The sequence below is a fragment of the Nerophis ophidion genome, linkage group LG01 (assembly GCF_033978795.1).
Source record: "Nerophis ophidion isolate RoL-2023_Sa linkage group LG01, RoL_Noph_v1.0, whole genome shotgun sequence".
NCBI classification, from domain to species: domain Eukaryota; kingdom Metazoa; phylum Chordata; class Actinopteri; order Syngnathiformes; family Syngnathidae; genus Nerophis; species Nerophis ophidion.
In genome coordinates this window covers 77,586,010-77,658,098 of record NC_084611.1, presented here as the reverse complement: position 1 = coordinate 77,658,098, position 72,089 = coordinate 77,586,010, and the positions used below count along the sequence as shown (strand labels likewise).

General features: G+C 40.1%; 1 protein-coding gene across 2 annotated transcripts; it reads left to right on the top strand.

Moving 5' to 3' along the window:
• The first annotated feature begins 26,506 nt into the window (after positions 1-26,506).
• Positions 26,507-62,377, top strand: LOC133560098 (early growth response protein 4). Of its 2 annotated transcripts, XM_061912202.1 has the most exons (3): positions 26,507-27,615; positions 59,610-59,715; positions 59,924-62,377. In XM_061912202.1, the coding sequence occupies exons 1-3, from the start codon at positions 27,457-27,459 to the stop codon at positions 61,195-61,197; spliced, it is 1,539 nt and encodes a 512-aa protein (XP_061768186.1). In that variant the 5' UTR covers positions 26,507-27,456; the 3' UTR covers positions 61,198-62,377. The 2 variants fall into 2 exon arrangements, with proteins under 2 accessions (XP_061768186.1, XP_061768196.1); XM_061912212.1 differs by lacking the exon at positions 26,507-27,615 and having other exon boundaries at positions 59,320-59,715.
• The last annotated feature ends 9,712 nt before the right edge of the window (positions 62,378-72,089 follow it).

Here is a 72,089-nt window from a genome sequence, read left to right as displayed (position 1 = left end):
TTAGTAACGCTTTTAATGTGTGACTCAAAGGAGAGAGTTGGGTCGAAGATAATACCCAGATTTTTTACAGAGTCACCTTGTTTTATTATTTGGTTGTCAAATGTTAAAGTTGTATTATTAAATAGAGGTCGGTGTCTAGCAGGACCGATAATCAGCATTTCCGTTTTTTTGGCATTAAGTTGCAAAAAGTTAGCGGACATCCATTGTTTAATTTCATTAAGACACGCTTCCAACTGACTACAGTCCGGCGTGTTGGTCAGCTTTAGGGGCATGTAAAGTTGGGTGTCATCAGCATAACAGTGAAAGCTAATACCGTATTTGCGTATGACGTCACCTAGCGGCAGCATGTAGATGCTGAAGAGTACAGGGCCAAGGACCGAACCCTGGGGAACTCCACACGTTACCTTAACATAGTCCGAGGTCACACTGTTATAGGAGACGCACTGCATCCTATCAGTAAGATAAGAGTTAAACCATGACAGGGCTGAGTCTGACATACCAATTCGTATTTTGATACGCTCTAATAAAATATTATGATCGACGGTATCGAAAGCAGCGCTAAGATCGAGGAGCAGCAACATAGATGACGCATCAGAGTCCATCGTTAGCAATAGATCATTAGTCAATTTTGCGAGGGCTGTCTCAGTCGAGTGATTTGCCCTGAAACCGGATTGAAAGGTTTCACATAGATTGTTAAACGCTAAGTGCTCATTTAGCTGCTCCGCAACAATTTTTTCGAGGATTTTCGAAATAAAGGGAAGGTGAGACACCGGTCGGTAGTTTACCATGAGGTCAGGATCGAGGTTAGGTCTTTTAAGGAGAGGATGAATAACCGCTTTTTTGAATGCAACGGGAACAGTGCCCGAGGAAAGTGATAAGTTTATAATATTTAGCACTGATGGACCTAATAATACAAAAAGCTCCTTGATAAGTTTCCCAGGAAGTGGGTCAAGTAAACATGTTGTTTGTTTTATTCCATTTACACGTTGTAACAATCCTTCTAATGTTATTTCATCAAAACGAGAGAAACTATTTTGGATATTTGCAGTATCCGCCGTATATACAATCGTATCTGTGTTACTATAACCCCGTTGTAGCTGGGGTTATAGAGCTATTCAGTAGGATTTAAGGTCCAAGCTTACATCACACTCAAATTTTTACTGCATACCTTTGGTAAGTGCTGGAGTGAGAAGAGGTTTTAAAATAATTAGCGCATGCTTACTTTTACAGCATGCCTTTGGTAAGCGCAGGAGTGAGACGAGGTTTTAAATTAATTAGCGCCCCGGCGGCAATTCAAGGAAATACGGTATATATATATTTATTTATATATATATATATATATATATATATATATATATAATGTTGTGGGAAATGGATCCAACACTGAACATTTAACTGTACAATAATTCCCCAAAAATTAAAAAACGATGTACACAAAATGGCAGTTTTTTTTAAAGGAGGCCTAGGTTAACAGTTTATTTTTCATCCTCACGTGTTTAAATCACAGATGGATGCCGGCGCTTTTCTCGGAAAAAGCCATCATGAGCTTCAGCACACCTTGACCTCAAGTACGGCACCCTCTGCCTCCCTTTTGTCACTCGGTGCATTCGAAGGCCTCCGGCTGACGTCAACGTGCCGCAGCTCACTTCTCCCCGTCGCGCGGCCGCGGCGCTTAATGAGTCGACATCAAAAGACACAAAGACGGCGCGGACGGCGAATTCGTTTCACCTTTTGAGACATCCTGGCACGCATTCACACACGGGAGCAATCTTCCTATTAATACTTTGACATCAGTCATAATAGGCGGGTAGCCAGAGCGGTGATACAGGCCAGCTGTGTGTGTGTGCAAGTGCACAACTCCAACCTCCAAACTTCCATCCGTCTTCCATCCGATGTGAAGTTGACCAATGACAATTATATGTATGAGTGTAGCATAAAAGTTGTATGTACCGGGGATTCTCAAACTGTGGTACGCCAAGTGAGACCGGGCAGTATAGCTCAGTTGGTAGAGTGGGCGTGCCAGCAACTTGAGGGTTCCAGGTTCCATCCCCGCTTCCGCCATCCTAGTCACTGCCGTTGTGTCCTTGGGCAAGACACTTTACCCACCTGCTCCCGGTAAATGTAACTTAGATATTGGGTTTCACTATGTTAAGCGTTTTTAGTCACTAGAAAAAAAGCGCTATGTGAATATAATTCACTTCATAAGGAATCACTTAAAGCAGTGGTCCCCAACCACCGGGCCGTGGCCCGATTGGTACTGGGCCGCAGAAGAATTTTTTATACATTTTTATTAAAAAATGTATAAAAAATCAACATAAAAAACACAATATACACTTACAATTAGTGCACTGACCACAAAAACCTCCCTTTTTCATGACAAAAACGTCCCTTTTATGTATAGCTCGGTTGGTAGAGTGGCCGTGCCAGCAACTTGAGGGTTGCAGGTTCGATTCCCGCTTTCGCCATCCTAGTCACTGCCGTTGTGTCCTTGGGCAAGACACTTTACCCACATGCTCCCAGTGCCACCCACACTGGTTTAAATGTAACTTAGATATTGGGTTTCACTATGTAAAGCGTTTTTAGTCACTAGAAAAAAAGGGCTATGTGAATATAATTCACTTCATAAGGAATCACTTAAAGCAGTGGTCCCCAACCACCGGGCCGTGGCCCGATTGGTACTGGGCCGCAGAATAATTTTTTATACATTTTTATTTAAAAAAAAAATATATATATATATTTTTTTTTTTCATTAAATCAACATAAAAAACACAATATACACTTACAATTAGTGCACTGACCACAAAAACCTCCCTTTTTCATGACAAAAACGTCCCTTTTATGTATAGCTCGGTTGGTAGAGTGGCCGTGCCAGCAACTTGAGGGTTGCAGGTTCGATTCCCGCTTCCGCCATCCTAGTCACTGCCGTTGTGTCCTTGGGCAAGACACTTTACCCACCTGCTCCCAGTGCCACCCACACTGGTTTAAATGTAACTTAGATATTGGGTTTCACTATGTAAAGCGTTTTTAGTCACTAGAAAAAAAGCGCTATATAAATATAATTCACTTCATAAGGAATCACTTAAAGCAGTGGTCCCCAACCACCGGGCCGTGGCGCGATTGGTACCGGGCCGCAGAAGAATTTTTTATACATTTTTATTTAAAAAAAAAAAAATATATATATATATACATTTTTTTTTTATTAAATCAACATAAAAAACACAATATACACTTACAATTAGTGCACTGACAACAAAAACCTACCTTTTTCATGACAAAAACGTCCCTTTTTCGTGACAAAGAGAAAAAAAAAAAGGACCCCCCCCTTCCCCCACCTGGGCCGCAAGACAAATTATTGAGCGTTGACCGGTCCGCGGATACAAAAAGGTTGGGGACCACTGACTTAAAGTACACTGTTTTATTTTCCTTTATACAAACACAGTGTTACTGTTCAAACCGTGTGTAATAATAAAGGCCTACTGAAATAAGATGTTCTTATTTAAACGGGGCTAGCAGGTCCATTCTATGTGTCATACTTGATCATTTCGCGATATTGTCATATTTTTGCTGAAGGGATTTAGTAGAGAACATAGACGATAAAGTTCCCAACTTAAGGTCGCTAATAAAAAAAAGTTTTGCCTTTACCGGAAGTAGCAGATGATGTGCGCGTGACGTCACGGGTTGTAGGGCTCCTCACATCCTCACATTGTTTACAATCATAGCCAGCAGCAGCTAGAGTGATTCGGACCGAGAAAGCGACGATTTCCCCATTGATTTGAGCGAGGATGAAAGATTCGTGGATGAGGAAATTTAGAGTGAAAGCCTAGAAAAAATAAGGTGAGGGCAGTGAGAGCGATTCAGATGTTTTTAGACACATTTATTAGGATAATTCTGGGAAATCCCTTATCTGCCTATTGTGTTGCTAGTGTTTTAGTGAGTCAAATAGTACCTTAAAGTCAGAGGGGTGTGGCCACGGGTGTTTTGACGCCAGAGTCTCTTGAGAGAAGTCACGCATTATGGTGGCCCTTGAAGTTTTTTTCTGAGGTGGTACTTGGTGGAAAAAATTTGAGAACCACTATCCTGCAATGATCCGTAATGCTACAAAGGACGTGATTGGATTTGGGACAGGCTCCACAAACGCATTTTCTCAGGCTTTTTTGAATAATGCAGAAAAAAGCGAATTTTATTTGTGCTGTTAAACCCTTTGACTGTGTCCTAAATGTTTTTGTAACATTTGTGCTATTACGGTTTTAATGTGTTGCTATTTACTTGGTCTAAATCCCCCTCCAGATGTTTGCATTTGAGCTTTCAGAAAACGTGCGCGCTAGTATGGTTTTAACAACTGATTTTTCATTATTCATTTATTTTTAATTTATTTTTTAAACAAACGTAACTTATTTTTTTCCAGAATTTTTTGGGGGGATTGTATTGAAACCCGTTTCCGCCGCTAAATGTAAAAACAAACAAAACTAAGTTAAGTCAAAATAATGAGGCACGAAAGTCAAAACTATGGGATAAAAAGACAAGAGATTAAAAAGTAATAATTTAAGATAAAAAGTCGAAATGATGAGGAAATGGATTATATGAGATACAATTTTCATAATTAAACAAAATTAAACCTCAATTTTGAATGGTTTACCTCTTTATTTTGGTTGATTATCTTACGACTTTATCTCATAATTTTTTATGAGATACAAATTCTCATGTTTTTTATGAGATAAAAAGGTCATTATGAGATCATTTTGAGCTAAAATAAAAAGTCAACAATGGGATTAAAAAAAATTCGGAATTAATAGATTTAAAAAAAAGTCCATCTAATTATTATGGACTTTTTATTTCTTGATTATGGATTTGTTTATTTTATATGTTCCAAAACCTAGGGAAGCACGTTTTTGCCACACGCCCAAAAATACGCCAATGGTAATTTTGAGATAAAAAGTCAATATTATGAGATTAAATATATTTTGTTAAATTATTATTTTTTTTTAAAAAAGGTCGAAATTATGAGATAAGTCATGAGATAAAAGTCGATAACGAGTTATGAATTGCTTATCTCATTATTTTGACTTCTTATCTCATAAAAAAGTCAAAATTATCAGATAAATACTTTATAACTGAGATCAACCTTTTATTTCAAAATTTCGATTTATGTCATTTTTTTTTTCTTTCAAATAGTCAAAATGATGAAAGAAGTCGAATTTATTAAACTTCTTATCTCATAACTTTGACTTTATCTTATCATTTAGATTTTTTTATCTCATAAAAACTACACATTCTGAAATAAAAAGTCCAAAATTTTGAGATCAACTTTTTATTTATCAATTAGGACTTTTTTCTTTATCTCATAAGTCAAAAGTATTAGATAAAAAGTACATAATTATGAAATTGACTTATTTTTTTTATCTTACTTTTGAAATTTGTATCACATAATTTAAATTTATCTCATCATTTTGACTTTTCACGTCATAATTAGGACTATCGTAGGAAAACAAGTAAAAATTATCAGATACATTGTTCATAATTGAGATCAACTTTTTATCTCAACATTTTGACTTGATATTATTTAGATTTTTTTTTTAATCTCTTAGTCTTAAAGTCAAAATGATGGGATAAAAAGTCAAAATGATGAAACTTCTTATCATCATTTTGACTTTATTTCATAATTTCGATTTTTTTTATATCATAAAAAGTCAAAATGATGAGATAAAAAGTCCATAATTATAAGATCAACTTTTTAGCTATTTTGTCTAAAAAAAATTAAATCTAAATTATTAGATAAAAAGTTCATAATTATAAATTATGAACTTTTTACCTTATCGTTTTGACTTTTCTCTCATAATTATGACCTTTTCTCTTAAGAAAAAAAGTAAAAATGATCAGGTGAATAGTTAGAAATTGAGATATTTTTTTATTTTTTTTTACTTATCTCATTTAGATTTTTTTTTGTCTCTTAAAAAAAGGCAAAATTATGAGATAAGTCAAATTATGAAACTTCTTATCTCATAACTTCAACTTTATCTCATCATTTAGATGTTTTATTACATAAAAAGCACAAATTCTGAAATAAAAAGTCCATAATTATGAGATCAACTTTTTATCTATTAATTAGGATTTTTTTTATCTCATTAAAGTCAAAATTATGAGATAGAAAGTTCATAATCATGAGATCAACGTTTCATATATTAACTATGAACTTTTTATAATTTTAACTTTCTTATCACAACTTTTTATAAGATAAAAAGTTCAAATAATGACTAAAAAGTGCATAATTATGAGATCGTTTCATTGAATAATTATGAACTTCTCATCTCATCAAGTTTTCATCTCTTAAAAAGGTCGAAAAAATAACAAAATCCATAATCAAGAAATAAAAAGTCCATAATAATTAGATGGACTTTTTTAAAATCTATTAATTCCAAACTTTTTTTAATCTCGTTGTTGACTTTTTATTTTAGGTCAAAATGATCTCATAATTATGACCTTTTTATCGTATAAAAAATATGAGAATTTGTATCTCTTAAAAAATTATGAGATAAAGTCATAAGATAATAACCAAAATAAGGAGATAAGCAATTCAAAATTGAGGTTTAATTTTGTTTAATTATGAAAATGTTATCTCATATAATCAACTTCCTCATCATTTCAACTTTTTACCTTAAATTATAACTTTTTAATCTCTTGTCTTTTTATCCCATAGTTTTGACTTTCGTGCCTCATAGTTTTTGACTTATCTCATTAGCGGTATATCTCGGATGGTAGAGTGGCCGTGCCAGCAACTTGAGGGTTGCAGGTTCGACTCCCGCTTCCGCCATCCTAGTCACTGCCGTTGTGTCCTTGGGCAAGACACTTTACCCACCTGCTCCCGGTGCCACCCACACTGGTTTGAATGTAACTTAGATATTGGGTATCACTATGAGCGCTTTGAGTCACTAGAGAAAAGCGCTATATAAATATAATTCACTTCACTTCACTTCACATTTTAACTTGACTTAGTTTTTTGTTTTGTTTTTAAATTTAGTGGCGGAAATGGGTTTCAATACTTCCCCCCCAAAAATTCAGGAAAAAAATACGTTACGATTGTTCCAAAAAATTAATTAATTAAAAAAAAAAAAATGAATAAAGAAAAATCAGTTTATAAAAAATGTATTTGATGTGACCAAAAAAAATCAGTTTACGTAATTTCAGTGTCAAAAAAGCTTTGGTAATAATAAAAACATGTTAAACTCCAGTAAAACCGTAATAACACAAAAGTGTTTTTTAATAGTACATACATTTGGGGACAAATTTGGACGTGACATCACTGATCAGAAAAAGTATTTTAGAACAATTTAAAATCCATAACAGCTTAAACTACATTTTTTTATGCACAACCCAGCAAAATCAATCATGATTTTGAGATTTGCAATGACGGGGGTGTGGAACTTCACACATACAATAACTTTCTGAGAACCAGTGTCCTCTGCAGTGGACATTTATTTCTTTTGTGTCAGGGGTACACATTTTATTTTATTTTATTGTTTTTATTTTAAAAAAACATTTTCACCGAGCACACAAATGTCCACTGCAGAGGACGCTGAATCTCAAGCGACAAAAAATCAGCAATTATAGTGGGGGGGAGAAAAAGTGACACCCATCAAAAAGTGAGCCTTGTTGCCTTTATGTAAAGAGACTCACCTCCCAAGCACACAAAGCTATTTCCCTCTGGATGGCCATCATTGCATCAACAAAGTTAAAGGGTTAGTATCCAATTTAATTTGTGTTTGTTTTGTTAATAACGGACGTCATTGGATCTTTTGACCTACAAGGGCAAGATTTTAGAATATGGGACAGGATTTTGTCCATATCCTGTCTTTTTTTTTTTTTTTTTTTTTCGGTTTTTCACAGAGGAAATTTTCTCTTAATGCGTGTATTTCTTTGAGTGTGGAAAATGTGTGTGACTAAAGCACTCAATGTGCCATCCATCCCTCCTCCTCACCCAAGACCCTTTTTACTCTGCCATGATGGGATAATAGCCAAACCAATGTGACTGCATAATAAATAGATGACTCAGGAACTAGTCATTTGCATATAATTTATCAGTAATAATAATATATATATATATATATATATATATATATATATACGTATGTATATAGCTATATGTATACATGTATTTATATATATGTATGTCTATATGTATGTATGTATATATACTAGGGGTGTGGGTAAAATCGATTCGAATACGAATCGAATCGTTTACGTTGTGCGATTCCGAATCGATTCTCATTTTTTTTAAAATCGATGTTTTTTTTTTGTAATTAAAAAATATATATATATATATTTTAATTTTATTAATCAATCCAACAATACCATAACAATGCAATCCAATTCCAAAACCAAACCTGACCCAGCAACACTCAGAACTGCAATAAACAGAGCAATTGAGAGGAGACACAAACATGACACAGAACAAACCAAAAGTAATGAAACAAAAATGAATATTATCAACAACAGTATCAATATTAGTTATAATTTCAGCATAGCAGTGATTAAAAATCCCTCATTGACATTATCATTAGACATTTATAAAAATAATAAAAAAGAACAATAGTGTCACAGTGGCTTACACTTGCATCGCATCTCATAAGCTTGACAACACACTGTGTCCAATGTTTTCACAAAGATAAAATAAGTCATATTTTTGGTTCGTTTAATAGTTAAAACAAATTTACATTATTGCAATCAGTTGATAAAACATTGTCCTTTACAATTATAAAAGCTTTTTTAAAAACAATCTACTACTCTGCTAGCATGTCAGCAGACTGGGGTAGATCCTGCTGAAATCCTATGTATTGAATGAATACAGAATCCTTTTGAATGGGAAAAATATCGTTTTTGAATTGAGAATCGAATCGAATCGAAAAAATCAATATATTATCGAATCGTGACCCCAAGAATCGATATTGAATCGAATCGTGGGACACCCAAAGATTCACAGCCCTAATATATACATATATATATATATATATATATATATATATATATATATATATATATATATATATATATATATTTATATGTGTGTATATATGTATGTATGTATGTATATATACACGTATGTATGTAGATACATATGTATGTATATATCGTATATATGTGTTTATGTATATATATGTATGTATATATGTGTGTGTATTTTATATATATATATATATATATATGTATATATATATATGTGTGTACATACATATATGTACATACATATATGTTTGTATATAGTGTATTTCCTTGAATAGCCGCCAGGGCATGTAATATGTGCCTGTCTTGAATTACTGGAGGGTAAAACTCAATAACCAAATTCATAAGCGCATGCTCACTTTTACCGCCGTGCCAAATTTGTGACGGCACAAGGGACGCTTCTCTTACTTTCATTTTCAAAATGCCAGGGAGACTTATTTTTGCACTTACTATGTGTAAACCATGGGTTTTGTTCCACAGCCATACAGATCACACTGATGGTTGTGATATAAAACAACTTTAAAACTCTTACTAATATGCACCACAATCTCTGAACCCACACCAAACACATTTCTGGAGAACATTAGCTCTGTAACACATTATAAACGCAACAAAAGAATTACCCAGGATTCCAATGCATCCATGACTCTTGGCTATATTATCCACCCCCGCCCCCTCTCTGTGCGTCGGTCGAGGTAGGCGGGGTTGGGGGCGCGTGTATAATATAGCCAAGAGTCATGGATGCATTGGAATTCTGGGTAATTCTTATGTTGCGTTTATAAATTGTTACAGAGCCAATGTTCTCCAGAAATTTGTTTTTTATTCTTGTTTGGTTAGGGTTGACAGAGTGTGGCGCATATTAGTAAGAGTGTTAAAATTGTTTATATCACAACCATCAGTGGCTGTTGACTAAGTATGCATTGCAAATCTCACACTAAAAGCATCTAAATGCATGTGTCTACCCAGAACGTAGATAGCATGGTGTAAAAGGTGCTGTGATATCTCAAATCACTCGTCCGTGGCCGCAGAAATTTGAGTTCTTTTATTTTTTTTCACACTTAATTTACTGCATGCTATTGGTAAGCGCAGGGGTGAGAAGGGGTTTTAAATTTTTTAGCGCCCTCTTACTTTTAGTGATGGGATCAGCAGTTCTTTTGACTGAACTGAATCGCTAGAATCAGTTCCTTAAATTGATTCGTTCCAAAAATGTGTTCACCGAATCACTTCTGCCGCAGGAGTTTTGTGTGCAGGTCGGCAAATTATGAGTCAGTAAATAACAGCTTCCCCAGCGGCAGATCTCGGTGTGTGTCAGTTGGCGAACGACACAAGCCCTCAGCACCCAATGACCGACACGCCTCAACGTGACGTCCTCCTCCGCGACACAGTCAGTTCTCTGTGTCAGCAGGTTAGCGAGTCCCGATTCTGAATGAGTGAGTGAGTGCAGCGCGGACCTGATTCACTCAGCGACGACCAGTCAGTTCTTGTAGGTTCGTGAAGCCAGCCTGAATCACTCAGCTACACTTAAGATGTGACTTTAAGGTTTTACTACTTACGTATAAAATACTACACGGTCCAGCTCCATCATATCTTGCCGATTATATTGTACCATATGTCCCGGCAGGAAATCTGCGTTCAAAGGACTCCGGCTTATTATCAATCAATCAATCAATGTTTACTTATATAGCCCTAAATCACTAGTGTCTCAAAGGGCTGCACAAACCACCACAACATCCTCGGTAGGCCCACATAAGGGCAAGGAAAAACTCACACCCAGTGGGACGTCGGTGACAATGATGACTATGAGAACCTTGGAGAGGAGGAAAGCAATGGATGTCGAGCGGGTCTAACATGTGAAAGTTCAATCCATAATGGATCCAACACAGTCGCAAGAGTCCAGTCCAAAGCGGATCCAACACAGCAGCGAGAGTCCCGTTCACAGCGGAGCCAGCAGGAAAACATCCCAAGCGGAGGCGAATCAGCAGCGCAGATATGTCCCCAGCCGATACACAGGCAAGCAGTACATGGCCACCTGATCGGACCGGACCCCCTCCACAAGGGAGAGTGGGACATAGGAGAAAAAGAAAAGAAACGGCAGATCAACTGGTCGAAAAAGGGAGTCTATTTAAAGGCTAGAGTATACAAATGAGTTTTAAGGTGAGACTTAAATGCTTCTACTGTGGTGGCATCTCGAACTGTTACCGGGAGGGCATTCCAGAGTCCGATGACCATGGAGGAAGTACTGGCTGTCCAGAGTCGGGACCCAGGATGGAGCGCTCGCCTGTGTATCGGTCGGGGACATCTCCACGCTGCTGATCCGACTCCGCTTGGGATGGTTTCCTGTGGACGGGACTCTCGCTGCTGTCTTGGATCCGCTTTGAACTGAACTCTCGCAGCTATGTTGGAGCCACTATGGATTGAACTTTCACAGTATCATGTTAGACCCGCTCGACATCCATTACTTTCGGTCCCCTAGAGGGGGGGGAGTTGCCCACATTTGAGGTCCTCTCCAAGGTTTCTCATAGTCATCATTGTCACTGGCGTCCCACTAGGTGTGAGTTTTCCTTGCCCTTATGTGGGCCTACTGAGGATGTCGTAGTCGTAGTGGTTTGTACAGTCCTTTGAGACATTTGTGATTTAGGGCTATATAAATAAGCCATTGATTAATTGATTGATTGAGGTCTGTGGGCCAGAGGGCGATAGACGTGAATCGCTCTCTGCAAAAATAAATATTAAATTAAAAAACCCTTAACAAATGCCAACATAAAAACTAAATGTTCTGTAGCAAACAAAATATAAACTTAAATATGCAAACAAAAAGAAAATAAATAACTTCAAAATAAAACAAATAAATTAGGAGCCAGAAATGCCAACATTAACACTAAATGTTCTGTAGCCTACGTTTGAAAATATAACAAAGAAAATATCAACTTAAATGTGCAAACAAAAAACAAACAAAAATAGGCGGCGACTTGTCCAGGGTGTACGCCGCCTTCCGCCCAATTGTAGCTGAGGGAATAAGCGGTAGAAAATGGATGGATGGATGATTAAAACAAAACAAATATTAAACCAAGTGCCGGAAATGCCAACACAAAAACAAAATTTTCTGTAGCTTACATTTAAAAATATAAAAATGGAAATATCAAATATGCAATAAAAATGTTATGTGTGTAGATAATGGGGGCGCGTGTTTGTTTTCATGTGGCTTGAGTCAACATTAGCCGTTAGCTTGGAGAATGAATGGAGAACGGATGCCAGTGGCATGAAACATGTCCCCGCGACGGGATAAATAAAAGTGGGAAATTAAAAAAAAATAGTAATAGCCTACTAAAATGCTTGCAATCAACAGTTAAATAAATAGGCCTCGTTTGTTTAGTGCAAAAGCAAATATGAAATTAAGAAACCCTTAACAAATGCCAACATAAAAACTAAATGTTCTGTAGCAAAGAAAATGTAAACTTAAAATAAGTACCTTCAAAATAAAACAAATTAAATAAGAGCCAGAAATGCCAACATAAAAACTAAATGTTCTGTAGCCTACGTTTAAAAATACAACAAAGAAAGAGCGTTGTCGTTCACTGAGTGATTCATGTCGTTAATCCGCGGTGAACGACTCCTTTGCTCAGTCCCTCCCCCCCCGGCGCCCATGATGACGCCGACGTCGACGGTTCAGTGAGTCACAGAATGCGCCAGCTCCACTCATACCGGAGGGGTCGCGGCGGAGCTCAACTGGACTGAGAAAGGAACGAATCAGTTCGTGAAGTGATTCGGTTCAGTACGTTCACTCAAAAGCGAATCGTTCGCGAACGACACAACACTACTTACTTTTACCGCATGCCTTGAATAAGCGCAGGAGTGAGAAGAGGTTTTAAATCTATTAGCGCCCCGGCAGCTATTCAAGGAAATACGGTATATGTATATGTACACGTGTATATATGTATGTGTATATACGTATATATATATGTTTGTATGTACAAACCCCGTTTCCATATGAGTTGGGAAATTGTGTTAGATGTAAATATAAACGGAATACAATGATTTGCAAATCATTTTAAACCCATATTCAGTTGAATATGCTACTAAGACAACATATTTGATGTTCAAACTGAAAAACATTTTTTTTTTTGCAAATAATCATTAACGTTATAATTTGATGCCAGCAACACGTGACAAAGAAGTTGGGAAAGGTGGCAATAAATACTGATAAAGTTAAGAAATGCTCATCAACACTTATTATGAACATCCCACAGGTGTGCAGGCTAATTGGGAACAGGTGGGTGCCATTATTGGGTATAAAAGCGGCTTCCATGAAATGCTAAGTAATTCACAAACAAGGATGGGTCGAGGGTCACCACTTTGTAAGCAAATTGTCGAACAGTTTTAGAACAACATTTCTCAACAAGCTATTGCAAGGAATTTAGGGATTTTTTTCATCTACGGTCCGTAAAATCATCAAAAGGTTCAGAGAATTTGGAGAAATCACTGCACGTAAGCGATGATATTACGGACCTTTGATCCCTCAGGCGATACTGCATCAAAAAGCGACATCAGTGTGTAAAGGATATCACCACATGGGCTCAGGAACACTTCATAAAACCACTGTCAGTAACTACAGTCGGTCGCTACATCTGTAAGTGCAAGTTAAAACTCTGCTATGCAAAGCAAAACCCATTTATCAACAACACCGAGGAACGCCGCTGGCTTCGCTGGGCCCGAGCTCACCTAAGATGGACTGATGCAAAGTGGAAAAGTGTTCTGTGGTCTGACGAATCCACATTTCAAATTATATTTGGAAATTGTGGACGTGGTGTCCTCCGGAAAAAAGAGGAAAATAACCATGTGAAGGCACCATTAATGCTGAATGGTCCATACAGGTTTTGGAGGAACATATGTTGTCATCCAAGCAACGTTATCATGGACGCCCCTGCTTATTTCAGCAAGACAAGTGTTACAACAGCGTGGCTTTGTAAAAAAAAGAGTGCGGGTACTTTCCTGGCCCGCCTGCAGTCCAGACATGTCTCCCATCGAAAATGTGTGGCGCATTATGAAACGTAAAATACGACAGCAGAGACCCCGGACTGTTGAACGACTGAAGCTCTACATAAAACAAGAATGGGAAAGAATTCCACTTTCAAAGCTTCAACAATTAGTTTCCTCAGTTCCCGAACGTTTATTGAGTGTTGTTAAAAGAAAAGGTGATGTAACACAGTGGTGAACATGCCCTTTCCCAACTACTTTGGCACGTGTTGCAGCCATGAAATTCTAAGTTAATTATTATTTGCAAAAAAAAATTTAAAGTTTACGAGTTTGAACATCAAATATCTTGTCTTTGTAGTGCATTCAATTGAATATGGGTTGAAAGGGATTTGCAAATCATTGTATTCCATTTATATTTACATCTAACACATTTTCCCAAGTCATAATATATATATATAAATATATATATATATGCATACATATGTTGGGTCAGTAAAAAACAGAGGCTTTATCATCCCTATAAGCCTGTTTTAATTATTCATAGTTTTTTTCATAAATGTTTTATCTGTCAATCATTTCTTTTAAATGGAGTAACTCTATTTCAGATCAAATTTTCCAGCGATATGTTAACATTTTTACTTTATTCAGTTGTTTTATTTAAAAACATTGGCATGTAAAAAACAAAACAACTTTTTCAGGGTGTACCCCGCCTTCCGCCCGATTGTAGCTGAGATAGGTGTCAGCGACCCCAAAAAAGGGAATAAGCGGTAGTAAATGGATGGATGGATGGAAAAAAAAAACTTTTAGAATGTAATTACCGGGCATGGAGCTAGAGGGAGCTAATTAATAAGGCATTTATTGGAGGAGGAGAGGCTTTTTGAACACTACACTATCACTTTACTTACAATGGATGGCTACTCACTGTACTTGGAATTAAAAGAGTCTAAGTGGATGATTATGCTAATGATCAATTTACATTGAAGATTTGGTGGCAGGCTGTTATTTTAAAGGGGAGGTTTTTTTTTTGAATTTTTTTTTTTCTTTTAAAAGCTTTTTCATGCCTACTGTACAGGAAAGAAAAAGACTTACAGGCAGCATTTAAAATGTTTTTTGTACTATTAATGTTTATTATTCTTGAGGAACTCTGGCGTTTGGACATTTTGCTGCACCACGTTCTCCTTGACATGAAAATGACCAATTTCATTTGCTATCATCCTCATCGTCATCCTCGCCATCATGCACACTTGTCTTGCTTTGCTTTCCATGAAATCTCTGCGACTTCCCCACAGAGGCTTGCTGTCGAGCACCAGCCTCGCCTGAGCCAACATAGGTCTATGTATGTTATGTAAGGCCCACTAAAAATAGGTTCACCCGGGATCTTTTGTCTTTACCTGATTCGCTCTTGGCCCAACAGTTTTTATTTCTGCAGAGAGCCACGGAAGCTGGTGCGATGTAGAGCTGCCCGTTTCCATAGTTACTTTTGTCAGCTGCGAGCTTTCTCCATCCCTTTCCTCACAAGTCTGCTGCTATTTGTTTGCGTCTTTTCCTAATGACTCTGTCGACTGTGCAGTAGGTGAAAATAACAGCGGCCTCTAATTAATACTAATTTTTTATTTTTTTTTCCCTCCCAAGGTAGTGTCGCTGCATGGAGAGAATATAACAAATAAAAACCGGTGTGGGTGCAGTTGAGTCAGAGACCGCAACATGTTGCCCAGGGGTCACCGGCAGGTAACTCGCCACCTGATGTACAGTAACGCACTCAAGCACGGGTGTCAAACTCAGGGCCCCAGGGGGCCAGATGTGGCCTGCGAACGCCTGGAAATGATACGCGCCATTTATGTATTAATGTATTAATTATTTCCATTTTTCCTGCAAACAAGTACATGTACATATACAACTTTTTTTCCACATTTTAAGTTATAGCCTTATTTCAGAATGGAATAAATTCATTTTTTGTCCTCAAAATTCTACACACAATACCCCATAATGACAATTGGAAAAGTTTTTATATATATATATATATATATATATATATATATATATATATATATATATATATATATATATATATATATATATATATATATAGGGCTTCACGGTGGCAGAGGGGTTAGTGCGTCTGCCTCACAATACGAAGTTCCTGCAGTCCTGGGTTCAAATCCAAGCTTGGGATCTTTCTGTGTGGAGTTTGCATGTTCTCCCCGTGAATGCGTGGGTTCCCTCCGGGTACTCCGGCTTCCTCCCACTTCCAAAGACATGCACCTGGGGATAGGTTGATTGGCAACACTAAATTGGCCCTAGTGTGTGAATGTGAGTGTGAATGTTGTCTGTCTATCTGTGTTGGCCCTGCGATGAGGTGGCGACTTGTCCAGGGTGTACCCTGCCTTCCGCCCGATTGTAGCTGAGATAGGCGCCAGCGCCCCCCGCGACCCCGAAAGGGAATAAGCGGTAGAAAATGGATGGATGGATGGATATATATATATATATATATATATATATATATATATATATATATATATATATATATGTATATATATATATATAGAAAAAACTAAATTTGCACATCTTCTAAAAAAAAATAAATCACATGTACAAAACCCGGGCTTCACGGTGGTAGAAGGGTTAGTGCGTCTGCCTCACAATACGAAGTTCCTGCAGTCCTGGGTTCAAATCCAGGCTCGGGATCTTTCTGTGTGGAGTTTGCATGTTCTCCCCGTGAATGCGTGGGTTCCCTCCGGGTACTCCGGCTTCCTCCCACTTCCAAAGACATGCACCTAGGGATAGGTTGATTGGCAACACTAAATTGGCCCTAGTGTGTGAATGTTGTCTGTCTTTCTGTGTTGGCCCTGCGATGAGGTGGCGACTTGTCCAGGGTGTACCCCGCCTTCCGCCCGATTGTAGCTGAGATAGGCGCCAGCGCCCCCCGCCACCCCAAAAGGGCATAAGCGGTAGAAAATGGATGGATGGATTGATGGATGTACAAAACCCAAAACCAGTGAAGTTGGCACGTTGTGTAAATCCTAAATAAAAACAGAATACAAAGATTTGCCAATCCTTTTCAACGTATATTCAATTGAATAGACTGCAAAGACAAGATATTTAATGTTCCAACTGAGAAACATTTTTTTGTGCAAATAATCATTAACTTAGAATTAAAAAATAAATAAATCTATATGTATCTTACAGTGTACATAAGAAATATATGATAACCAAATGTATATGTAAATGCATACTCTTATATGCACACATATATACAGATATATATATATATATATATATATATATATATTACAGATGCGCGGATAGGCAATTATATCACCCGCAACCGCATCACCAAAGTCGTCATCCACCCGCCGTGCACCCGAACCAACATATTATCAGAACCATAACGCCCGCCACCCGCCCGCTGAAATACATCAGAGGTGGGCCACCTTCACCGCTCACAGAGCTATTTAAACTCCTTTCACAGATTAATGAAGGCAATTGGAGCCGCCAATGGTCTCGCGAATATCCAAGTAGTGTTAATCCTGATGACAAGAATAAGGGCGTGCTGTGAAGCCATTGCCTTTGACACCTTCAACAACATGTACAAACCGATTGTTAGTCCGGCAACGTGTTGTGTGCATCTTCCGCAATCTCACGTACAGGATTGAAAGGCATACTGGGTGATACAGAGTACACTGATGGTTGTTATACAAACAACTTTAACACTTACTAATATGCGCCACGCTGTGAAGCCACACCAAACAAGATAGACAAACACATTTCGGGAGAACATCCTCACATTAACACAACATAAACGCAACACAACAAATACCCAGAATCCTTTGTCATTGCGAGGTTTGGTCTCCCGGGATGCAAAAAAAAAAAAAACATGGTTTAATTTTAAGAAACAATCACTGAGGTACAAAACTGAAAACAACCCGAAGGCAAGGGTGCCTATCACACTCGGAAGCTAAGGCAAAAACTTAGGACATGGAACTATAGACATGAACCTCATGAAACTGTGGCATGAAACAACTAGCATTAACTATGGCATAGAACAGGGGTCGGGAACCTTTTTGGCCGAGAGAGCGATTTAAGCCAAATATTTTAAAATGTATTTCCGTGGGAGCCATATAATATTTTTAACACTGAATGCAACTAAATGTCTGCATTTTTAAATAAGACCAACATTTATAGAGTATAACATGTCACAAACTCGCAGAGCAGCAGTAGTGACGACCCCAAGAAGCAGGAACCAGGAGAGCGAAGAGCAGGTGAGATGATTTTAATATCAATCAATCAATCAATCAATGTTTATTTATACAGCCCAAAATCACAAATGTCTCAAAGGACTGCACAAATCATTACGACTACAACATCCTCGGAAGAACCCACAAAAGGGCAAGGAAAACTCACACCCAGTGGGCAGGGAGAATTCACATCCAGTGGGACGCCAGTGACAATGCTGACTATGAGAAACCTTGGAGAGGACCGCACCAACAGAGGAGAATGAAGCAGTCTTGCATGTACGGTTCTAAACAATAAACAATCTTCGAGCCCTGAGGAACGAGCAAGACAAGCATGAATAGAAACATGCTGATTGGCAGCCGGTGTGGACAATAATGAAGTGACAGATCTTCACATAATAAGTCTGTTATTCTTTTCAATAACATTTTTATTTGGAAGCTCACCGATGATAAATAAATTAATGAGACTTCTTGAACAGGTGCGGTAGAAAACAGATGAATGGATTAAAATACATGAGAATGGTGTATATTTTGAACGTTATTTTTAACACTGTGATTACTAACAGAATTATTCATTACTTACCGTGCTAAGCAATGTCAGCTAAGATTTATCTGAGAGCCAGATGCAGTCATCAAGAGAGCCACATCTGGCTCTGGAGCCATAGGTTCCCTACCCCTGCCATAGAACAACCACGGAACTGTGGCATGAAACCTATAATGATGCCAGGCCGACTGATTGGCACAGGCAGGCTTAAATAATGTCTCTTGATTGGAAACAGGGGAAAATCATGAGTAGTAGTAAGGTCACTAAAACAAACAAGGGTGCACAAAAACAGGAACTAATGGAGTCTAAAACTAACAGAACTTAACAAACATGATCCGGACCACGGATCATGACAAGGAGTGGTCACAAATTCAACCAGAAACTTGTGGATGGCTACCAAAAGCGCCTTATTGCAGTGAAACTTGCCAAGGGACATGTAACCAAATACTTTTGACGCCGCAGATTTGCTCACATTTTCAGTAGACTCATAATAAATTAATAAAAGAACCAAACTTCATGAATGTTTTTTTTTGTGACCAACAAGTATGTGCTTCAATCACTCTATCACAAAAAAATAAGACTTTTAGAAACGATTGGAAACTCAAGACAGCCATGAGATTATGTACTTTACACGTGTATGTAAACTTTTGATTGCGACTGTCGTAGTGTCCGCCCTGAGATCGGTAGGTCGTGAGTTCAAACCCCGGCCGAGTCTTATCAAAGACTATAAAAATGGGACCCATTACCTCCCTGCTTGGCACTCAGCATCAAGGGTTGGAATTGGGGGTTAAATCACCAAAAATGATTCAGGGCGCGGCCACCGCTGCTGCTCACTGCTCCCCTCACCTCCCAGGGGGAGAACAAGGGATGGGTCAAATGCAGAGGACAAATTTCACCACACCTAGTGTGTGTGTGACAATCAGTGGTACTTTAACTTGTTGTAGCATCACCTACAACGATACAAATAATTGCTGTTGCGACATCTAGTGGATTGATTGATTGATTGGTTGATTGATTGATTGGTTGATTGGTTGATTGATTGATTGATTGATTGATTGATTGATTGAGACATGTATTAGTAGATTGCACAGTACAGTACATATTCCGTACAATTGACCACTAAATAGTAACACCCAAATTGTTGCGATCTGCTGCTTGGATCGTTCCATTTTGTAGTTTTTGTTCCATTTTTGTACCACTCTCCGTCGTTTGACTCCTTGTCACCATGGTTACATATTAGTTCCCCCTGCTACTCTCGGTTCCCGCTCACCTGTTTTTCTTAATCACCATCCTTATATAAGCCAGCCCTTTCTCTTCATTCATTCTGGGACTCTAATTTGCTCTCATGCAACAGTTGAAGACTTGATTTCATTGTTCATACTCGCGCTGCGGTTTTGTTTATTGCTTGCTCTCATGCTAATCCTTTTTTTCCCCTTTTTGTGCCTTCGTGCCAAGTGTTTGTGTTTCCGTTCGTTTTCCTAGCTTTCCATACTAGCGCTTTTATTTGCCTTTCTGTTTAGCACTAATGTTTTTGTTCTTAGCCTGTTTTATTACTTTAATAAATACTTATATCTTACCTTACGCTGTGTTTTTGCCCGACGCATCCTCGGAGGAACCAATCCGGCATTGCTATGCCACACATGCTTCACACAAATTAGTTTTTCTACTTGTTTAAGTCGGGGTCCACATTAATTAATTCATGGTACAAATATATACTATCAGCATAATACAGTCATTACACAAGTTAATCCTCATAGTATATACATTGAATTATTTACATTATTTACAAACCGGGGGTTAGCTTTGGTTGATATCAGCACTTCAGTCATCAACAATTGCATCGTCAGAGAAATGGACAATGAAACAGTGTAGGTCTGACTTGGTAGGATAGTTACAGCGATCAGTGAATATAGTGAGTTCAGAAAAGCATAAGAACAAGTATATACGTTTGATTATTTACATTTGATTATTTACAATCCGGTGAGGGTGTTCGTCTAGGGTTGTAGTTGCCTGGAGGTGTTCTTTTAGTGCGGTTTTGAATAAGGATAGAGATGCATTTTATTTTACACCTGTTTGGAGTGCATTCCACATTGATGTGGCATAGAAGGAGAATAAGTTAAGACCTTTGTTAGATCGGAATGATCCACTAACGTGGCTGGTGGAGCTCCCCCTGGTGTTGTGGTTATGGCGGTCATTTACGTTAAGGAAGTAGTTTGACATGTACTTCGGTTTTAGGGAGGTGTAGCGGATTTTATAAACTAGGCTCAGTGCAAGTTGTTTTAATCTGTCCTCCACCCTGAGCCAGCCCACTTTGGAGAAGTGGGTAGGAGTGAGGTGTGATCTGGGGTAGAGGTCTAAAAGTAACCTGACTAGCTTGTTTTGGGACACATTTACAACAGCGGTTTCTTTTGATTTCAAAATGCAGGCTCATTTTCAAACTCATCGCGCAGGCCGGATAAAACCTGTTCGTGGGCCTGATCCGGCCCGCGGGCCGTAGGTTTGATCCGATCGCTTCCCCCAAGAATGGAATGGAATCGTGCGGTGTCTGATTTTTTGATTGATTGATTGAAACTTTTATTAGTAGATTGCACAGTACAGTACATATTCCGTACAATTGACCACTAAATGGTAACACCCGAATACGTTTTTCAACTTGTTTAAAGGCCTACTGAAATGAGATTTTCTTATTTAAACGGGGGTAGCAGGTCCATTATATGTGTCATACTTGATCATTTCGCGATATTGCCATATTTTTGCTGAAAGGATTTAGTAGAGAACATCCACGATAAAGTTTGCAGCTTTTGGTCACTAATAAAAAAGCCTTGCCTGTACCGGAAGTAGCAGACGATGTGCGCGTGACGTCACGGGTTGTAGGGCTCCTCACATCCTCACATTGTTTATAATCATAGCCACCAGCAGCAAGAACGATTCGGACCGAGAAAGCGACGATTTCCCCGTTAAATTGAGCGAGGATGAAAGATTTGTGGATGAGGAAAGTGAGAGTGAAGATTAGAAAAAAAAATAAAAAAGACTATACAGTGGGAGCGATTCAGATGTTATTAGACAAATTTACTAGGATAATTCTGGAAAATCCCTTATCTGCTTATTGTGTTACTAGTGTTTTAGTGAGATTATATGGTCGTAACTGTACAACCTGAAGATTGGCCCCGCACCTTTCTTCAGCGCCAGTCGACGGGTGGTGGCGATGCCCATTTCTGCCCTTCGCAAGGAACCCTCTTCGAAACATGATCTTTCGAAAGGATTGCTGCATAATACACTGTACTTTGTGTGTGTGGTCCACTCCAACCGTGTTTGTTTGACCCCTCTGTTCCATAGTAAAGCTTCACCAGCCGCAATACACCGCTTCCAATCTACAGCTTTCTTCTTTGATGTCTCCATTATTCATTGAACAAATTGCAAAAGATTCAGCAACACAGTTGTCCAGAATACTGTGGAATTATGCGATGAAAACAGACGACTTATAGCTGGGAACGATGCTGGAACAAAATGTCCTCTGCAATGCGTGATGTCATGCGCACGCGTCATCATACCGCGACGTTTCAGCAGGATACTTCGGCGCGAAATTTAAAATTGCCGTATTGGCATGTGTTGCAATGTTAAGATTTCATCATTGATATATAAACTATCAGACTGCGTGGTCGGTAGTTGTGGGTTTCAGTAGGCCTTAAAGTCGGGGTCCACGTACAGTGGGGCAAAAAAGTATTTAGTCAGCCAATGATGACAGAGGTCTGTAATTTTCATCATAGGTACACTTCAACTGTGAGAGACAGAATGTGGGAAAATAATCCAGGAATTCACATTGTAGGAATTTTAAAGAATTTATTTGTAAATTATAGTGGAAAATAAGTATTTGGTCACTTCAAACAAGGAAGATCTCTGGCTCTCACAGACCTGTAACTTCTTCTTTAAGAAGCTCTTCTGTCCTCCACTCGTTACTTGTATTAATGGCACTTGTTTGAACTCCTTATCTGTATAAAAGACACCTGTCCACAGCCTCAAACAGTCAGACTCCAAACTCCACTATGGCCAAGACCAAAGAGCTGTCGAAGGACACCAGGAAAAGAACAGGGAAGAGTGAATCTACAATATGCAAGCAGCTTGGTGTGAAAAAATCAACTGTGGGAGCAATTATCAGACAATGGAAGACATACAAGACCATTGATAATCTTCCTCGATCTGGGGTTTGCACGCAAGATCTCATCCTGTGGGGCCAAAAGGATCATGAAAACGGTGAGCAAAAATCCCAGAACCACACGGGGGGACCTGGTGAATGACCTGCAGAGAGCTGGGACCAAAGTAACAAAGGTTACCATCAGTAACACACTACGCCGACAGGGAATCAAATCCTGCAGTGCCAGACGTGTCCTCCTGCTTAAGCCAGTGCATGTCCAGGCCCGTCTGATGTTTGCCAGAGAGCACATGGGAGAATGTCATGTGGTCAGATGAAACCAAAATAGAACTTTTTGGTATAAACTCAACTCGTCGTGTTTGGAGGAAGAAGAATACTTAGTTGCATCACAAGAACACCATACCTACTGTGAAGCATGGGAGTGGAAACATCATGCTTTGGGGCTGTTTTTCTGCTAAGGGGACAGGACGATTGATCCGTGTTAAGGAAAGAATGAATGGGGCCATGTATCGTGAGATTTTGAGCCAAAACCTCCTTCAATCAGTGAGAGCTTTGAATGGTTGACCAAATACTTATTTTCCACCATAATTTACAAATAAAATCTTTAAAATTCCCACAATGTGAATTCCTGGATTTTTTTTTCACATTCTGTCTCTCACAGTTGAAGTGTACCTCTGATGAAAATTTCAGACCGCCGTCATCATTTTAAGTGGGAGAACTTGCACAATCGGTGGCTGACTAAATAATTAATGGTGTCCAACCATTCGCAGCCCGAGTAGTTATTGTTGAAACATTTGCATTTTGTGAGCACATCTGCAGTTGGCGTGATTAAGACAAGCGGAGTGTTGGTTAGGTAACAGCAGGTACAAGAACTGGACCAGATCCAGAAGCGACTCGGCATCCACGCTCACAGCGTTCGTTCCAACGAACAAGAGTGTGTGCGCAGGGGTGGGAGTGAAGAAACACGGGGGGTATTCCGCCGTCACGACCGCGCGGACCCTCGCCCGTCCCGGTGTGGAAACGGGAGAGTCGAGGCAGCTGGGGACCGGAGTGGGCGGGCGGGGAAAGTATTTTTGGAACCAGCGGGAAACCTGCAGCAGCAGTGGGGCCTGGTACCGGGCTTCCCTCACACACTCCCACTCCCAAGTAGAGGTGCGTTCAAAGGAAGCACCACGCTTCCGCCGCGCTACCCTTGCTTCTTTAACGGCCTGGCGTTTGAAAGATGGAGTATGATATATAACCGCTCATCACACGGCAGTGAATGAGTGTGAGAGAGCAGATTTGGCAGCTGAGGCGAGTAGAATATATTTATAGAAAAAAAAAACCTGTTTCCGGTAAAGGTTTCTGGGTTGTTTTTTTTTTTTTTTTTTAACTCTCCCAATCCATTTTTTGCGGTGTCTTACAGGCCTCATTGTGCATCCAGGTTTAGATTAAAGATGTTCCCTGCGCTAAGGCCCAAGGGCTGAGATTTCAATGTGAGACATGTCAGAATGTGTTTCGGGGGAGGCAGATGGATTTCACCGGCTCTTGTTCAACCTTACAAAATTTTTAATTTATTTATATTTTCTTTCCTCCATTGGACCGCTCCAAAAAAAATCCGCTTTCCTTCCACGGACCTAAAAACGGCGTCCCTGAAAAACACTTAGGGCTGAATGTTGATGTGTTTGCCGGCTGATATGTAAGCATTTAATTGCTCTGTTCTTTAACATCCTCAATTCCCTGCAGCATCACCAAATTAGGCTTTTAAAAATAAATTATGTATTTTATTTAATTTTTTTTAAACATAACACTATTTCTTTCCTCTCCGTGGTATGGATCTCTTTAAAGGTCTACTGAAATGAGATTTTCTTATTTAAACGGGGATAGCAGGTCCATTCTATGTGTCATACTTGATCATTTCGCGATATTGCCATATTTTTGCTGAAATAATTTAGTAGAGAACATTAACGATAAAGTTCGCAACTTTTGGTCGCTAATAAAAAAGCCTTGCCTTTACCGGAAGTAGCAGACGATGACGTCACCGGTGTGAGGGCTCTGTCACGCCGAATTTCTTCCCCCTACAAAAACCTTCCCCCCGGAAGACATTTGGCGTTAATGCCTGAAGGACCCCAATGAGGGTGGAAGGACCTTAAAGCAGCCCACACAGCTGCCTGTTTTAAAAAAATTATAATTGGCTTGATTGTCATCGGTGAGGAAAAAATATTAGCATTCCAGCATGCTAACCTTTCAATGTATTTTTGCTTCGCTAATTTTGCAGCTGTAACCCTTAAGAGTCATATAACTTGGTATTGTTCCGCTCTCATTGGGGTCCTTCGGGCATTGGAGGGGCTTCAGGGGGGAAGGTTTTTGTAGGGGGAAGAAATTTGGCGTGACAGCTCCTCACGTCCTCACATTGTTTATAATGGGAGCCTCCAGCAGCAAGAGCTATTCGGACCGAGAAAACGACAATTTCCCCATTAATTTGAGCAAAGATGAAAGATTTGTGGATGAGGATATTGATAGCGAAGGACTAGAAAAAAAACAAAAACTAAAAAATAAAGTTAAAAAAAAAAGGCGATTGCATTGGGACGGATTCAGATGTTTTTAGACACATTTACTAGGATAATTCTGACAAATCCCTTATCTTTCTATTGTGTTGCTAGTGTTTTAGTGAGATTAAATAGTACCTGATAGTCGGAGGGGTGTGTCCACGGGTGTCTTGACGCCAGTCTCTCAGGGAAGTCGACGGCAGCTGCATGGACGGCGCAAGCTCCGCTGATAAGTAAGAGGCGACCTTTTACCACAATTTTCTCACCGAAACCCGCGGGTTGACAAGTGGTCGGGAACCATGTTTGCTTGACCACTCTGATCCATAGAAAAGCTTCACCTGCGGGAATTTTAAACAAGGAAACACCGTGTGTTTGTGTGGCTAAAGGCTAAAGCTTCCCACCTCCATCTTTCTACTTTGACTTCTCCATTATTAATTGAACAAATTGCAAAAGATTCAGCAACACGGATGTCCAGAATACTGTGTAATTGCGCGATGAAAAGAAATGACTTTTAGCCGCAAATGGTGCTGCGCTAATATGTCCCCTCCAACCCAAGACGTGACGCGCACGCGTCATCATTCCACGACGTTTTCAACAAGAAAGTCCGCGGGAAATTTAAAATTGTAAATTAGTAAACTAAAAAGGCCGTATTGGCATGTGTTGCAATGTTAATATTTCATCATTGATATATAAACTATCAGACTGCGTAGTCTGTAGTAGTGGGATTCAGTAGGCATTTAAAGCAGGGGTCTCAAACTCTGTTTAACTAGGAGCCATTGGAGGTAAAGCTGTACTACTTTTTTTTTTTTTTTGCTGTACTACATTTTAAAAACTACTGGCTAACTATTGGACCCAAACAAAATTGTTTTAAATTAACCCAGCAAGATGGGTTGGTAACACTTTGGTATGGGGAACCATTAATTAGTTGCTTATTAAATGCAAATTAGTAACATATTGGTTCTTAAAGGCCTACTGAAACCCACTACTACCGATTTTCCATGACAAAAATAAATAAATAAATACATAAATAAATAAATAATTCCCCCCAACAAGCACATTCTGAAAATGTACAAATCTTATTTATTTATTTACACTTAAATGTTGCGGTTATTAGTATTCTATCTTTATTTTTCGTCATTTATACTTTCTGAATAAATTATGTGAGAATGCTCATCAAAACTCATTGGTGTTAATTTTCAATCCATCACGATAAAATAATAATATCAAAATCAAATTACAGGAGGCTATTCATGTGGTTTGCTTATTTTCCACGAATGGTGCACTAACATCATGTGGTTTATTATTATATTTTGTTTTACATATGTAGCACTATCTACAACAATACAAATAATTGCTATTGTGACATCTAGTGGACACATTTAGAACAGCAGTTTATTTTCATTCGAAAATGTCTGATCATTTCACTTTTTATGTATTCAACCCAAAGGCTGGGTTATTTTTAACTGCAATGCTGGGTCAATTGTACCAACTTAATGGGTTATTTTAATGTGTTTAGTTGTCTCTGCATGCAGAGGCTAATATTGCAACTTGTAGTATCCAACATTTGTTTTGTAGTCTGAAGATCATAATGATTTATGTTTCCTACAGGAATGAGTAGTTTTTAAACTGTTCGCCATCTTTCCTTTGCAGACCAAATTCACCACCATAGACTTTGTGTATGAAGATTTTTTTTTTTTATATATATAATCAATCATAAGAAATTGTTATGAGTGATTTCGATTTTGAACTGCTTTTCACGAACAGTGAACCATACAACTAGGTTACTGGTTGGACCACAACAACTAACCAACTCCTTAGGAATAACTCATAAAAATGACCCAGAAGGTTCAACCCAGCGTTTGGGTAGAAAAATTCAACCAGCAATTTTTGTGTGTAGAATATGTCAAAGCTTTACCGTGACCACAGTTTGAGACAAAGAAACACTGGTGTGTTGTTTTTAGAACTGTGACTCTTTGGGCACCGCACAATTCGATTTGATTATTCGGTGTAATTGTACAAAAGACTGTGTCTGTAATGCTCTTTTTTTCTTTTTGTGTCATTGGGTTGCTTGAGTGTAGTTTCCCTTTTACGACACTGGAGGGGGCATTGAATGCATCATTACAACAGCTAGTTGTCATAGTGACGGTGAACTTCGACGTCAATTGTTTAATCGGCAATGTGCGTCAATACAAAGTGAGTTTTTTTTTATAGACACTTTAATTTCACTTGTTGTGTGCTTAAAACTGTATTGCAACTCATTTTGTCAGTTTTATTGTAGTGTAATGGTTGTTTGGCATCAGGTTCACAAGCTAACTGCTAGCTCAATATCATAACATGATTGAGGCCTGTTTGTAGCATTGGACATGTTTGTTAGCCCCAATTTACAATTTAGAAATTATTGTTGTGATGCTATTTACATTCTATTAATCATTATATTACCTAGGGGTGGAATTTTCACGATAGGGGGGTCGCAGCTTGCTGCGGGGTTGTTCTCCCAGGAAGGCAGAGGGACTACTCGGGATATGGGATGTAGGTAAAAACATGATTTAATCTTGACCAAAAAAAGGTACAAACAAAAGGCGCGCACATGGCGGAGGCAAAAACAACTTGGGACATGAAACATGAACTAAACAACGCAATAAACTGTGGTTTGAATAACAAAAGAACTTACCTGACATTGCATAAAACAAGCAAGACTTACTGTGGCAAGAACAGAGCATGAAACGAACACAATAACGCCAGGACGAACAACAAAAAATGACAGGCTTAAAGGCCTACTGAAACCCACTTCTACCGACCACGCAGTCTGATAGTTTATATATCAATGATGAAATATTAACATTGCAACACACGCCAATACGGCCTTTTTAGTTTACTAAATTGCAATTTCAAATTTCGCGCGCAGTATCCTGTTGAAAACGTCGGTATTGTAGCGGACATCTTTTTCCAGCCCGATCCAAGCTATAAGTTGTCTGCTTTAATCGCATAATTACACAGTATTCTGGACATCTGTGTTGCTGAATCTTTTACAATTTGTTCAATTAATAATGGAGAAGTCAAGGAAGGAATACGTAGGTGGGAAACGGTGTTTTGCAGCTGCCTTTAGCAACACAAACACAGCAGGTGTTTCCTTGTTAACATTCCCAAAGGTTGAAGCTTTACTATGGAACAGAGCAGTCAAGCGAACATAGTTCCCGGTTAGGTTTCGGTGAGAAAATTGTGGTAATAAGTCGGCTCTTACCGTAGACATGAGCGGAGCTTGCGTCCTCCTGCAGCTGCGGACTTTCTTGCCTCTTCCCACCGGAGACACTGGCGGTCACCACGCCCGTGGCCACACCCCTCCGACTTTCAGGTACAATATAATCTCACTAAAACACTAGTAACACAATAAGCAGATAAGAGATTTTCCAGAATTATCCTAATAAATGTGTCTAATAACATTTGAATCGCTCCCACTGCCCTCGCCTTTTTTTTTTCTATTCCTTCACTCTCATTATCCTCATCCACAAATCTTTCATCCTCGCTCAAATTAATGGGGAAATCGTCGCTTTCTCGGTCCGAATCGCTCTTGCTGCTGGTGGCTATGATTGTAAACAATGTGAGGAGCACTACAACCCGTGACGTCACGCGCACATTGTCTGCTACTTCCGGTACAGACAAGGCTTTTTTATTAGCGACCAAAAGTTGCGAACTTTATCGTCGATGTTCTCTACTAAATCCTTTCAGCAAAAATATGGCAATATCGCAAAATGATCAAGTATGACACATAGAATGGACCTGCTATCCCCGTTTAAATAAGAAAATCTCATTTCAGTAGGCCTTTAAATAGTGATGTGGTGATTGAAAACAGGTGCGTGAGTTCAAATGAATCAGGTGCGTGAGTTGTGAGGACAGGTGAAGTCATTGGTCGTCATGGTGACAAAACAGGGAGTGAAAAAACAGGAACTTAAAGAGTCCAAAGGTCAACAGAACATAGCCAAACAAGACATGATCAACAAGACATGACATGGATGTTCAAATTTTGTACATTTATGTAAACCGTGTATACTAGGCTGACCATATTGTCAGATCCCAAAAGGAGAAAACATATATGCGTGCCAAGGCGGGCAGCACGCCAAGGCCGGGACTAGGTGAAAAATTGCCAATGATACTTGAACTTGCTTTATAAATACAAACCCTGTTTCCATTTGAGTTGGTAAATTGTTAGGTGTAAATATAAACGGAATACAATGATTCGTAAATCATTTTCAACCCATATTCAGTTTAATGCACTATAAAGACAGGATATTTGATGTTCAAACTCATAAACTTGATTTTTTTTTGCAAATAATTAACATAGAATTTCATGGCTGCAACATGTGCCAAAGTAGTTGGGAAAGGGCATGTTCACCACTGTGTTACATCACCTTTTCTTTTAACAACACTCAATAAACGTTTGGGAACTGAGGAAACTAATTGTTGAAGCTTTGAAAGTGGAATTCTTTCCCATTCTTGTTTTATGTAGAGCTTCAGTCATTCAACAGTCCGGGGTCTCCGCTGTCGTATTTTACGTTTCATAATGCGCCACACATTTTCGATGGGAGACAGGTCTGGACTGCAGGCGGGCCAGAAAAAGTACCTGCACTCTTTTACTACGAAACCACGCTTTTGTAACACGTGGCTTGGCATTATCTTGCTGAAATAAGCAGGGGCATCCATGATAACGTTGCTTGGATGACAACATATGTTGCTCCAAAACCTGTATGGACCATTCAGCATTAATGGTGCCTTCACAGATGTGTAAGTTATCCATGCCTTGGGCACTAATGCACCCCCATACCATCACAGATGCTGGCTTTTGAACTTTGCGCCTATAACAATCCGGATGTTTTTTTCCCTCTTTGTTCCGGAGGACACCACGTCCAAAGTTTCCAAGTATAATTTGAAATGCGGACTCGTCAGACCACAGAACACTTTTCCACTTTGCATCAGTCCATCTTAGATGAGCTCGGGCCCAGCGAAGCCAGCGGCGTTCCTCGGTGTTGTCCATAAATGGGTTTTGCTTTGCATAGCAGAGTTTTAACTTGCACTTACAGATGTAGCGACCAACTGTAGTTACTGAAAGTGGTTTTATGAAGTGTTCCTGAGCCCATGTTGTGATATCCTTTACACACTGATGTCGGTTTTTGATGCAGTACCGCCTGAGGGTCCAAAGGTCCGTAATATCATCGCTTACATGCAGTGATTTCTCCAGATTCTCTGAACCTTTTGATGATTTTACGGACCGTAGATGGTAAAATCCCTAAATTCATTGCAATAGCTTGTTGAGAAATGTCGTTCTAAAACTGTTCGACAATTTGCTTACAAAGTGGTGACCCTCTCCCCATCCTTGTTTGTGAATTACTTAGCATTTCATGGAAGCTGCTTTTATACCCAATCATGGCACCCACCTGTTCCCAATTAGCCTCCTCACCTGTGGGATGTTTCAGATAAGTGTTTGATGAGCATGTTTCAACTTTATCATTATTTATTGCCACCTTTCCCAACTTCTTTGTCACGTGTTGCTGGCATCAAATTCTAAAGTTAATGATTATTAGCAAACAAAAAACATTTATCAGTTTGAACATCAAATATGTTGTCTTTGTAGCATATTCAACTGAATATGGGTTGAAAATGATTTGCAAATCACAGTATTCCGTTTATATTTACATCTAACTCAATTTCCCAACTCATATGGAAATGGGGTTTGTAATATATTTATTTAAATAAAGCATTTTTTGTCCTCTGTTGACAGCAGTGTTGGCGCTAGGAATTTTCAAAATGGGGTCCCATGGACCCCATCAAGTCATAAAAATGGGGTCCCACAGTACATTTTTGGGGTCCCACTTTTTTGTAAGCGTTTTGAAAACAAATGATAAACGTGTGCATTGTCCTGTTATATCTCACATTATATACTGTTTTGGAAAAATGGTTGTCCTAAACGTTACTTCATTCATTAAAAGAAATCATATAAAAAGAAGACAAATTTGTATACATATGTAAATGTATTCAGTTATAAACATTCATTCACTTTCTTCTTTCCTTCATGGATCCAAACTTTACCGCTGCTGGTTTAATAAGTTGTAGGTGTATTTATTTCAGTATGAAAGTGTAAAAAGTGTTTTGCTTCGGTCATGAACAAATGATAATGGTGTGCCAGGGCATACATGCATTTTATATTTAACGCTTAAATCTCTGGAGTCTACATCAACTTCGGATCTATTCCTCATTTCACAGGGTTTTAGTTTTTTATATGTCGTTTTTTTATTTGTTTGTTTCCCGCCCTTTTTTGTCAAAGAAAAGTATGTTTTTTTTATGGCAAACACACAAAATATGCAAAATCTTTCACCAAAAATATTTTTCAAAGTGCAATATTTGATGTCACGTAATCGGCGTTGGGGGGCGGGGGGTGTGTGTATATTGTAGCATCCCGGAAGAGTGAGTGTTGCATGGGTTTCTGGGTATTTGTTCTGTATGGTTTATGTTGTGTTACGGTGCAAATGTTCTTCCGAAATGTGTTTGGCATTTTTGTTTGGTGTGGGTTCCCAGTGTGGCGCATATTTGTAACAGTGTTCAAGTTGTTTATACGGCCACCCTCAGTGTGACCTGTATGGCTGTTTTTCAAGTATGGCTTATTTGACAATTTATCTACTACCCTGCTCTCTCTGTCTCTGTCCCTCCCTCACGAATGCACACCTTCGCAACTTCTTTTTTATTTAACCCCTCTGAATTCTGTAAATACATTGAAAATACACGCAACCTTGTCACAAAACGCCGGACATTTGAGGCATTTAAGAAACCCCGCCCAGACACCCTGGACAGTCCTGCAAAAGAGGACATGTGTGGGGAAAAGAGGACGTATGGTCAGTCTATGTATACACAGCTAAGTGATGAATATTTAACATCCCTGTTGCAGGTTTGTGCTTGTATTTCATTGCATTGTGGTCACTTAAATTTATTCATAATGATTATATTATTTTGTATCGGAAACCACACACACGCAAACGAACAACTCATGCATGCAACCTGCAAATCTGGACTTGGACAATCTATTATTTCTCCTCCACTCACCTGAACAAATAATTGCCGAGCTGACCCGACACCCTGAAGCATACTTGCCAACCTTGAGACCTCCAATTTCGGGAGGTGGGGGGCGTGGTTGGGGGCAAGGCGTGTTAGGTGGCGTGGTTAAGAGTGGAGGCGTGTATTTACCGCTAGATTCATGGATTCACCAAGTCAAGCATTTCATATATATATATATATATATATATATATATATATATATATATATATATATATATATAGAGAGAGAGAGATATATCTAGATATATATATATATATATATATATATATATATATATATATATATCTATATATATATATATATATAGATAGATATATATATATATCTAGATATATATATATATATATCTATATATATATATATATATCTATCTATATATATATATATGTATCTAGATATATATATATATATTTATATATATCTATATCTATATATATATATATATCTATATATATATATATCTATATATATATATAGATATACATATATATATATATATATAATATATATATTTATTTTATTTTTTATATATATATATATATATATATATACACATTCATATATACATATATAAATAAAATAAATACTTGAATTTCAGTGTTCATTTATTTACACATTTACTCACACATAACACTCATCTACTCATTGTTGAGTTGAGGGTTGAATATTTCATCCTTGTTTTTCTAACCAAATGCATGTACAGTAGATGGCAGTATTGTCCTGTTTAAGAGTGTCACAACACAGTGCTGTTTGGCAGACAAACTGCTTTACGGTAGACAAATTCGGACTGCTGTTGCTGTTGTTGTGTGTTGTTTTACCGCGCTGGGAGGACGTTAATGAAACTGCCTAACAATAAACCCACATAAGAAATCAAGGACTTGTCCTCGATCATTCTACAGTTATAATGTTATTGGGCAGACACTCTCTTTATACACGTCACTTAGGTCCGCATGGAGCTGGAGGGGGCGTGGCCTCCAGATCTGCCTGAATTTCGGGAGGTTTTCGGGAGAAAATTTGTCCCGGGAGGTTTTCGGGAGAGGCGCTGAATTTCGGGAGTCTCCTGGAAAATCCGGGAGGGTTTGCAAGTATGCCCTGAAGTGATTGCTAATCCATGTTAAACCAGTCGTAGTCGTCACTACAGTAATGATTCGATTCAGAATTGATTCCCGATTCAAAACGATTCTCCATTCAAAATACATATTTTTTCAACAGCGTTGAGTGCCAGTCCTTTGGTTCATTACATTCCTCCATAAAGTAGATGAACAGCTCTGATACATTTCTACATCACTTAAAATAAAATTGGTTTTAGTGCAATACAATTCTACCCAAGCATTTAATAAAGTCAAATACAAATAAGGCAACAAGAGAAGTATCCAACACTTCTAACAATAACGACACAACAATATTAAGCCACAATTCAACAGCATGGAGCCACAACACAACAACATACAGTATAGCCAAAACACAGCCTGATAAAGACACAACACAGTGTTATGATCCGTCGCCCGGATCATAGCATATACTGGTTTTGGCATAGCTCGGTTGGTAGAGTGGCCGTGCCAGCAACTTGAGGGTTGCAGGTTCGATTCCCGCTTGTGCCATCCTAGTTACTGCCGTTGTGTCCTTGGGCAAGACACTTTACCCACCTGCTCCCAGTGCCACCCACACTGGTTTAAATGTAACTTAGATATTGGGTTTCACTATGTAAAGCGCTTTGAGTCACTTGAGAAAAGCGCTATATAAATATAATTCACTTCACACTTCACTTGTTCTGTTTTGGTATTATGTTCTGCTGATTTTTACCTTAGTTCATGTTGGCACTTCCTTATTTATCTTGTTACCATAGTTTCTGATTTGTTTTACTTGCCCTTTCCTCCAGACACACACCTGTTTTTGTTAATGACTTCTCTATTTAAGCCTGCCTTCTCCGGTCTTTCATTCTTGATCCTTTGTTTGCGGTAAGCAACACTCATGAGACATTATTTACTGTGCTAAGTTACCTCTCAGCTTCCCGTGCGCTCGGCATGTCATTTTTGGACTCTTGTTTCCGTGCTAAGTTTTAGCTTAGCTTCCCGTGCATTCAGCACGCGTTTTCTTATGTTCATTTGTGTCCATTTTTGTACCAGTCTTATCATTTTTGTATATTAAACCAAGCTCTTACCTGCTATTCACGTTTGACTGGTCCTCGTGCATCTTGGGGGGACAAAACGCGCATCACGATGTGCATCCCTCGTGACACACAACATCATATAGCCACAATACAACAACATTAAGCCACAACACAACATTAACCCACAACACAACATTAAGCCACAACACTACAGCATGAAGCCACAGCACAACAAGATACACCCACAACACAACAACATAAAGTCACAACAAAAAAAAAACGTTATGCCACAACACAACAATATAAAGCTACAACACAACTTCACACCACAACACAAAGCCAAAAAACCCAAAACACAACCACATAAAGCCACAACACAACAATTTTTAATTACAACACTTTTTTAGCCACATTTTGGTAGTACAACCCATTAAAATGTCAACTATCTTTACCTGAATCAGGGGTGTCCACATTTTTTCCACTGAGGGCCGCACATGGAAAAATTAAAATAAGCGGGGGCATTTTGAAATTTTTCATTTTCAAACCATAACAAAACATATGGATTTTGTTGTTGTTTTTTTACTTTTAGGGCTCCCAGGGACCATAAAGGGTCTCAGTCATTACTGCTTATAAAACTTTAGGTTGATAGGAAGTAAAAAAAAAAAAAAAAAAAAGGTTTTATGCTTTTTTTGTCAAAGAAAACTTGTTTTTTTGTTTTTTTTTATAGTAAAACTGAAATATGCAGTTTTTAGTAATTAAAGCTATAAAAGATCAATAATGCAGGGCACCATTGATTTTAATTCATTATTAATTTTGAGAAATCACAGTGCAAAGATAAGTAAAATCCCATTAAATATAATTGGGATCCAAAAGGTGCTGCACTCATAAAGTGATACATTTTTATTAGTTTGTTTTTTTTACTTTCAACACTTCTCCCGTCCAAAGGCAAAACCTAGTAACTCAATTTTGGTCAAAACTGAGCTGATAATAATTTTGGAGTTCCTAGGTGATATGCTTTACATTAGTGTATGCGATATTGTCATTTGTTCCGTAAGTAAGCTGTTACGCGCATGGCAGGACCTAGCAACTACCACATAACCGCGTAGGTACAACAGAAAAACCTAGTATCTCAAGGGACCGATCGGAGCTTCTTTGTCAGTCGGCTTATTGTCTATAATGAGATATTTGCACGAATGGGGGCCGACGGTCAACCTGATTATATGATATTATGGCACGAGGGGATATTTGGAAGATTGGCCCAGGACGTTGCAAGCACCTTCATTAAATGTATTATTCTTGATTCTTCCCCTTGCATACTCTTTTGGGCAGATAACTGTGGAGGTGAAAATAAAAACTGGACGCTGTACACGGCTATTGCCCAATGTGCAAACGCAGAATGGGGTCCACCCGAGATTGTGATAAAATATTTGGAGAAAGGGCACACACGTTCATGAGAGCAGATTCAATCTATGGCTCAATCGGCAAGAAAATGAAAGCTCAAGAAGACATCTATACGTTTGGTGACTTTGTAAATCTTTGTAAGACAGCATCAAGATAGATTGGTTTTCCATTGTTTTCTCAAAATCAGCTAGAAGTGAGTTACTAGGTTTTGCCTTTGGACGGGAGACTTGTTACGAAATCAACTTCAGATATGTCTGTCGATTTTACGTTTGAACTATTTTGTTTGTTTTAAAGAAAACGTTGATGTTTTTATATGGGCAACCACACGATATATGCAATATCTTTTCCACATAAAACATTTTAAAGTGACATTTTTGAAGTAATTGGAGCCTTGAAAATAATTCATTGTAGCATTGATTTTTTTTGTCTTTTTTTTTTTTTTTTTCGCAATGGCAAAAACAGAAAAATGAAGACAAAAGAAAAAAAGCAGCCTGCAAGGCAGCTTTGGGTCAACATTACAACTTTTTCTTGTTATATTTCACATCATTCCAATTTTTTAAAATATTTTTAAAAACATTTTGCAATATCATTTCCAGAATGTGTGGCAATTAGCTGCGGGCCGCAAAAAGCCCCCGGGCCACACTTTGGACACCCCTGACCTAAATGCTCCTTGTGTGCAGCTTGTAGTTGTAACACGCTTACATGCAGCCATGTTATATGTGAAGTTATTGCACATCCATGGATGGACACCGAGGTGACGGCTTTTCAGTCACCGGGCTGCGAACCTTCACCTTCTCTTCTAAACAGATCTCCACAATGCTTTGCAGGAAAGGATGCAACAATACGACGAAGCCAAAACTGCAACCCAAAATAGATGCACCATGATTCACTACATGCCTCATGTCAGTAGTTTGGTGGCTGCACATTCTGCAACATCCTCAACATGAGATTCATTCTTGAACGTCTTTCGTGTGAGCCAGAAGGATTGCTACGCTATTTATTGTCCTGTGCTACTCGCACTTATTGTCGCAGCTCTGGAACCAAACAGATATTAGAAGGTAGTTGGAGTGTATTTGATCTCACAGGCGAGAGATCCCTGAGGGAAATCACTCCTCACTGCCTCTTCAAGTGCAAGCAGGCACCCACCTGCAAGCGCTACTCCCACACCTTGTCCAGGAGTGAGCCTTAAAATAACACAGGGCTACAGAAAAATACATATTTACCTTCCTCTGGGGCACGAAGCACACCCCTCCAGTTTTGAAAAGATTATGGAACTTTGCACAACTCATCAGCAAAACGGAGCTTATGCCATAAGCGAGGCTCTAAATTGTGAATTTGACTTATGTTAGGGAACTAAAGCTTTCAGAGTATTGACATAAACAATGCATGGAAGATTGCTATATTAGGTCTGGGCTCTTCAACATTTTCCAGACCAGGAACCCTTAAACCAGGGTGTCCGGCTCGTTTTCACTGGGGGCCACGTCGCAATTATGACTACCCCGACCCTCAGGGGAGTCGGGGGGGCAGTGTTTGTGTGTGTGTGTGTCCAGAGTCGGGACCCGGGGTGGCCCGCTCGCCTGTGCATCGGTTGGGGACATCTCTCTGCTGCTGACCCGTCTCCGCTCGGGATGGTCTCCCGCTGGCCCGACTATAGACTGGACTCTCACTATTATGTTAGATCCACTATGGACTGGACATTCACAATATTATGCTAGACCCACTCGACGTCCATTGCATCCAATCTCCCCTGGGGGGGTCACTCACATCTGCGGTCTTCTCCAAGGTTTCTCTTAGTCATTCACACTAACATTTCACTGGGTTGTGAGTTTTTCCTTGCCCTTAAATGGGCTTTGAACCGAGGATTTCGTTGTGGCTTGTGCAGCCCTTTGAGACACCTGTGATTTAGGGCTATATAAATAAAAATTGATTGATTGATTGATTGATATGAATAATACGTTCATGAATGAGTATATCCGTTCGGCCACCGTGTTCAAGGAAGAAGTCCGATCTACAAAATTTGTAGGCAGCATACCCCCTACCCCATTGAGCCGTCCTGGATGAACTGAAATTATTTTTTTTCAATCATTTTTGAACTTGCAAGCGTTCTTCTTCTTACTGGGGGCGGCCGTGCCAGAGACCTGAGGGTTGCAGGTTCGCTTCCCACCTATTGACATCCAAATCGCTGCCGTTGTGTCCTTGGGCAGGACACTTCACCCTTGCCCCCGGTGCCGCTCACACCGGGGAATGAATGATGAATGAATGATTGGTGGTGGTCGGAGGGGCCGTAGGCGCAAACTGGCAGCCACGCTTCCATCAGTCTACCCCAGGGCAGCTGTGGCTACAGATGTAGCTTACCACCACCAGGTGTGAATGAATGATGGGTTCCCACTTCACTGTGAGCTCTTTGAGTATCTAACAATAGAAAAGCGCGATATAAATCTAATTCATTATTATTATTATTATTATTATTACTCGTCGTCGCCATGTCTCTTCTTCGTTCTTCTGCTTCGTCTGTTATTTTTTTGAACATTACTACTTGCCGTAGTTTTGCAGCAATGCCTGATGGGAATCCGGATGTTGTGTGTCAGTTTATTAACGTGCCGGCTGGAATAAACACACGCTGAGAAATAGCTCCGTGCCTGCCTACTTTATGGGTTAAAGATAAACCTATGGATAATGGAAACATACAGTATATAATAGTCTCTTTTTGAGGCGAGAGAGGACTTTAGGGCAGTGCCTTTAAGGCATGCCCCCAATCTTGTTGTCCGGGTGGAAATCGGAGAAATTCGGGAGAATAGTCGCCCCGGGAGATTTTTGGGAGGGGAACTGAAATTCGGGAGTCTTCGGGGAATATCGGGAGGGTTGGCATGTATGCCCCGAGGGCTGCTGTGCAACTGTTTTTTTTTTATACAGTAAAATTCTGGAGACTGAGCTGCCAATTTTTGTTTTTACTGTAAAATCATTTTTGGGGGGAAGATTGTGTGTTTTTCAACTCTACAGAAAATTTGACGGATAACTTTCTTTGGAAGTTCAAGGCACAGGCAGCCGATGGAAGAGGGGTCAGTGCATCTGCCTCACAATACAAATATCCTGAGTAGTCCTGAGTTCAATCCCGGGCTCTGGATCATTTTGTGTGGAGTTTGCATGTTCTCCCCGTGAATGCATGAGTTCCCTCCGGGTACTCCGGCTTCCTCCCACTTCCAAAGACATGCGCCTGGGGATAGGTTGATTGCCAACACTAAATCGGCCTTAGTGTGTGAATGTGAGTGTGAATGTTGTCTGTCTATCTGTGTTGGCCCTGCAATGAGGTGGCGACTTGTCCAGGGTGAACCCCGCCTTCCGCCCGATTGTAGCTGTGATAGGCGCCAGCGCCCCCCGCGACCCCAAAAGGAAATAAGCGGTAGAAAATGGATGGATGGATGGATGGATATAAATATATATATTAGTTTGAAATACTTGACTTTCAGTGAATTCTAGCTATATATATTTATTTTATTATATATATAAATGAAATAAATAGTTGAATTTCCGATGGCACCTATCAAATACACAGTAATAAAAACACAGTTGTTCTACTAACTGTACTGTGCTTGCTGCTCACTAAAAAACAACAACAACAACACTTACCTTTCACTATTTGAGTAACCTTTGTTCTCCCATTTGCGTATTGGCGAGCAATCTCCGAATCTGGGAACATATCCTCGGATTTGTTGTAGACATCCGCAAATGAGAACGGGATGTTGCTTCCAGCTATCGGCATAGCCATCTTTGTCTCAGCATAAGATACAGCATCGGGTCTCCATTTTGCGAGGTGGGCCATGATACTGGGTTGTGAACGATGCTGCGCTGCGGACGCTTTGTGCTTCGCTGACCATTCATGGCTGAGTATATCCGTTCGGCCGCCGTGTTCAATGGAGAAGTCTGTTCTACAAAATTTACAGGCAACATACCCCTTCCCTTTCGAACTCTCCTGGATAAACTGAAATTCTTGTTTCCAATCGTTCTGGAACTTGCAAGCATATTTCTTCATTTTGCTCGTCGACGGTGTAATATATTGGGTTGGAGTCAATAACCAGGCGACGTGATGAAGTTACGTCTCTTTACTGTGGGCTTCAGAACAGACTCCCTAATGCATATGTTCCTTGACTGAACTTAAACGTAGAATATATTTACATTCTATTCTATGTACAGTAGATGGCAGTATTGTCCTGTTTAAGAGGGTCACAACATTGAGTCAGGTCTGCATGCAGCTGGAGGGGGCGTGGCCTCCAGCGCCGCCTGAATTTCGGGAGCTTTTCGGGAGAAAAAAATTTGTCCCGGGAGGTTTTCGGGAGAGGCGCTGAATTTCGTGAGTCTCCCAGAAAATCCGGGAGGGTTGGCCTGGCCACGTCACAATTATGACTACCCCGTAGGCCTCTGTATAACTCTTTTTTTATACGGTACAATTCTGGCGACTGAGCTGCCAATTATTGTTTTTACTGCAAAATCAATTGTGGGGGGGAATAGTGTGTGTTTTTTAACTGTACAGACAATTTGATGGAAAACTTTCTTTGAAATCATAAGTCAAGCATCCATCCATCCATTTTCTACCGCTTGTCCCTTTCGGGGTTTTGGGGGGTGCTGGAGCCTATCTCAGCTGCATTCAGGCGGAAGGCGGGATACACCGTGGACAAGTCTTCACCTCATCGCAGGGCCAACACAGACAGATAGGCAGTTATTCACAAATATATTTTAATTTTTCACAAAACGTGTTTTTAGTTGGTTGGTCAAAGTTTATTTGAAAACATGTATGCAGTATCAATACGATATAGCACTTATTACACATGTTTTAATTTATCTTTGATTGTCCAAAAAGGAATGTAGGGAGTGTAGATATTGGCATCTACATCAACAACATGATTTGCCTGAGTGGCTGGACAGGACCAAATAAATAAATATGAATAATATTATTTGCATTATTGGATACCATTCAGGGCTTCACGGTGGAAGAGGGGTTAGTGCGTCTGCCTCACAATACGAAGTTCCTGCAGTCCTGGGTTCAAATCCAGGCTCGGGATCTTTCTGTGTGGAGTTTGCATGTTCTCCCCGTGAATGCGTGGGTTCCCTCCGGGTACTCCGACTTCCTCCCACTTCCAAAGACATGCACCTGGGGATAGGTTGATTGGCAACACTAAATTGGCCCTAGTGTGTGAATGTGAGTGTGAATGTTGTCTGTCTATCTGTGTTGGCCCTGCGATGAGGTGGCGACTTGTCCAGGGTGTACCCTGCCTTCCGCCCGATTGTAGCTGAGATAGGCGCCAGCGCCCCCCGCAACCCCGAAAGGGAATAACCGGTAGAAAATGGATGGATGGATGGATACTATTCAAGCTTCGAAGATATGCAATTGCATGTAGTACATGTATTTCTGTAAGAAAGTACTTTTTTATTTATTTATATTTTTACTGGTATTTTTCTCCCGAAAATCTCCCGAAATTCAGCCGGAGCTGGAGGCCACGCCCCCTCCAGCTCCATGCAGATCTGAGTGGGGACAGCCTGTTTTCACGTCCGCTTTCCCACTATATAAACAGCTTGCCTGCCCAATCATGTTACAACATCTACAGATTTTAATAAAAAACTGCACACAAGGAGACAAAGCAGAAGAACGAGGAAGTTACAGCCATGGCGACGCCGTCTGTAATAGATTGATCTTTATTGTCTGTTGCCATCTCCTGGTGAATATTGGCTATAGCGTTGTGGGGTTGCTTTTTGATTGGCCAACGATTTACGTGGTTTTTGTGCACCTGACGGCAAGTGAGGGAGTCGGTTCTGAAGCCCACAGTAAAGAGACGTAACTTCATCACCTCGCCTGGTTATTGAGTACAGTTAGTAGAACAACTGTGTTTTCATTACTGTGTATTTAATAGCTGCCGTCTGAAATTCAACTATTTCTTTTTTTTACCGTATTTTTTGGAGTAAAGGTATCAGTCCCACCTGCCAAAAATGCATAATAAAGAAGAGAAAAAACATATATAAGTCGCACTGGAGTATAAGTCGCATTTTTTGGGGAAATTTATTTGATAAAACCCAACACCAAAAATAGCATTTGAAAGGCAATTTAAAATAAATAAAGAATAGTGAACAACAGGCTGAATAAGTGTACGTTATATGAGGCATAAATAACCAACTGAGAAGGTGCCTGGTATGTTAACGTAACATATTATGGTAAGAGTCGTTCAAATAACTATAACATATAGAACATGCTATACGTTTACCAAACAATCTTTCACTCTTAATCGATAAATCCCATGAAATCTTATACGTCTAGTCTCTTACGTGAATGAGGTAAATAATCTTATTTGATATTTTACGGTAATGTGTTAATAATTTCACACATAAGTCGCTCCTGAGTATAAGTCGCACCCCCGGCCAAACTATGAAAAAAAACTGCGACTTACAGTCCGACAAATACGGTATATATATAATAAAATAAATATATATAGCTAGAATTCACTGAAAGTCAAGTATTTCATACATATATATATTTAATACACACACATATATATATATATATATATATATATATATATATATGTATATATATATATATATATATGTATATATGTATATATATATATATATATATATATATATATATATATATATATATATTAGGGGTGGGCAAATTAATGCGTTAATTACGAGTTAACTCATCAATCTATTAACGGCGACAATTATTTTATCGCGCATTTGCGGATGTTGTTTACATGCTTTTGTTTTGTTAACGCCTTTTCTTATAAAGATGGCGGCGCCCGGACGGGCTTCGGCGTCGAGGGGCTCTTGGTAAAGATGGAGCATTTGGCAAAATACTGGACAATTCTGCAAATTTCATGGCTGGCTTACAGCGTGGTCACTTACGACCGCCAGACAATTCTGGATGTGGATAGATCGGGCCGTTTTGGACTGAATGACGCGTGCTTGCTAGACCGGCTAGCTAGCATGGGAATACTTTGCCGGCTACATCCAGTGGCCTGTGAAGCAGCGGACTATATGTGTTGTCTGTCTATTTATCAATAATGCAGACGAGGCCTGTTGGCTGAGTTCTTAACGTTTACTTTCAGAGCGTGCATATCACAACATACAAGATGCCGTTATGGCGACACAACCTATACCGGGCTACCGCGCATGCTCGTCACTCCTGTTGCATGCTGGGTAGGGTAGTTCTTTTTTCCCCTGGCTCATAACATCACAATATAGTACCATGTATATGATGCGTTCAGTTTATCAAAGCACCAAGCAAACAATCGGAAAATTCCCATCATATCAATTCCTGGATATGGTCGTAATTATTTTAAGTGCACTACGCAGAATAAACACAACATTATTAATATTGCTACTACGGATAATTTGATCAAAAATTCCCTAAAACAGCCCACTACCTATAATATAGGTTTTTTAAACATAAGATTCCTGATAAAAAAAAAATGTTCCTGCTGTTACCTCAGAAATTGCCTGTTCGGATGTTATGTTTGTGGCTCAGAGATTTGTATGTAGTTTATATTTATTTTCCATAACAAACAGGATAACTTAAATACCCTGGCTGTGGAAATAAGCTTAAATGTTTGTATTTACATTTTTTGAGTTGATTTTCATAAAATATGCTATTTAACTGCTACTGTTTAACAAGTACTGATTTAAATTGTGTTTGCACAACAAATGTTTTGGCGCTTTTGTTCATGTGGGAGAATATTCCAATAAAGGTGCACTACACACTACTTTTGAATTCATTATTGGGCTTTGCGTATACAATGCAGTTAATCGCGATTAATCGTAGAAAAAGTGCGATTAACTTCGATTACATTTTTTAATCGTTGGCCAGCCCTAATATATATATATATATATGTATATATATATATGAAATATATATGAAATACTTGAGTTGGTAAATTTTGGATGTAAATATACTCCTCCCCTCTTAACCACGCCCCTGCCCAAACCACGCCCCCCCCCCCCCCCCGCCCCCCACCTCCCGAAATCGGAGGTCTCAAGGTTGGCAAGTATGACCGTAACAGGGGCGGCTTCAAAAGATATCATGTACTTTTTTTTTCTGGAAAATTGGTGACTGATCAATTAGCACAGGCCTAATAAACATAATGCATCATTCTATCAAATTTAGATTTTGGGTAAAATAACTATTCTTGGCCTTTGAGAGAAGGTTTATAACACTACTTTTTTCCACCGCAAACACAGCTTTGACTGTACCTTGTAAAGGTATCGCTAATGTATGCCGCCAGTCCTTAAGAAAGCCTTTGGTCTCACAGATATGCAAGGAGATTAAACAAAGGTTTCCGTTTAGCATTTCTGCACAGGTCTAGAGTCCTCCCCATCGCGACAATGTCAGTAAGTGCTGGCATTACGTAAAGCCATTACTTGCTCGGCATTTTGGCGGAGTAGAGAGGTTAGCCACGCCGCAGTTATCACTACAGCATCCTGCCAACTGAACTCTGGTGTGATCAGATTGGTTTTAATCGACTTGGGATGACTCGGAGTCGGTGGCTCTAAGCTAAACATCTTCACCCGGCCCCGAGTCAGAGTGCACGTCTGGGGTGAAAGCCATTTGTTTCCGGAAAATGTCAGCGTCGCAGTGAAGGAGCTTATAGGGCGCTACCACTCGCTACCTCGTGGAGGTGACAGCATTGTAAGACACGTACGCTAAGGTTGCCTCGTCCACCTCGCAGTGTTGGGGGAATTTACGGGATGTCTGTCATTGTGTGTGTTTTGTCTGATTCCCAATGACTCACGGAGCGTTGTTGTTTCCTGTCAAACCTATTCAGAAGAAAGACGTTTCACGCCAGATGACATATTTGTTTTCTCCTTTTCAAGTTGACAAAATGCTTGATGATGATGTTTGACATTTAAGAACCATTTACCTTCTTAGTTCATTTTTTTCCCCAGATTATATAAATGGATATGTTCCAAAAGCATTTCTTTTTCTGTGTTACAATATATCATCAAATCTAAAAAACTAAATTTTTGTCCAAGTACCCAGCAGGCCCAAGGCATTGATACAACGTAGTCCTTTAAAGGGGAACATTATCACCAGACCTATGTAAGCGTCAATATATACCTTGATGTTGCAGAAAAAACTTTTTTTTAACCGATTTCCGAACTCTAAAAGGGTGAATTTGACGATTGAAACGCCTTTCAATTGTTCGCTGTCGAAGAAATGACCTTTCACCCGTGACGTCACAACAGGAAGCAATCCGCCATTTTCTCAAACACATTACACACACCAAGTCAAATCAGCTCTGTTATTTTCCGTTTTTTCGACTGTTTTCCGTACCTTGGAGACATCATGCCTCGTCGGTGTGTTGTCGGAGGGTGTAACCACACGAACAGAGAAGGTTTCAAATTGAATTACGTGGAGTGGGCTAATCAAACATATAAATGGTCACGGCATGCTAATCGATCCTAACATGCTATTTAGGCTAGCTGTATGTACATATTGCATCATTTTGCCTCATTTGTAGCTTTATTTGCATCCAGCCTTTCCCTCCACCCACATTTAATGCCAAACAAACACATACCAATCGACGGATTCAAGTACATCAGTGGTCAAAAGATGCGAAAGTCCCTCATTTGTTCTGCACATTTTACCGACGACAGCTATGCTACGACAGATGGTACAGAGATGTGTGGATATCCTGCGACACTCAAAGCAGAGGGGGTCCGGCCCGATGACCATGGAGGAAGTACTGGCTGTCCAGAGTCGAGACTCAGGATGGACCGCTCGTCGGGACCCAGGATGGACCGCTCGCCTGTGTATCGGTTGGGGACATCTCTACGCTGCTGATCCGCCTCCGCTTGGGATGGGTTCCTGTGGACGGGACTCTCTCTGCTGTCTTGGATCAGCTTTGAACTGAACTCTCGCGGCTGTGTTAGAGCCACTATGGATTGAACTTTCACAGTAGCGTCCCACTGGATGTGAATTCTCCCTGCCCACTGGGTGTGAGTTTTCCTTGCCCTTTTGTGGGTTCTTCCGAGGATGTTGTAGTCGTAATGGTTTGTACAGTCCTTTGAGACATTTGTGATTTAGGGCTATATAAATAAACATTGATTGATTGATGGATTGATTGATTTCCAACGATAAGGTCAACAAAATCACAAAAGTGAGTTTTGTTGATGTTATTGACTTATGTGCTAATCAGACATATTTGGTCGTGGCATGACTGCCAGCTAATCGATGCTAACATGCTATTTAGGCTACCTGTATGTATATTTGTAGCTATATTTCTATCCAGCCTTTCCTTCCACCCACATTTAATGCCAAACAAACACTTACCAATCGGCAGATTTAAGTTGCTCCGGTGGTCAAAAGATGCAATCGTTGGTTAAAAGGCGATCGCCGATTTTGTCCTCGTTACCTTTGTCTGTCGTGACATGGCTCAATAGCTTCAGTTTTGTCTTCAATTTTTTTTTCGCTGTCTGCCTCCACACTCCAACCATCCGTTTAAATACATGCGTAATCTGTTGAATCGCTTAAGCCGCTGAAATCGGAGTCTGAATCCGAGCTAATGTCCCTATATCTTTCTGTTCTATCCGCCATGTTTTTTTGTATTGGCGTCACGCAGTGACGTCACAGGAAAATGGGGGGGTGGATATACAGATAGCGAAAATCAGGCACTTTAAAGCCTTTTTTCGGGATATTCCATGATGGGTAAAATTTTGAAAAATAAAATAAACTACTGGGAACTGATTTTTATTGGTTTTAACCATTCTGAAATTGTGATAATGTTCCCCTTTAAAAACTGACTTTGAAACAAAGTTGCAAAATAGTTGGGTTTGTAAATTGAAACAACGCTGATAACTAACGTTGGAATCAACGTCACAACATGACATTGAATAAACGTCACCAAAAAGCATGTTGTTTCAACGTTGTATTTTTGTTGTAGAATATTGTTCTAGAAATGACCAAAACTCAATTGTTGTCACATCGCTGAGAAGGATGTTGTTACGGTTTCAAAAAATTGAATCCAATTGCGGATCAGTAAAAAGTATTTTCAATAACAAAAAATCACTGGAGAAAATAATTTAAGAGTAACAAAAGTCAGCTCCAGGAAGACGGGGTCAAAAAGTCTGTTCAGCATCTGAGGAAATACAAAAACAGGGTTCAAAAAAGGTTTCAGGGCAAAGGTCAGAATGATAGGGTTCAGGTTAGAATGTACCACAGGCAACGAACGAACTGGCACTGGCCGGGTGGAGATCCAGGGTTTAAGTCAGGTCGTTGATTAGGTGCAGGTGGGCTTGGATGGCTGGCAGCACATCTGCAACTGACGACCAGGGAGAGACTTGCAGACAAGAGGAAAAAAAAGGCAGGAGAACTGCCCTCATGACAGATGTCTTGTCTTGTTTTTTGTGTTTTGTGAATTGCATGTCTTAGTTTGAAAAGTAACTCCTCTTGTTTCAGGTCACTTGCCCTTCATTTTGTGTCATCAGTCTGACGTCATCCGTGATCCCTGATTGTTTGCACCTGTTCCCCATTACCCTCATGTGTCTTATAAGCCCACGCCTCCCTTTGTTCTGTGCCAGATTGTCTCGTTTTTTCGTGCCTCTCTAGCATCCTGTCCAAGCCTTTGGATATCTTAATCGTGGATTCCCTTGTTGATATTTTGAGAGGTTTTTTTTCTTCCTCAGCAGAGTGATGTTTGGTTATTAAGTTTTGCTGCCGAATTGGTGAGTTTTCAGTTTTTTCTTACAGTTCTTCCTTTTCCTCAATTTTTTGAGTGCCATTTTTTGTTAACGTTTCTTAGATAAGAGACAGTGTAGAAGTTTTCTAGCCATAGTTTCTACCTCCTTTTAGAGCGTTTTTTTTGTTCATAATAAATTTCATAGATTATATCCTGCGCCAAGTATAGTTAGTTATTGTTTTTGTGTTTCCTCCTTTCGGAGTGATTTTCAGTTGTTCCTTTTTGTGGAACCATTTTTCGCCGACTAGTCAGGTTATAGCCTATGTTGAATTGCCCCGACTCTGGAGGTGAAAAGAAGGTTTCAAAATAAAAGCCTGTCGGATTGTTCCCTCCTGTGCATATGAGTCCTATTTTCGACCAAGCCTGACAATGGTCAAATCAAAGTCCGAACCCAACATTGATTAAACGTTGTCAAAAAACACATTGTTTCAACGTTGTATTTATGTTGAAGAATATTATTTGGGAAATGACCAAAACTCAAAGGTCAAATCAACCTCAGAACCCAACATTGATGAAAGATTATCATTACTGCCACAAGTGGTGGAAAAGTGTATTACAAGTGAGTACCGCTGCGGCCCATATAGACCACAGCTGAGAAACAGATATTTTTTGGGCGGCCCTCTAGGGTATGGTCACGGCCCAAGAATGGGCCATGGCCCTATGGTTAAAAAACACTGACATTACATTATTACTTACACTGTACAAACAAGCAGTAGATTTTATAGTAATAAAAACTGGCAGCTCAGTCGCCACAATTTTACTGTATAAATAGAAGGGGATCCATCCATCCATTTTCTACCGCTTATTCCCTTTCGGGGTCGCGGGGGGCGCTGGCGTCTATCTCAGCTACAATCGGGCGGAAGGCGGGGTACACTCTGGATAAGTCGCCACCTCATCGCAGGGCCTAAATAGAAGGGGATGTCATTTGTATTTATTTACAGTGTTTCACTGTAAAAACAATGACTAAATTTCATGGTAATAAACTGGCAGCGCATTCACCAAAATTTAATGAAAAATTGATTTTCCACTGAATTATTGTAAATTAAAACAACGGTACCACTGTCATGATCCGTGGCCCGGATCATGTTTTTGTTATGTTCTGTTATTTTTGGACTCCCTTTGTTCCTGTTTTGTGCACCTCTGGGTTTGTTTTGGTTTCTATAGGGATTCATTTGGTTCACCTGCCTCTGGTTAGTGGTCGGCACGGCACGCTCACCTGCAGTCGACCACTAATCAGAGAGTTATTTATTCACCTCTCTCGCCACACTCGTCCTGGCTTCTTTGTTTGCTTCATGCAACTGTTACGTTTGGATATTCCTGGTTATTGTTTCTACTTTTCCTGTGCTAAGTTTTTGCCGATCGGCACACATCGTTTTTGCTTGTTTTCTGTATTGCTATGATTTATGATAAATAAGTCATCTCCTACCTACACGCTTTTGTTCGGAGTCATCCGTTTGCATCCCGGGGGAACTAACCTTGCAGCAAGCTGTGACCCAAATCGCAACAAACACTGTTATTTTCCCCCAAAAATTTGATTAACTGAGCGGCCAATTTTTTTATTACAAAATATACACATTGTTATTTATAGTTATAAATTAAAAAAATAACACTTATTGTCAAAGTAAAACACATTTAGATTTTTGTTTTGGGCAGCTTTGCCTCGCACAATACATAAAACCACTAGGGCAGGGGTCCTCAATTACCAGGTTTTTTTTTACTCAGCAAACACTGTAAGGGCTGGTATTGTTAAATAAATAATATAGTACTAATGATTTAAACAAAATTATTTACATGTTTGTTGGCTAGTCATTTTAGTCTTTGTCTCGTCTTTTGTTAAATAAATAAATGATAAATGGGTTGTACTTGTATAGCGCTTTTCTACCTTCAAGGTACTCAAAGCGCTTTGACACTACTTCCACATTTACCCATTCACACACACATTCACACACTGATGGAGGGAGCTGCCATGCAAGGCGCCAACCAGCACCCATCAAGAGCAAGGGTGAAGTGTCTTGCTCAGGACACAAGGGACGTGACGAGGTTGGTTCTAGGTGGGATTTGAACCAGTGATCCTCGAGTAGGGCACGGCCACTCTCCCAATGCGCCACGCCGTCCCTTGTTGCGCCCTAAAAAAAGTTTGTACTGTAAGTATTGTACTTATTACCTGTCAGCTGTTTGATTGTAAATTGCATCTTGATGGTAGTTTTTGCTAACATATTTGGAGGTGTTTAAATTGCTAATGCTATCATTACAGAGCGACTGTATATTAGCATTAAGCTAGCGCAGTTTTGAAAAATGGAGCCTTACTTTACTTATGTTGGAGCATTTTTGGAGTCGGCATTTAAATTTGCATAATTACCTCTGAGTCTGCTCTCAGTGCTGCTGGGGTGACTTCCATGTTCTGGGCATGACGTCATGCGCAATCCGCGTACTGTATGATGTCCCTGTTGGATCTTACGTGAATCGAGGCCATGTTGGACTAGCGGGATTCGGTTTGTGCCAAAGCGGTACTGGATTCGGTACCGGTCCCTACTGTTGAGTTCCCCAGGAGTAAGGTTGTCCCGATACCAATATTTTGGTACAAGTACCACAATGTTTTTTAATTTATTTTCATAATTAATTGAACCTAAAAAATTGTCATTATTGGCTTTATTTTAACACAAAATCTGTGATCCATTAAACGTCACATAAAATATTAAACATACTAGACAACTTCTCTTTTAGTAATAAGTAAGAAAACAAAAGCTCCTAATTTGGCTGCTGACGTATGCAGTAACACATTTTAACTACAGATGTCCGATAATCTCAGACTGACGATATTATCGGCCGATAAATGCTTTAAAATGTAATATCGGAAATTATCGGTATCGGTTTCAATAAGTAAAATGTACGACTTTTTAAAACGCCGCTGTACAGAGTGGTACATTGACGTAGGGAGAAGTACAAAGCGCCAATAAACCTTTGCGGGCTGGCCCAATCACGTAATGTCTACGGCTTTTCACACACACAAGTGAATGCAAAGCATACTTGGTCAACAGCCATACAGGTCACACTGAGGGTGGCTGTATAAACAACTTAAAAAATGTTACAAATATGCACCACACTGTGAACCCACACCAAACTAGAACAACAAACATATTTCGGGAGAACATCCGCACCGTAACACAGCATAAACACAACAGAACAAATACCCAGAATCCCTTGCAGCACTAACTCTTCCGGAACACTACAATATACACCACCCAGCTACCCCCCTCAAACCCTGCCCACCTCAACCTCCTCATGCCCTCTCAGGGAGAGCATGTCCCAAATTCCAAGCTGTTGTTTTGAGGCATGTTAAAAAAAATAATGCACTGTGTGATTCCAATAATAAATATGGCGCTGCCATGTTGGCATTTTTTCCCATAACTTTAGTTGATTTATTTTGGAAACTCTTGTTACATTGTTTAATGTATCCAGCGGGGCATCACAACAAAATTAGGCACAATAATGTGTTAATTCCACGACTGTATTGATTGATTGATTGAAACTTTTATTAGTAGATTGCACAGTTCAGTACATATTCCGTACAATTGACCACCAAATGGTAACACCCGAATAAGTTTTTCAACTTGTTTAAGTCCACGTTAATCAATTAATGGTATATATAGGTATCGGTTGATATCGGAATCGGTAATTAAGAGACGGACAATATCGGAATATTGAATATCGGCAAAAAAGCCATTATCGAATATCCCTAATTGTAACATTTTACCATTTCATTATTTAGTGAAAATAATGAAAGACAAGCTGTAAAAAAAATATTAATCTACTTGTTCATTTACTGTTAATGTCTGCTTACTTTCTGTCATAACATGTTCTATTTACACTTGTGCTAAAATGCATCCATCCATCCATTTTCTACCGCAAATGTAATAATCACTTTTTTTTCTGCTGTTTGATACTTCACAAGAATTTTAGATTATACTACACATTTTGGTATCGATCCAAAACCAAGTAGTTACAGGGTCATACATTGGTCATAATTAAAGTTATTTTGTGTCCAGGGACGTATTTTCAAAGTTTAAAAACAATAAAAAAAAAGACTGCAGTTTTTGATAATAAAACAATTTGATGTCATCATTGTAGTATCGACTGGATACGCTTTTGTACTTGGTATCATTACCGTCGATGTCAGATGGAGATGCACCCATGGCATTTGTTTACATTCAGGAGCGCTAACTTACAAGTTGGGTTATCAAAATAACCCAACATTTTTTAGGGTGTAGTTTCTCTTTGTGTGTTTTTGCTTGTGCAAAGCATCTTCCATCCATCCATTTTCTACCGCTTATTCCCTTTGGGGTCGCGGGGTGCAAAGTATCTTCGTAAATCCAAAAGACGGAAACGTTACATTATGGCCTCTGTTAATCGTTTTCCCGTTGACTGAGCTCTTTCAACTAAATCTGCTAACTTTGGTGAGAAAAGCCGATAAGGACCTTCCTCCCGCCGGGATGGCATTGAAAGTATTTCTTCACAAGAGAGCATTCATATCAACGCAGACCTTTTCTCGCGCGTACAAAAAAAAATCCCGGTGACTTTTGTGACTGCACAGCCGCCGTCTGCCCGAGCTGTAGGTCTGCAGCACGCGGCGGCAAACCTATCAAAGAGTATCGACTTTGTGTAGTAGAGGAAGTGAGACCGCGGAGTTCACTCGGCGACAGATGCAGAAACAGGTTTGGTTAAAAAAACACTTTAGGGGTTGAAATGTCATGTGAACGGCTGGGTTCAACCAGTGAACACATCAGGGGTGTTATCGACTCCCTTGGATGCTTTTAAAGGCCAAGGGTCGGTTCGGTCGCGGCTTCCCTGCGATGGTGTGAGCGACCACAATTTGCTGTGATCACACGAGGCATTCATTGGAGCGGCTGCGAATAAAAGTGCAGTTATGTCCTGCGTGAATGAGGAAAGTTAGAGTGAAGCACTAGAAAAAAGTAAAAAAAAGGCTAGGGGAAGTGAGAGCGATTCAGATGTTATTCGACACATTTACTAAGATAATTCTGGAAAATCCCTTATCTTATAATTGTTTCACTAGTGTTTTAGTGAGATTATAAAGTCATACCTGAAAGTCGGAGGGATGTGTTGATAATAGTAATAATAATAATGGATTAGATTTATATCACGCTTTTCTATTGTTAGATACTCAAAGCGCTCACAGAGAAGTGGGAACCCATCATTCATTCACACCTGGTGGTGGTGAAGTGAAGTGAATTATATTTATATAGCGCTTTTCTCTAGTGACTCAAAGCGCTTTACATAATGAAACCCAATATCTATGTTACATTTAAACCAGTGTGGGTGGCACTGGGAGCAGGTGGGTAAAGTGTCTTGCCCAAGGACACAACGGCAGTGACTAGGATGGCGGAAGTGGGAATCGAACCTGCAACCCCCAAGTTGCTGGCACGGTTGCTACCATGAATTGATTAACGTGGACCCCACTGGTTGAAAAACTTATTCGGGTGTTACCATTTAGTGGTCAATTGTACGGAATATGTACTGAACTGTGCAATCTACTAATAAAAGTATCAATCAATCAAAAAAAAAAACGGCCACTCTACCAACCGAGCTATACCGTGGTAAGCTACATTTGTACCCACAGCTGCCCTGGGGTAGACTGACGGAAGCGTAGCTGCCAGTTTGCGCCTACGACCCCTCCGACCACCACCAATCATTCATTCATCATTCATTCACCAGTGTGAGCGGCACCGGGGGCAAGGGTGAAGTGTCCTGCCCAAGGACACAACAGCAGCAATTTGGATGTCAATAGGTGGGAAGCGAACCTGCAACCTTCAGGTTTCTGGCACAGCCGCTCTACCCACTACACCATGCCGCCCCCATGGTTGACCGCCAGTGTCTCTGATGGAAGCCATGGAGGAGCCAAGAAAGTCGCAGCTGCATTTTTGACAGCTTCTGCAGGAGGACGCAAGCTCCGCTGATGTCTCCGGTAAGAGCCGACTTATTACCACAATTTTCTCACCGAAACCGGTTGACATGTGGTCGGGAGACATGTTCGCTTGACCGCTCTGTTCCATATTAAAGCTTCACAACAAACAAAAAAACACCGGCTGTGTGTCGGTTGCTAAAGGCAGCTGCAATCCACCGCTTTCCACCAACAGCATTCTTCTTTGACGACTCCATTATTAATTGAACAAATTGCAAAAGATTCAGCAACACATATGTCCAAAATACTGTGTAATTATGCGATTAAATCGGACGAATTTTAGCCGTGTGTGGTGCTGGGATAATATGTCCGCTCCAACCAATAACGTCACAAGCACGCGTCAACATAAGCGTCATCATTTCGAGACATTTTCAACAAGAAACTTGGCGGGAAATTTAAAATTGCAATTTGATAAACTAAACCGGCCATATTGGCATGTGTTGCAATGTTAATATTTCATCATTGATATACAAACTATCAGACTGTGTGGTCGGTAGTAGTGGGTTTCAGTAGGCCTTTAAATCTGCTGGAAGTAAATCTCCCAAAGGTAAAAATCTAAAATAATATGAAGGCCACTAAGCGACAGTCTGTGCGTTAAAAATACCAAAACCAGACTAATGTAGATCCGAATCGTGTATTAATAGTGCTGCCAAATTATTATTATTTTTTTAATCATATTATTCTCACTTTTTTTAAATCATGATTAATCACTCGTTTGTATAATCAAAACAGTATTTTTCAACCTTTTTTTAACCAAGGCACATGTTTTTCATTGAAAAAATTCGGAGGCACACCTCCAGCGGAAAACATTAAAAAATGATACTCCACCAGGTCGTCGTGCATTATTTTGAGTTTGTTGGTGTCGTCGTGCGGGTTCCACGGACAATCAAGGAAGGACACTGCTTTCGAGCAGGTTTGACTCGCTTTATTTTTTAATAACAACTTGTCTTCAGGTCTGGTCGCTTTTCAGCTCTTTCTCTGCTGCTCGCTCCTCGGTTGCTTTTCAGCCGCCCTCGTCGTCGTCGTCTTGCTCTCTGTTGGTTTCGCTCGTCAGGTACTGCTGCGGGTTCTCCTGCTCCTTCTGCCCCGATCCCTCCTCCTTCTCCCCTTTTATACATCGTGAGGATATAAGTTAATTGTGTACCGGTGCGCGATCCACTCACCTACACTTGACTGCGGCGTCGCTCCCGGCACGCCCCGCCTCTCGGCTCGGCCGCATCCCCCGCCTCCTCGCCGCCATCTTGGGCCGGGCTCCAGCGTGCCCTGCCCCGCTGCTCGTTCGCTGGCTCCGCCTCTCCACACTGTGCTTTAGTTCTTGTCTTGCGCTGTTATTTTGGTGGCCCTTCCTGTTTTGTTGGTGTTTTCCTGTAGCAGTTTCTTGTCTTCCTTTGAGCGCTATCCCCCGTACCTGCTTTGTGTTAGCAAGCAAGGCTATTTAAGTTGTTGCTATCCTTTTTTGTGTGGACATTGTTGATTGTCATGTCATGTATGGATGTACTTTGTTGACGCCGTAAGTTTTTGCTCTCGTCCAGCATTCTGTTTCTGTTTATTTTGTAGCCAGTTCAGTTTGACTTTCGTTTTGCATAGCCATTGCCTTTTCGTTTTCCTTTCCCTTTCCCTTTTTTAATTTTTGGTTTAAGCATTAAATACCTTTTTATTTGCACACTGCCTCCCGCTGTGCTCTGCATATTTGAATCACAACAAATCATCCTTGTCTCACCCGACACATTCTCACTTTTACAAAGCAATTAACTACCTGCTGCCACCTACTGACATGGAGTATTACGTGGTTACCCTGCCGAGTTCTACACAGCACAGACAGTAAGCAACGGCACACTATTTGCAGATTATAATTATTGATTTACTTGTTTGGGTACTAGCTATCTATTTGCAAAAATATTTTTTTGACCAATTAGGTGAAGTTACATAATTTCCCCTGGCACACCAGACAATATATCACGGCACACTAGTGTGCCGCGGCACAGTGGTTGAAAAACACTGGCATAACAGACCATGCCTTACTATAGGTCTTTTCTCAAAGTAGGTGTACTGTCACGACCTGTCACATCATGCCGTGACTTCTTCTGCTGTTTTCCTGTATGTAGTGTTTTAGTTCTTGTCTTGTGCTCCTGCAGTATTTTGGTGGCTTTTCCGGTTTTGTTGGTGTTTTCCTGTAGCATTTTCATGTCTTCCTTTGAGCGTTATTCCCCGCACCTTTTTTGTTTTGGCAATCAAGACTATTCAAGTTGTGCGGACGCTATCCTTCTTTGTGGGGACAATGGGACCCAATTAGCAATAAGTTCCTAACTTTTCCTCTTATCTTTCTTCCTAAGTGATTTCCTAAGAGGAGTCCATTCAAATTCATGACGTGTTCTTAAACGCCCAAATTGTTCCCATCTGCTGTTCTTAAGTTACTGAATGCCAAATGGTTAGCGCTTGCGTGTCTGTCATAATTTGCATATAAACACACCCTTATTTCCTCAACATGCATATGTAAATACCCTTAATTCCGCAATTTGCATAGGTAAACGCCCTTAATTCCCCATATAAGGGCACAATTCCGTCAGAAAAGCCCACATATGTGGTCCTCTCCAAGGTTTCTCATAGTCATCATGGTCGACGTCCCACTGGGGTGAGTTTTTCCTTGCCCTTATGTGGGTTATGTGGGCCCGACCGAGGATGTCATTGTGGTTTGTGCAGCCCTTTGAGGCACTTGTGATTTAGGGCTATATAAATAAACATTGATTGATTGATTGATGGCTGAGGAGTTTGCTGTCAAATCTGCAGTCGATTTTTCACAGTGCATTACGGTAAATGGAAAAAAATAGCACTGCTGTTATTTTTAAGGTACAATTTGGCGAGTGAACTGCCATTTTATTAATATATTATTATTATATATTTATTTTTGATTTGCTCTCCATGGTTTCTCATAGTCATCATGGTCGACGTCCCACTGGGGTGAGTTTTTCTTTGCCCTTATGTGGGCCCTACGGAGGATGTCGTTGTGGTTTGTGCAGCCCTTTGAGGCACTTGTGATTTAGGGCTATATAAATAAACATTGATTGATTGATTGATGACTGAGGAGTTTGCTGTCAAATCTGCAGTCGATTTTTCACAGTGCATTACGGTAAATGGAAAAAAATGGCACTGTTGTTATTTTTAAGATACAATTTGGTGAGTGAGCTGCCATTTTATTAATATATTATTATTATATATTTATTTTTGATTTGCTCTCCAAGGTTTCTCATAGTCATCATGGTCGACGTCCCACTGGGTGTGAGTTTTTCCTTGCCCTTATGTGGGCCCTACGGAGGATGTCGTTGTGGTTTGTGCAGCCCTTTGAGGCACTTGTGGTTTAGGGCTCTATAAATAAACATTGATTGATTGATTGATTGATGGGCTTCACGGTGGCAGAGGGGTTAGTGCGTCTGCCTCACAATACGAAGCTCCTGCAGTCCTGGGTTCAAATCCAGGCTCGGGATCTTTCTGTGTGGAGTTTGCATGTTCTCCCCGTGAATGCGTGGGTTACCTCCGGGTACTCCGGCTTCCTCCCACTTCCAAAGACATGCACCTGGGGATAGGTTGATTGGCAACACTAAATTGGCGCTAGTGTGTGAATGTGAGTGTGAATGTTGTCTGTCTATCTGTGTTGGCCCTGCCATGAGGTGGCGACTTGTCCAGGGTGTACCCCGCCTTCCGCCCGATTGTAGCTGAGATAGGCGCTAGTGCCCCCCACGACCCCAAAAGGGAATAAGCGGTAGAAAATGGATGGATGATTGATTGATGACTGAGGAGTTTGCTGTCAAGTCTGCAGTCAATTTTTCACAGTGCATTACGGTAAATGGAAAAAATGGCACTGCTGTTATTTTTAAGATAGAATTTGGCGAGTGAGCTGCCGTTTTATTAATATATTATTATTACATATTTATTTTTGATTTGCTCTCCAAGGTTTCTCATAGTCATCATGGTCGACGTCCCACTGGGGTGAGTTTTTCCTAGCTCTTATGTGGGTTATGTGGGCCCTACCGAGGATGTCGTTGTGGTTTGTGCAGCCCTTTGAGTCACTTGTGATTTAGGGCTATATAAATAAACATTGATTGATTGATTGATGACTGAGGAGTTTGCTGTAAAATCTGCAGTCGATTTTTCACAGTGCATTACGGTAAATTGAAAAAAATGGCACTGCTGTTATTTTTAAGATACAATTTGGTGAGTGAGCTGACATTTTATTAATATATTATTATTGTGTATTTATTTTTGATTTGCTCTCCAAGGTTTCTCATAGTCATCAAGGTCGACGTCCCACTGGGTGTGAGTTTTTCCTTGCCCGTATGTGGGCCCTACGGAGGATGTCGTTGTGGTTTGTGCAGCCCTTTGAGGCACTTGTGATTTAGGGCTATATAAATAAACATTGATTGATTGATTGATTGATTGATTGATTGATGGGCTTCACGGTGGCAGAGAGGTTAGTGCGTCTGCCTCACAATACGAAGCTCCTGCAGTCCTGGGTTCAAATCCAGGCTCGGGATCTTTCTGTGTGGAGTTTGCATGTTCTCCTCGTGAATGCGTGGGTTCCCTCCAGGTACTCCGGCTTCCTCCCACTTCCAAAGACATGCACCTGGGGATAGGTTGATTGGCAACACTAAATTGGCCCTTGTGTTTGAATTTGAGTGTGAATGTTGTCTGTCTATCTGTGTTGGCCCTGCGATGAGGTGGCGACTTGTCCAGGGTGTACCCCGCCTTCCGCCCGATTGTAGCTGAGAAAGGCGCCAGCGCCCCCCGCGACCCCAAAAGGGAATAAGCGGTAGAAAATGGATGGATGATTGATTGATGACTGAGGAGTTTGCTGTCAAATCTGCAGTCAATTTTTCACAGTGCATTACGGTAAATGGAGAAAATATGGCACTGCTGTTATTTTTAAGATAGAATTTGGCGAGTGAGCTGCCATTTTATTAATATATTATTATTATATATTTATTTTTGATTTGCTCGCCAAGATTTCTCATAGTCATCATGGTCGACGTCCCACTGGGTGTGAGTTTTTCCTTGCCCTTATGTGGCCCCTACCGAGGATGTTGTAGTGGTTTGTGCAGCCCTTTGAGTCACTTGTGATTTAGGGCTATATAAATAAACATTGATTGATTGATTGATTGATTGATGACTGAGGAGTTTGCTGTCAAATCTGCAGTCGATTTTTCACTGTGCATTACGGTAAATGGAAAAATAGGGCATTGCTGTTATTTTTAAGGTAGAATTTGGCGAGTGAACTGCCATTTTAATCATATATTATTATTATATATTTATTTTTGATTTGCTGTCTCCATCCCGCCGCACCAAATTGTTTCAAACATGTCCGCCTCGGGGAATAATTCCGGTGGATTTGGTCGCCACTTGTTGCAACGACAGTCTCCATCTCTGCTAGCCGGGGAGAGGAGAGAGAGTTCGAGAGAGAGAGAGCCTGAAAGGGGGGGTGCTACGTCACATCCTCTGTCCATATATGGGCATGAAGTTTACACGCAGCGGGGAATCCTCTCACTGGAGCTGATGAATGGGGAGGAGGGCTGAGGGAGCCGCCGAAGTGTATATAAGGGCAGCGGCGTGAACGCCTCAGCAAGCAAATGACCACGGAGCCACAGACGAGACGGAATATCTAATTTTTTTTTCAAACAAAAGAAAAACACATTCGGGGATCATTATCGAACACAGAAAAAAGGAGGTGGTCGAAGGGAATTAAGGCATCTTTTTTTTTTTTCTACTGCAGCCCCCCCCCTCCCTTTTTTTTTTTTTGCAACCTGCGCGAAGCGGAGCTGTCAAAAGTGCATCATTATGTTGAACAATATGGATTTGAACGCCAAAGATTCTTTTTACCCGCAGTTTGACGGCTCCTCTCTGGGAATGGACACCGGCGTGCAGCGGAAAGACAACCAGGACGTGTTCGCCGACGCCGAGCGCTCGTCGGTGCCTGCACAGTTCGGCCACGGTGAGTTCAATTTAAAAAAAAAAAAAAAAAAAAAAATGCATGCAAGGGAATTTTCTTCGGCGTGTAAAGGACGAGGTTTTTTTTTTTTGCTCCGTGATTGGCGTCGTCGCGTCTGCGTGCCAAATGAATGTTTATGTAACATTTTTATTTATTTATTTTTTTAATAAAAAAAAGGCTTGACAAAAGTTTATTTTGTGTGATTGAACAGAAGGAGCCCCCGCCACGCTCAAAACCGAAGCCTCCAACTCGGAATACGCTTTTAACCCCTGCGAGGGTCCCAAAGACACATACGCCCCCTCCGCGCTCGCCTACTCCGGCAGCTTCTACGTGGAGGCGTCTCAGGGAGCGCCGTGCACCACCGAGACCCTCCTCAACATGATCACCGAGATCGTGGGGATATCCACCGCGCCGCTCTCCGAGGCCCAGCATGGCGCCAACAGCCGGGGGGCCTCCTACACGCCGCCCGTGGACGTCGCCCACTTCGGGGACGTCAAACGGCAACCGTTCGCCGACCACCAGACGGGGTTCGCCCAGGACCAGGCCGACCTCCCGGCTCCGGAGGCCTCCACGTCCCAGCTCAGCTTCCTCCAGACCAAAGCCGAGCCCAAGCCCGAGGCGGCCTCCTTCCCGGTGGTGGTCAAGAACGAGTTCGAGAGCTACGAGTGGGGGGCGTTCAAGTCGGACTGTTTGGAGAGCAGCTTCCAGACCGAGACCTTCCCCATGTCCAACGACTTCCCGCCGGAGCAGCAGATGGACGTGAAGGAGCTTCTGGACACCTTCCCCGCCATGTGCCCGAACCCGGAAGTGGAGTTCAAAGTGGAGGGGGGCATCAAGCAAGAACCCTGTTTCTCCGACACCTGCTCCCAGAGCTACGCTTACAACGGGTACCTCCCGGCGCCCGTCCTGAAGCCGTACCCGGACCCCTCTCCGGCGCCCAATCAAGTCGACTCCATTTACGCATCCCCTGCCCTACCCAGCACCATAGACTCCATCCTCTACTCCTCCTTGCTGTCGGATTCATTCGTGCAGAGCTACACCACTCGCGCCAACACCGCCCCCGCCCCGGTTGCCGCCGCCACCACCTCCAAGCCCCCCAGGGCCCGCAAGACCCCCGCCGCCTCCTCCGCCCACGGCCCGGCCAAGGAGAAACCCTTCACCTGCCCCATGGAGAGCTGCGACCGGCGCTTCTCCCGCTCGGACGAGCTCAACCGGCACATCCGCATCCACACGGGCCACAAGCCCTTCCAGTGCCGCATCTGCCTGCGCAGCTTCAGCCGCAGCGACCACCTGACCACGCACACCCGGACTCACACCGGCGAGAAGCCCTTCTCCTGCGACGTGTGCGGCAAGCGCTTCGCCCGCAGCGACGAGCGCAAGCGGCACGGCCGGGTGCACCAGAAGCAGAAGGAGAAGATGGAGCTGAAGCCACAGGTGACTCCGACTCCCAGCGCCTGGCCCTTCGCGCTCTCCGAGGGCATTTGAAGACGCGGTAGCGCCGCCGCGATTTTTACGACCCCCACCCCTCTCCCTAGTGCTTAAAGACGGTGGACGCTGGAAGGCGGGAATTGACAGGGAAGGGTCCCGCTACGCCCTGGTCACCCGAGGCCGAATTGAAGCAGGCGTCACCAGGTTGTGAAAGTGGGCGAGCAAGCCGACAATCACGTGTCGCTGCCACTTCTAAGTCAGGGCGACCTCTTTTGCTATGCGGGTTCTGCATGGCTGCGGTTCAGCACCACACATCTGGACAGCTCCTACTTCCATCCTCTCATCCAGGCTGGGTTGCACTTGATTTTTATTCAGATTGCTCTATTTTTTTTTTTTCTCCTGCTTTTTAGAATAGTGGCAATTATTGTGCATGTTTTACTTTCCTTTTTTCAACCTGGAACATGGTAACCCTTCGACCGGCTCCCCGCAGCCAGGGCTATGAATATGAATGTAAGCTAACATATTTATGGTTTTAGCCATGGATCAAACTTAGTGTTTGTTTACTCTTATTTAGCTGTCAGTGTTGGCTTTTGTGTCGTTCAAATTGTGAAAGATATATCATTAATGGGAAATAAATATATTTGTATTACTGTACTTCCTTGTATTTTTATAGCTGAGTGTATATTTTACATCTATCACGTTTCAGCCTCATTTTGGGGGCGAAATGTTCGACAAATCTTCAATAATGTGTTGGTTTTTGAGGGCTATTGTTCGGTAACTCAGTATTTTAAAATGTTTTTGCACTTCATCCCATTGTTGGTACGATTATGACGGATTAAAAAAAAATGGAGGGTGGGAGGGAGCAGAATGTGCACTGAAATTTCAGGAAAATGGTTTTACATGTACAGAAATATGTCAAGCTAGCACCGACTAGCGAATAATATGAACAATTGCTTTTGAGTAATCAGGTAGCACACATTGCTGCGAGGTTGAAGGACTTTTGACGCGGTATCTTCTGCCTGGAAAGTTGACAGTTTGGTGAAATTGTCACTGACAGGGTATTGAGAAAAAAAAAAAAAGAAGAAAAAAAAGTTATTTAACTGGCCTTAAGTTATATTAACTGTTCATATAAAGGTTTTGTACATATGCGCAGTTTCTACAATACACTACGTTGATATTGATGTTGTTATTTTTATGAAGATGACAAACAAAAATAAACATTTTCTGCCAGCTGCAATTTTTTTCTCTCCCTTTGCATCATTCGAAAAAAAAACTACAAAAAAAACCCCACTCCCCCACCGGCCCCCCTCTCTCTCTCTTTCTAGGAAGAGTGTGTTCCCATCCTGAAATAAACGCACCTGTGGATCCACACTTTAGCCCTATGTCCAAGCTCAGGTGACTCACGAGGCTTTTTTTCACCCCCAAGTGAATGTTAGTCACTGCTGCCTTCCGTGAACGTCAAGATTTGACTTTTTTTGCGGTGACATCAATGTGATTATTTGATCCTCTTTCGCGATTCTTGGCTTTGCACATCCAGTAAAACATAAAAAAAGAAAAAAATAATAATCCCGAGTATGAACATTAATATGGACGTCTTCTCTTGTCGTGTCTTCCAGCTTGTGATGATTTGCCGCTTATTCAATGTATTCAATAGCAGCATTTACACTTCCTTTACATCAGGGGTCGGGATACTATTTGGCTGAGAGAGCCATGAAAGCCAAATATTTAAAAATGTATTTCCGTGAGAGCCGTATAATATTTTTAACACTGAATACAACTGTCGGGGTCAAACACGGATGACATCTAATAAACCAGGGGTCACCAACGCGGTGCCCGCGGGGACCAGGTAGCCTATAAGGACCAGATGAGTCGCCCGCTGGCCTGTTCTAAAAATAGCTCAAATAGCAGCACTTACCAGTGAGCTGCCTCTATTTTTTAAATTGTATTTATTTACTAGCAAGCTGGTCTCGGTTTGCTTGACATTTTTAATTCTAAGAGAGACAAAACTCAAATAGAATTTGAAAATCCAAGAAAATATTTTAAAGACTTGGTCTTCACTTGATTAAAAAAAATAATTTACTTTTTTACTTTGCTTCTTATAACTTTCAGAAAGACAATTTTAGAGACAAAATACAATCTTAAAAATGATTTTAGGATTTTTAAACACATATACCTTTTTACCTTTCAGATTCCTTCCTCTTCTTTCCTGATAATTTAAATCAATGTTCAAGTAATTTTTTTTATTGTAAAGAATAATAAATACATTTTAATTTAATTCTTGATTTTAGCTTCTGTTTTTTCGACAAAGAATATTTGTGAAATATTTCTTCAAACTTATTATGATTGAAATTCAAAAAAATTATTCTGGCAAATTCAGAAAAATCTGTGGAATCAAATTTAAATGTTGTTTCAAAGTCTTTTGAATTTCTTTTAAAATGTTTGTTCTGGAAAATAATAATGATTTGTCTTTTTTAGAAATATAGCTTGGTCCAATTTGTTATATATTCTAACAAAGTGCAGATTGGATTTTAACCTATTTAAAACATGTCATCAAAATTCTAAAATTAATCTTAATCGGGAAAAATTACTAATTATGTTCCCTATGTTGTTTTTTTTAATTTTTTCAAAAAGATTCGAATTAGCTAGTTTTTCTCATCATTTTTTTCGGTTGAATTTTGAATTTCAAAGAGTCGAAATTGAAGATACACTATGTTTCAAAATTTAATTTTCATTTTTTTTCGTGTTTTCTCCTCTTTTAAACCGTTCAATTAAGTGTTTTTTTGATCATTTATTCCCTCCAAAAAACCTTCCGTAAAAGAAAAAAAAATGTACGACGTAATGACAGACAGAAATGCCCATTTTTTTAAATATATAGATATAGATTTATTTGTGAAAGGTAAATTGAGCAAATTGGCTATTTCTGGCAATTTACTTAAGTGTGTATCAAACTGGTAGCCCTTCGCATTAATCAGTACCCAAGGAGTAGCTCTTGCTTTCAAAAAGGTTGGTGACCCCTGTATTAAACAGACAAGAAGCAAGGAATTAAACAGAGACGGGATTCAATTTAGCTCAATGAGGAGAAACGTGTAGACCTGTACCCATGTACACTGTCTTCCCTGCACTCTGACAAGAGAATTCTACGCCTCCTCTTTTATTTGTACTTTCCCTGATTACAACAACTAAATGCATGCATCTCTTATTCTTTTTAATAACATGTTATTCTGAAGGTAACCAATAATAAATACAATTATTTTGACCATTAATGCGATTTCTTGAACAGGTGCGATTGAAACGGATGGATGGATTAAAATGCATGAAAATGTTTTATATTTTGAACGTTATTTTTAACACTGTGATTACATTACGTATCGTGTTAACCAACATCAGCTAAGATTTACCTGAGAGCCAGATGCGGTCATCAAAAGAGCCACATCTGGCTCGAGAGCCATAGGTTCCCTACCCCTGCTTTACATGTACAGGTGTGACATTTTTTTCCTAAGGGAACTCTCCTGAAGGAATCAATAAAGTACTATCTATATATCTATCAAAATACTCCCCAACCTTGTGCATTCAACCACACTGGGGGCCACAATTTTTATTATCTTTAAAAGCCAAACAGGAAATAAAAGTCTTTTAAGCTTTTGAAAAGCCTAAAAACACTTAGTTTTTTTGCTAAAAATTTTCAGTAAATTTTAAAAGTTTTTTTTGTGCCATTTTGAACAGCTTTTAATAAAATATTGTTAAATGTTGAAATTAGGGAATTAACCCATTTTATGCAAATGTAAAGTAAATGAAAATGTAAAAATTTAAAAACTTTTAGTTTTTTTTGCTAAAAATTTTCTCTAAACTTTAAACTTTTTTTTTCTTTTTTTTCCATTTTGTAGCGCTTTTGATCAAATATTGTCAAAGGTTTAAGTTAGAAAATCAACCCACCTTGTGCAAATGTATACTAATTACAAAATGAGACATCAATCAAAATACCTCCAAAGGGTTAAAATACAATATCAATAAAAAACATTATTGACTTGATTTGATTTTTGATTTTTTATCAAGGATCCCCATTAGCTGGCTGCCACAACAACCCACAAGTCTTCCTGGGGTGCACAAACTCAATACAATTACAAGTAAAAGCATATAATTATAACCACACAATACAGAAAATAAAATAAAAGCATCAATAAGAAAACAAGCAAATAGTTCAAAGTCACCAAATAATAATGACCATATAATTATAACTACACAATACAAAACCAAACACAATCATCAACAAGCAAACTAATTTAAAGACTCACATAAAATATTATTTTCTTTTTAAAAACCTGTTTACTTTCAATGCCGGTGAGAATTCCAGGCAGGCTATTCCAGGGCGATACAGATCTGTAAGTAAAAGATTCCCGCAAAGCATTCTTCCTGGGAAAAGGGAGTACAAAATGCCCCTCTCTAGACGCCCTGGTATTATGGTGATGTACAGTGCTACTGTCAACTATTTGGGCCATGACAAAAAGCAGGAGTTTTACTACCGGTTAACGATTTGAACAATATTAGAGTATTAGCTGACAACCTGTTCGGCACTGTTTGCCAGGAAAGTGAAACATGAATTTTGGTTAACATTGGTTCTTAGTGAACAACCCAGAACCAACCTTGCTGCCCTATTCTAGACAATCTGGAACTTACTGATCTCACCGCTTGCAGCAGACGCCCAGACTGTAGAACAATAGTCCAGATGACACTGGACTATTTAAACATTTTGATAATGTTTAAATCATGTCCTGTATTAATGCCAATGTTTTGGTACCTGTACCAAAATGTACTTCAATACCTTTTTGATACTTTTCTATATAAATGTCACCACAAAAAAATGGCCCTTATTGGCTTTATTTTAACAAAAAATGTAAGGGTACATTAAATATATATGTATTATTGCAATCAAAGAACAATTTTGTCCATAAAAAAACAGTGAACATACTAGACAACTTGTATTTTAGTAGTAAGTAAGCTCCTAATTTAGTCATAATATTAATAATAGGGTGTACCCTGCCTTCCGCCCGATTGTAGCTGAGATAGGCGCCAGCGCCCCCCGCGACCCAGAAAGGGAATAAGCGGTAGAAAATGGATGGATGGATGGATTAATAATAGATTGTATTTGTAAAAAGCACTTTACATTGAGTAAACAACCTCAGTGCTACAGTGTATTAAAAAAATAAATAAAAATATAATAAAAATAAATAAAAATAAAAACTAGAACAGCCCGATAGCTATAACTAAAAAAGTTTTTTTTTTTTAAAAGAAGGGGTTTTAAACCTTTTTTTTTTTTAAATATAAAAGCATCCACAGCCTGTGGTGCCCTCAGGTGGTCAGGGAGAGCGTTCCACAGACTGGGAGCTTCATTTCCTATTCTTTCATTTTGTCGACGTTATAAAGGAAAAGCTGTGAAAAAAAATTGACTATTAATCTAGTTGTTCATTTACTGTTAATATCTGCTCATTTGTTTTAACGTTTTCTATACACACCTGTATTTTGAATGACACACTTTTGGTATCATTACAGTGAGTACTAGCTTGCTGTTAGCGGTGAGCTATTGTATCCTCCTACGGCATGTAGTGAAGCATGTTTAGCTATTCTATTGTATACTTTTAAGAAACTTACTTTAAATGTCACCATGGAGGCGAGAAGTAGCTGAAACACAAACCGACTGCGGATGGATGTTAGCCGCTCGCTAGCTCGCCATGTTTCAGTGTTACAGCTTCATTTTTATCATTAGTTTTCAAGCCGAAATGCGTGCATTATCCCTTTTCTGTTTTTGATTAATTAGTACACTGCAAAAACTGAAGTCTAAGTAAAATTAAATATCTCAAATAAGGGTGATATTTGCTTATTTTCTATCTGATAAGATAATTCTTCTCACTAAGCAGATTTTATGTTAGAGCGTTTTACTTGTTTTAAGGGTTTTGGATCTCAGTAAGATATTACAGCTTGTTGCTGAGATTTTATGACCTATATTGAGTAAAACATGCTTGAAACTAGAATATCAAGTGCCATTAACACTCACAAGTATAAAACTAGTTTTTTTTTTAAAGTAATAGTTTCTTACTTCAAGCATGAAAAAAAATAAAATAATGATGCCGAGCTCATATCATGATGTCAAGATAATGGCACTAGTTTTTTCTTAATTTAATAATATTTTTCAACATTTTGAGCAAAAAAGTCTTTTTTTTCTAACAAGAAAAATGCACTTGTTATTAGTGAGAATATACTTATTTTAAGCTATTTTGGGGTTCATTGAGGTTATCCAAATTTACTTGTTTTGGAATGTCTTGACAAGCCGGATTTTGTTGTTCATTTGGCAGATAATTTTGCTTAGTTCAAATTAAATACCCCTCATTTTTGTATTTTTGTTTTTGTTTTGAACACTGACTTTTTGCAGTGTACCGCGGTACTTTAGTAGTACCGGTAATGGGGTTTTGTCAAATAACTGCCTGTTTATCGCACACATGTGAAAGAACTGGATGTTTAAATTAGGAAAAAATAACATGAGTAAAAACTCTTTATTGAAAAAAATATATATATAATGGAGTAGCACAATAAAAATTATGACCAAACTAAAGAAAAAATGTATTAAAATTGTCATGGCCTGTCTATAGGTACGTATTATTTTTTTTGTATTTAGTTGGTGTCAATGCTCATTCCGACTTCGTCACAACCAGTGTGGAGCGCTGATGGACACACCTGCCTCACAGGAGATGTTGTATGCGCATTTTAGTGTGTTGCGGTCGTTTTGGTCTCTGCTAAAATAATTACGTTTTAGTGGATTTACCTACAACTCGTTCCATGTCTCTGCGTCCTGGGGGTCGTGCCCACACTGCCGACACGTGAGTTTGTCACGGAAAGGGCAGACAAAAATCTGCCTTTTTGTACCCTGGGAGTTATTATCCAAACTAGAGATGTCCGATAATGGCTTTTTTGCCGATATCCGATAGTCCGATATTGTCCGACTCTTAAAGGCCTACTGAAAGCCACTACTAGCGACCACACAGTCTGATAGTTTATACATCAATGATGAAATATTAACATTGCAACACATGCCAATACGGCCTTTTTAGTTTACTAAATTGCAATTTTAAATTTCCCGGGAGTTTTTTCTTGAAAACGTCACGTAATGATAACGTGTATGCGTGACGTCACGGGCTGTTAGGAAATATGAGAGCTGCGCACACACACAGCTAAAAGTCGTCTGCTTTAATCGCATAATTACACAGTATTTTGGACATTTGTGTTGCTGAATCTTTTGCAATTTCTTCAATAAATACTGGAGAAGTCAAAGTAGAAAGATGGAGTTGGGAAGCTTTAGCCTTTAGCCACACAAACGCATGGTGATTCCTTGTTTAAAATTTGCGGAGGTGAAACTTTACTATGGATCACAGCGAACATGGATCCCGACCGAATGTCAACCAGCAGGTTTCGGTGAGAAAATTGTGGTAAAAAGTCACTTCTTGCCTGAGATCAGCTGAGCTTGCCCTGTTCATAAAGCTGCCATCAACTTCGCAGAGACACTGGCGTCAACACACCCGTGGACACACCCCTCCGACTATCAGGTACTATTAAACTCACTAAAACACTAGCAACACAATAGAAAGATAAGGGATTTCCCAGAATTATCCTAGTAAATGTGTCTAAAAACATCTGAATCCACCCCAATACAATCGCGTTTTTTCTTTCTTTCTAGTCTGTCACTATCAATATTCTCAACCACAAATCTTTCATCCTCGCTCAAATTAATGGGGAAATTGTCGTTTTCTTGGTCCGAATAGCTCTTTTTGTTGGTGGCTCCCATTAAAAACAATGTGAGGACGTAAGGAGCCATCACACATTGGACGTCATCGTCTGCTACTTCCGGTAAAGGCAGGGCTTTTCTGTTAGCACCAAAAGTTGCAAACTTTATCGTGGATGTTCCCTACTAAATCCTTTCAGCAAAAATATGGCAATATCGCGAAATGATCAAGTATGACACATAGAATGGACCTGCTATCCCCGTTTAAATAAGAATATCTCATTTCATAGGCCATACTTTTGCTGAAAGGATTTAGTAGAGAACATCGACGATAAATTTCGCAACTTTTGGTGCTGATAAAAAAGCCTTGCCTGTACCGGAAGTAGTAGACGATGACGTCACAAGTGTGAGGGCTCCTCACATCCTCACATTGTTTATAATGGGAGCCTCCAGCAGCAAGAGAGATTCGGACTGAGAAAACGACAATTCCCCCATTAATTTGAGCGAGGATGAAAGATTCGTGGATGATGATATTGATAGCGAAGGACTGGAAAAAAAAATTAAATAAAAAATAAAGTAAAAAAAAAAAGGCGATTGCATTGGGACGGATTCAGATGTTTTTAGACACATTTACTAGGATAATTCTGGGAAATCCCTTATCTTTCTATTGTGTTGCTAGTGTTTTAGTGAGAATAAATAGTACCTGATAGTCGGAGGGGTGTGTCCACGGGTGTGTTGAGGCCAGTGTCTGAGGGAAGTCACGGCAGATACAAGGACGGCACAAACTCCACAGATCTACGGTAAGAGGCAATTTTTTAACACAATTTTTTCACCGAAATCTGCCAATTGACAGGTGGTTGGGAAATGTTCGCTTGACCGCTGTGATCCATAGTAAAGTTTCACCTCTGGGAATTTTAAACAAGGAATCACAGTGTGTTTGTGTGGCTAAAGGCTAAAGCTTCCCAACTCCATCTTTCTACTTTGACTTCTCCATTATTAATTGAACAAATTGCAAATTTAGCAACACAGATGTCCAGAATACTGTTTAGTTGCACGATGAAAAAAGACGACTTTTAGCCGCAAATGGTGCTGCACTAATATTTCCTGACAGTCCGTGACGTCATGTGCACACGTCATCATACCGCGACGTTTTCAACAAGAAATTCAGCGGGAAATTTAAAATTGCAATTTAGTAAACTAAAAAGGCCGTATTGGCATATGTTGCAATGTTAATATTTCATCATTGATATATAAACTATCAGGCTGCGTGGTCGGTAGTAGTGGGTTTCAGTAGGCCTTTAATTACCGATTCCGATATCAACCGATTCTGATGTATACAGTCGTGGAATTAAGACTTTATTATGCCTAATTTTGTTGTGATGCCCCGCTTTGAGCATTAAACAATGTAACAAGGTTTACCAAAATAAATCAAATCAAGTTACGGAAAAAAATGCCAACATGGCACTGCCATATTTATTATTGAAGTCACAAAGTGCTTTTTATTTTTAACAAGCCTCAAAAGAGCAGCTTCGCACCTCGGGAAAACAATCCACACCATAGTCCGAGTCTTGACGCTAAAAATGAAAAGTCTTTGCTTTTTATTATTATTATTTTTTTGCATATTTTCCTTGTTTTTTATTTTTTGGTTATTTTATGGGGACGTCGTGGCGGGGTTGGGGGAGTGGCCATGTCAGCAACCTGAGGGTTCCTGGTTCGATCCCCAGCTTCTAGCAACCTAGTCACGCCCGTTGTGTCCTTGAGCAAGACACTTCACCCTTGCTCCTGATGGGTCGTGGTTAGGTAGTGCCTTGCACAGCAGCTCCCGCCATCGGTGTGTGAATGTATGGGTGAATGTGGAAATAGTGTCAAAGCGGTTTGAGTACCTTGAAGGTAGAAAAGCGCTATACCATTATAACCCATTTACCATGTTTGGGCCCTGGTACCATTTTTAAAGTAGTGATATTTCACTAATATGGCTTAAATCATGGGTATCACACTCTTGAGGTAATATCAAATTAAGATTAGAGCTGGCCCGCCGGTATTATCCAGGGGCGGTGCCGCTCCAACAACGCATTTGCCAACCCTCACGATTTATCCGAGAGACTCCCGAATTTCACTGCCCCTCCTGAAAATTTCCCGGGGCAACAATTCTTCCGAATTTCTCCCAATTTCCACCCGGACAACAATATTGGGGGGCGTGCCTCCAAGGCACTGCCTTTAGCGTCCTCTACAACCTGTCGTCACATCCGCTTTTCCGCCATACAAACAACGTTCCGGCCCAGTCACACAATATATGCGGCTTTAACACACACTAATAAATGCAATTCATACTTGGTCAACAGCCATACAGGTCACACTGAGGGTGGCCGTATAAACGACTTCAACACTGTTACAAATATGCGCCACACTGTGAAGCCACACCAAACAAGAATGACAAACACGTTTCGGGAGAACATCTCCACCGTAACACACGTAATACCCAGAACCCCTTGCAGCACTAACTCTTCCTGGACGCCACAATATACACCCCCGCTACCCTCCCAATTTTTATTTTTATTTTATTTGATATGCCATTGCTATTTTTCAATTATTATTGAGAGGTTGACTGGCAACACTAAATTGGCCCTAGTGTGTGAATGTGAGTGTGAATGTTGTCTGTCTTTCAGTGTCGGCCCTGCAATGAGGTGGCGACTTGTCCAGGGTGTACCCTGCCTTCCGCCCGAATGCAGCTGAGGTTGGCTCTAGCGACCCCAGAAGGGACAAGCGGTAGAAAATGGATGGATGGATAATTTGAAACTTGACTTTGCATGTCACTATAAAGTTATATAAGCCTGGCTTGTTCAATATTCAATGCAAAACTTGTTTGGGTCCCTCTTAAAAGGTTCATTTGTTCAGCCTCGGCCCACTCTGTATTTGAGTTCGACACCCCTGGGTTAAATGATCCCTGCAAAAATACAAATGTTGTGTGTCACAGTACATATTGTAACGCTCTCACATGACAGCGTGGACTTTATAATTAGTTTCCTGTCTAGCGCTCTTATTTTGTAATATTCTTGTTTTGCTCCTGCATGCTTTTTCTGGCCGCTCTGTTCTGTCAGTTGCTCTCCCTCCCTCGTTGTCATGGCAGCAAAGGAAGGCGGGAAGGACACCTGGCAGAAAGTAATCACCACACCCTACTTAC

Coding starts and splice junctions, on each gene's coding strand:
- LOC133560098 (XM_061912202.1), top strand. CDS start 27,457: ATGCTCTTTTTTTCTTTTTGTGTCATTGGGTTGCTTGAGTGTAGTTTC. Junction 27,616..59,609: donor GCAATGTGCGTCAATACAAA/GTGAGTTTTTTT, acceptor TTTTACCCGCAG/TTTGACGGCTCCTCTCTGGG. Junction 59,716..59,923: donor GCCTGCACAGTTCGGCCACG/GTGAGTTCAATT, acceptor GTGATTGAACAG/AAGGAGCCCCCGCCACGCTC.